Raw genomic sequence first — 60,790 nt, 5'->3', positions numbered from 1 at the left:
TCGAGCTCTGTGGTTCAATTTGGTAAAATGCTTCACTTTAGCTATGTACACACGTTGAGAATTTGCATCAGATTTTTTTGCAGAAAAAACAGTATCGGCAGAAAAAATGATTTGTAAAATATAGTTATTTTTGCTGTGTTTTTGATGCATTTCTACTTCTGTTTTTGCCCCTATTCATTTGAATGGGTGAAAAATGCTGCAAAAATGCTGAAACGTGGATCAAATCTGCTAGTAAAAAATAACTTTGAAACTTTCAAGCATGTGATGCTCGTTTAAACTGACCTGTGGGAAGTGACTGGTGTGGGCAATATGAAAATCACAGCTTAAACCAGATAAAAATGAGAGAAGTTGACTCAACATTTGCATTGTGTGTCTGTGTGTGCCACACTAAGCATAGAGAACAGAAAGAGGAGAAGAGAACTATCTGAGGACTTGAGAACCAAAATTTTTGATAAGTATCAACAATCTTGAGTTTACAATACCATCTCCAGAGATCTTGATGTTCGTTTGTCCATGATTTGCAAAATAATCAAGACATTTATTACCCATGGCACTGTAACTAATCTCCCTGGACATGGACAGCAGAGATAAATTGCTGAAAGGTTGCAATGCTGATGGATAGTCATCCCCAATCAAGTTCCAAAGAAATTCAAGCTGTTCTTCAGGCTCAGGGGCATCAGTGTCAGCTATGGAGGAGACCCAGGAGGTTCCCACTGTTGACACAAAGACTGAAGAAAGCTATGCTGCAGAAAGACTGAAGAAAGCTATGCTGCAGTTTACCAAAATTTAAATGAGTCGGGTGTGTTTTTTAAAATAAAATATTTTTGTGTGTGTTTTTTTTTTCGTTTGAGTTTCTCAGTTAATAATTGGGGTGTCTGATATATGTCTCTCCATTAATAACCCATGGGCTTGATGCCAGCTGACATTACAAAGCCGGCATTAATCCCACCTACCATTGCCCTGATGGACAATCGGAAAAGCCAAGGTACAGCACCAGAATTGGCACAATTAATGTTTGGCAGCTGTGAGCTCATATTTTTAGGCTGTGAAAGGCCCAATAACCATGGACCTTCCCAGCCTTATAATATCAGCCTGCAGCTGTCTTCTTTACCTTTGCTGCTTTAATAAACTTCGGGGACCCATGTTGTTTTTTAAAATTAATTATTTGGTTAGACCAGGGGCTAAACACCCTTAGTGCCACATGAAGGCAAAGGGTGCAATTGTATAATATGTAGGGAGGTTGTGACGTTATATAGCTGTAGGATATCTATCTATCTATCTATCTATCTATCTATCTATCTATCTATATCAGTTTATATTTCATTGCTTTATTATCTCTGACAAGTAGCAAAAATGTACATAGAGCAGTCTTGTATGTAAAAGATGATGTTAAAAATGCATTGCACATGGATGGCATACAAATGTCACACGAATGCTTATATAGGACCCGCAGAGGTTAAAAACCCATCGCCGGGTCGGTGATGTCGGAATCAGAGATGTCACAGGTAGCCCTGCCTGGCTTCATGGCCCTAAGGTGTACAATAAAAGGGGGTGGATGATGGGGATAGCAGTTGATGGTTGTCTCGTGACGCCACCTGTGGTATGCGGCCAGGGATTTGCCGCCACTGTGGGTGATGTCCTCCAGGGCTTGTGGTCTCACAGCAAGGATGGTTTCGCTCCCCTCAGGTGGAGCGGGCCCCGAGGAGGATGATGGTGGATGGCAGTCTATGGTGTTGTACACTGGGGTGCAGGGCTGAGGACGCTGATATTAACTGGATAACACAGGTTGTTAGTTTCCTTTACCTTTACTGGTCAGTTATTATGGTCCCGCAGTTACAGTGGTCTGGTCAGCCTGGAAACAGTGAAGAATATCTCTTTGCCCTGTGGGTTGAAAGCCTTCCTGGAGGTGTGCAGCCCCTGTGTCAGCAGCCGGGCTGCTCGAATCCGGATCCGCGGTCGCTCGAGGGTTTCCGGACCCGGGAGTCGTGCAGCCACTCAAATCAAGGGGGGTATGTACAGGCGATGTGTTAGAGTTCGTGACGCTACCCATGGTATGTGGTAATTAGGAGTACCACCGCTGCAGTTGGGAGTACCCGGGGATGATGGAATGGGGCAGCCAGGTGTTGTGACCCTCCACGGGTAGGGAGGATACCCCAGGACTCGATGATGGTGGGAGAGTGCCATCGGATGCAAAGGGGGTCACTTGCGTACTCACTCAGTCCATTAAGCTGACCGACAACTGGATAAACCAATGTTCTGAATACCGCTGCCGCTGAGTGGAGCTTAGTTCGGGTCCTGTCCCCAATGGTGCTGCCTGGTGATCCGTGACCTGCCTTCTGGCACTAACTTTACTTCTCTGTTGGTCCCTGTAGTATGAAACCTACCGGGTCCCACTCCCCACTATGGCTAAGTGTGGGAGCTTTCTCTCAGGGTTCACGCTTGGAATTTTCTGGACCGTTTTGAGTGGAAAGTCCTATCCCCCTCGTTGCGCTAGTACCCCGATTTTGGAGCGGTTTTTGGGAACGGCTCTTGAAGACTCTGTTCTCCTCGGGTAAATTTTCGGGTTGCCTGAGCTACTCCCCGACCTAGGGTCCACGTACCCCGTCGTGCCTTGGTCCCAGCCCGGTGGTGGTGCAAAGCCGCCGGATGCCCTCCTCGACAGATCCGTGCCCTTTGCCACGATCCCCCGAGACCGGGGGTCCAGCTCCTCTAGGCCCAGACCAAAGTCTGCCACCTAGATTACTCCTCCGGAGCCCTGCTCCTGTCCTAACCTCCTCTCACTTTCACTTCACAAACCTGACTCTCTCCTTCTGTGAGGAAGGAGCAGCATGCATGGGACATTGTGAAGAGGGAGCAGCATGCATGGGACATTGTGAGGATGGAGCAGCATGCATGGGACATTGTGAGGAGGGAGCAGCATGCATGGGACATTGTGAGGAGGGAGCAGCATGCTGTTACGTCACCACCGGAGTCTGCTCCAGCAACTTCTGCTCCGATCACCAGGCGACGTTTTTCCTGCCGTGGATGGTGCTGGGGATGGGAGAGGAGTCGATGCCAGCGGCACCTGTGGGCGCAGGCTCCGATCATCCACTGGGCTGGGTTAGCTTGGGATCTGCAGCACCACTGGCTGACTGTGGGTGGCGTGTGTCTTCCAGCTGAAGTTGCCAGCGTTCAGCTACAGCCAATGGTAAGACACCACACCCTTCTTATTTCCCCTCCTGTCACATGACTACTGCCAGAGATAGTTCTGATTTTCCTGGCTCCTGTTACGTACTATTCTGTTGGTGATTCCTGTGTGCTGACTTCTGCGTGTTTTCTGACTACCCTCCTGCCTACTGTTTTTGTACCTCGCTGTCCGATCCAGATTTGACCTCTGCTACGTTTGCTGACTGTCATTGCCTGCCGATTCTGTCCCTGTTCCGCAATTCATGGTTTGACCCTGCCTGATGACTACTCTCATCGGACTGCAGCCTTCCACAGGTAGTGATCTCCAAGGCCCTGTGTAATTCCAAATCCCTGTATAGGGGTTAAGGGGTTTCAGGGTTCTGGGGGTGCTGCTTGGTGAGTGGCTTCCCTCTAGCCTCTCCTTTACAGCCCATCTGAGTCTGTGGATCCAGGCAGGCGTTACACATGCATGGGACATTGTGAGGAGGGAGCAGTATGCATGGGACATTGTGAGGAGGGATCAGCATGCATGGGACATTGTGAGGAGGGAGCAGCATGCATGGGACATTGTGAGGAGGGGGCAGCATGCATGGGACATTGTGAGGAGGGAGCAGCATGCATGGGACATTGTGAGGAGGGAGCAGCATGCATGGGCCATTGTGAGGAGGGAGTATCATGATGTGAGGACAATATGCAGATCATATTTCATAATCGAGGAAGGTGTGGTGGGTATAATTTATAAGGGAGGGCGGTGTGGTGTTTTAGTTTATTAGCGGCAGTGTGACAGTCACAGTATATAAGTGGGGACGGTGTGGTGGGAATATTTTATACTCATGCTATGTTTTGATGTGCCTGTGGTGATCCCCATTGGGGGGGTTAGTGCCATTCATTTCTCATTGATACTTTTTCAGATCCGTGCCCCTTGCCACGATCCCCTGAGACCAGGGTCTAGCTCCTCTAGGCCCAGACTACCGTCTGCCACCTAGAGTACTCCTCAAGAGCCCTGCCCCTGTCCTGACCTCCTCTCACTTTCACTTCACAAACCCGACTCTCTCCTTCTGACACCCATGACCTCTCCTCCCAAACCCCCCAGGTGGGCGACACAATTCCACTCAAGCTGTTTACTGGTGTATTTGGTGGGTGTGGTGCAGGGTGTATCTAGGATTTGATTAGCTGATGTAGGCAACACTATGTAGTTACGGACCCTAAACCAAGGAGTAGGTGGATACTGCATGGATGGGCAGATTGTGCAATACCCTGTGACGACCTGATAGTCCAGGGGCGTCACAAATGCGCTCTGTGTATGGGTCGCTGTGGCCTGAAGCAGCACAGCGTCCCTCTTCCTAGGTGTTAGATGCCTTGTCCCTTGTGACGGGTAGCGCGAGCCAAGAGTGGGGCCTGTTTGTGTTTCTGCGGCCCTGGGCTCTATCGTGCTACTTCGCCTTAGGAGTCTCTGGTGGGCCAGAAGATGTGGAATCTCCTGCGCTCCGGGTTTTACTGCTGGGCTGTTAAAGGGAACCTGTAACCACTTTTTTGGCCTATATGCTGCGGCCACCACCACCGGGCTCTTATATACAGCATTCTAACATGCTGTATATGAGAGCCCAGGCCGGCGCCTCCTCTTTCGGCCATCTTCGTCCTCTTTCTGAATCCTGGGTGCAAGATGCGGCTGCGCCATACACACTCGCCGGTCCTGCTCAGGACCTGAATGCCGGTGAGTGTGTATGACGTAAGACCCATCATGCACCGCGGCTAGAGAAGAAGGAGCACAAAGATGGACAAAAGAGGCGGTGCCGGCAATGGAGACGCTCATAAGGCCAACCGCGTGACCGTTCGGTAAGTATATAAAGTGTTTTTATGTTATATCCCCGGCCTGGTCTCTTATATACAGCATGTTAGAATGCGGTATATAAGAGCCCGGTGGTGGTGGCCGCAGCTTATAGGCCAAAAAAGTGGTGACAGGTTCCCTTTAACACCTGACAGTCGAGGACCCCGGTGTCCAGATCTATACGCTTGGTCCTAGAAAGCTAGTAGACAACTCTCTAACAGCAACCGTTCTTCTTCACTGCTACTCGAGTTCTCAGCTCTCTTTTCCTGTTACCCTGTCTAAGCCCGCCTCAGCCCAGAATGCACAGGGAAGCTTGCCCCAAACAGGACTTGAGCTCCCCCTTCTGGCCTGGATTGGGAAGTGTTGTATGCGATTTTACCTGGCATAGAGATCTTGCCCCCTGCTTCCAGGCATAGCATTGCCCTCTGGTGAGGAGATCAACGCCACTGTGGCTTCCATGACTACTGGGGTGCCATACTTATGAGAGAAAAAAATACACAGTCGGATAGTAGTTGCATGCCAAAAGCTTACCAATACGGATTCCACTCGTCCAATTTTTCAGGAGCAGAGTGAGACCCAATTTTTTCTACTGAATGTGAGTGACCCCTAATCCAGATCATCATACCACACAAAATAGTTAATAAATCACATTCCCCTCATGTCGCTTTACATCAGCTCCATCTGTAAAATTACATTTTATGTTGTTAGGATGTTAGAAGGTTTAAAGCGTTATTGTTATTTTTTTAGGGATCTAGTCAAGTTTGAAGTGACTTTGGAGGACCTACAGTATATATTGTAAAAGCCCCCAAAGTGATACCATTTTACAAACTGCACCCCTCAACATATTTAAAATTGCTGTCAGGTGGTTTATTAACCCTTCAGCTGCTTTTCAGAATTCAAATGTAAAGTGGCATGAGAGGAAAGAAAAATGTTATTTCTACCACCTTATGTCACACGAAGGTTTGATCAAAACTCGCCGAGTGTCATGGCGGCATCAGACGCTGTTCCCACTACAGATTCTGACACTCCACACTATGGTTCCTCTGGTGTTTCTGAGTTACACAGGCAGGTTGTGTGCTCAATAATGGTGAGGGTAGCAAGAGTTAATCTCTGCTAGCCTGCTGGTTACCTTTGGGATCACATGTTGTTTGAAACCTCACATTTACTCCTCTCCTTTTTTAAGATGGTGGAATCTGTCTTCCCACGCCGACTATAGTTTATTGCTGTGTTTGTCTGTGTGCTGTTGTGTACCAGTCCTGCTGGTGATTATATTGTGTGGTGCTTGGAGTTGTTGTGGATTTCTCTCATAATTTTGTTGTTTCCTCCCTGCTCTTATTTTCCTCCTTATCACTTATTGTCTTATACCTTTCTGTGAGCATACTGTGACATAGAGTTTTGGTTTCCCCTGTTTATCTCTGTTGGATTTATCAGACTTCTTTTCTGGCCCTCCTCTGGGGTAGGGGGTATACGATTAGGGCTGGTCAGGTAGGCGGCTCAGACATCCTCACCTTCAGAGGTAATTCTGAGATAAAGGATAGTTAGGTCCCCCTAGTGTGAGGGCCAGTCTAGGAGTCCTGGTCCCCACTCGGCCTTATCATTGTGACACCTAAATGCTTCTAACATTTGAATGGGCCCCTATAGCCGACAGGCTCTAAGGCTGTTATTTAGGCGTGAATTGCCATGGTTGCAGGACCACACAATCACAATCTCAGGACAATCACAAACACACTCAGGACCACACAATCACAATTTAAGGGTGCTGATGGAGTGAAAGATGGACCTCCTCACTCTATTAACCATCTAGATGCCATAGTCACTATTGTCAGCAGCATCTAAGTGGTTAAATAGCCATGGCCCGGCCCATCACTGATCGTGACTGATGCAGCCAGATGTCAGACATAGTGTACAGCATTTTCACCCTTGGGAGGATGCTCTTCCCTTATATCTCAGGTCAGTAAAAAGACATATTGGCGCTCACTAAGGAGTAAGTTTTGGGCCCAAGGACAACCCTGGTCGCATATAAAATGTACCCTAAGTGTCCAAACACTTCCGTGTCAATGGTAGTGGCACTTGCAGTGGAAATTTGAAATAACGGGGTGCATGGGCGCTTAGAAGATGAGAAGATCAACACAGGGATAATGTGACTTGTGCCAAGTATCCACTTCACACAAACCTATCTAGTCTTGCTGGCCAACTGGGCATAGTCCACAAAAAGACTCCCACAGAGAACAATTGAGGACCACACCCATTTGGATAAAAAGACTAGATTTACCTATAGGGAAGAGAGGGCCTTATCTCAGGAACAGAGAGGCATAGGATCAAAAGAAAAACACCAGATTCAGGAGAGCAGGCAAAAAACAGTTATGGCAAGTGGCACGTCCTCTTTAAATCATGTTTGATGTACATTGTGATTTTTCAGTAATTCGATTTATAATGAATCTCCTCTTACAAGTGAGACATATATATACATATATATATATATATATACATATATATATATATATATATATTCCATATTGGATTTCTGTACCTTATTCCCCATACAACACACGGCAACCTGTCACACCTGGGAAATGTAATATTTGCAAAGTGACTGTAATATGTTTGTTAGCAAATGGCCTAAGGCTTCTTCAAAAATACCAAAGCGGGTAAGAAAAATATCACTATTGTCTGTAATAATATAATACGTTACTTCATTAATATGGCCTGACAGATACAGTGAAGGAACTCGGTGCTTGCCGATCCAACACCGCTCCGGGACGACTGGAAAGTCATCTTTCAGAAGCCAATGTTGACTATATATCCGAGTTGTTCTTTGTGATTTGACATCTTGATGTTAATACAAAACAGCATCAAAGGCCATAGCAGATACACAACATAAATCTGTATCTTTCCCACAATTTCCTAAAAATTGGCAACTATGGGGTTACTAGTTGGTTTTCATGTTGAAATGTGCTGACATGTGTACGCTGGCTCTCCAATAAAGTCAGAGGGAGATATGGAACCTGAATTTGGTGCCTTCCCGATAGTTGGACCCATTGTAGGACTGGAGTTTCTTGGGCACACAGAGCATTTATTTTCCATTTATGTGTAGGACATGGTCAAGTTACCCACACTCCTACTGTGTTTATACTGGTTTATGTGCTTTATCCCAATGTAAAGTAGTTTTGTCACGCTGTACTCTAAGATGTACAATAGCAGTACAGTGCAGTAATGTGGGACTGAGAGAATTCCTGAAACTATCTGAGAAGGTAGTTAGCTGGTAAACCACTAGGGGGCGTAAAAGTGCAGGAAACGTATGAGCAGGGAATTCCCTAGCAGAGGTAATACTAGTCAAGCCCACCAGATGGCAGTAGAATCGTCAGAAAGTCGTGTCACAACATGAGGTCTTGTAAGTACACAAGGGCAAAGTCTAAACGTAGTCAGAGGGAAGCAAATAGTCAGTAGCCGGGAAATCAGAGCCTAGAAGCGAGGGGGAGTGGGAAGACAAGACAGAATAAAGGTAAACAGATAAGGAACGAACAGGGAGACAGCGGGAGAGACACTGATGGAAACAGACAACAGAGGAGGTTAACAGGTCAGGTGAACACAGAGGTCAGGAGGGGGCAGGGCAGACAACAGGTCACTCAAGAGCAGAACACAGCAGAGCCAGAAATATCACTGGCGAAGTCCAAGAGAAACAGTGCCCTAATAAAGCAGCCTGACCTCCAGAACGAGGCAGAAAGGATTAACCCCTAACGTGACCTGCATCAGAAGTGAAACTAAAAAAAAGGCTCAGCTCCAGCTGAGCCAGGAGTCAATGTATTATTGTTTAATGTATAATGTATTAAGGTTTGTTAAAAATATACTCTTAAATATATTTACATATATTTACATATATTTTACATATATTTAAATATATTTACAATGTATTAATGTTTAATGTATAATGTATTAAGGTTTGTTAAAAATATACTCTTAAATATATTTTTCTTCAAATACGTGATAAGCGCATGAAAGAAAGAACTTCAAAAAATGTAAAAATAAATGTATTTTATATCTGATAAAAAATGGTTGCCAAATTATAAAGTTGCAGTTCAGTTACAGAAAGGAAAAATAATATTCTTCGTTAGCTTACGTAAAACAGTTCAATTAGTCCATACTAATCAATAGAAATATTCATCCTTCTTTCCTTGGTTCCTGAATAGACGCAAGGATGATATGCTGTAGGCCTGACAGCATGTTACTTCGTGGAGGGCTGGATGGATCTGTTGAACAGGCTCTCAGTAGCCTGACATGTGCTTGTGTGAGAGAGAGCGCCCCTCCCTCCGTGTCATATTTATACAGCTGTCCAAACCCATATAGGGTTATTCTGTTGAGCACAGTTACACTTGATGTAATTCTCTATCTGAAAAAATCCAGATAGAATATATATATATATATATATATATATATATATATATATATATATATATATATATATATATATCAAACTATGTCAGCATTTATTTATGTTCAATACAGATACCTTAATATTTATTCCTTATAAGAACTATTATCAATAAACTATGTCCTCCAATATAGACAGAACTGTAAACATATATACTATGTCTTATTATAAAGTGTTTGATAACTAGATGTATTAACTTTAATGTATTTACTAGGTTGTACAGATGTAGCAGTTTTAGCCACTTCCTAGTTACAGAGGGATCTTAGAGTAAAGGTGAGAGGAGTGACAGATGGCCAGTGGGCTGTTTAGAGAGACGGGACTTGTAGGCACCATTTCTACAGTGGAGTTCCTGGAGTGAAGACAAGGTCTTGTAGCTTGGGCTCATTGTGGAACCCAGAGGTATCCTCCAAGGATCTGGAGCCTATGGCTCACCTTGGGACAGGCTTCAAAGAGTCTAGCGACTTGATGACCATCAGAGTACGTAGGACAGGTTAAAGAAACTTGAGTGATTAGAAGCTGTCCAGGGCAGTGGAGAGGAGCACGATTAGCCATAGAGTAAGAAAGGGGAAGAAGGAGGCATAAGCTCGGCAGCTGGAGGACTATATGCCAGATAGTGGGATAGGCCAAGACTGAGTTCCCCAGAAGAAAGCGGCAGCAGAACCGTATAAGTGTGGCCATGTCTGTCGTGAAGGTAGAAGATCTAATAAAAAGTTTACTGTTGTTTTGCCAAGAGTTCTGTCCTGTGTCTCTCTGCTACGTCTATCACGGTGACCAGTTGTGGGCTGAAGATCTGCCTTGAAGAAGATAGTAAATGTCTTGAAGAAATTGTATTGTACTGCCTTGAAGAAGACAGTAAGTGCCCCCACACATCACAGTGTATATTAGCCCTCACACACTGTATAATTGCCCCCAGTAATCCTCCAAAATGCATGATGGTCCCCAATAGTCCCCCAAAATGCATGATGGCCCCCAGTGGTCCACTCACACTGTATTAAAGAGAAGATTACAGAGGATCTATGCTGCTCAATCCACAGCAGCATGTACCAGGCACTGGCTACATAATTTCAGCAATGTATGTGTGTCCCAGAAATGCAGTGTCATTTCAGAGAATATACTTTAAAAGCCACCTGTGCAATTAGTCTTTCGAGCTGCTCAGTCCCCGACCGCTTCTCTCTATCTGCTCCACTTAAGCGATGGGTCGCTCTGGTTGTATAGGGAAAGACCTGTCAGTCACTGCCAGTGGGTGGGGAGAAGCCACCATAACCCATCTGTCCGGCTAGTCACTCATCCAGATTTCATTGTGATATTCTCTGTAATGCCGCAGTGTTTCAGAGTCAAGCATACCTGGTTGAAATCAAGCAGCCAATGTCTAACATATTCTGGCCATTGATTAAGCAGCATGTGTCCGCTGACAAGTTTCCTTTAAGGATCTGGTTAGAGATTTCTTAAATAGGATTTTGGACTGTGATCAAAATTGGGAGTCTGGTAGGGGACCTAAAGTTAAGGGTTTGGTGTAAGTTTGAACTTTGGATTTTGGTCTTAGGTTTTAAATAAGGGGTCTTGCCTAGAGGCCTAAATTATGGGTCTCAAATTAGGGGCCTGTAGTCTAAAATAGTGGACTCATTTAATGTTTGAATTTAGGTGTGCATGGTGTGAAATAAAGGGTTTGGTTTAGATGTCTGAAATTAAGGGTCTTCTTGAGGACTAAAATTATCGTGTGGGGGTTGAAATAGGGATCTTGTCTGAGGTCTAAGATAAGCAAGCTGTAGTTTTTAATGGTACTACATGACTTTAGCGTATATACAATTGCTCAATTGCTTTTCATTTCATTTTTATTGAAAGGAGAAGTGACCGAAAACTAACAACACTAGTATTTATGATATTAGTGAGCAGACAATAGTAATGGCTTCCCACACACCCAACGTACATTTCGCACTTGCAATGCTTCTTCCAGGATGTTCGCAGGTGCGAAAGTTGTGTTGGGTGTGTGGAATGCCACTACTATTGTCTGCTGACTCCCTTGTAGGTATACTGTGGGTTACCATGGGACCTTTTTGCTAAGTTGTATTTTTTTGATATCTCTTTAGCACACTTGTGTTTGTACTCTGTTACTTTGTTTTATTATATGGATTATTTACATTTGCATTGGTCCTGTTATCATCTATGGCTGTTACTATTTACAATATAGGGGGAAGTGTCTGACTTGGTGTTCCCAATATAATACCTACCTTCTGAGGGGTTCTGTTTTTTTGGAGACATCCTGTATATGTTTAAATTATTAATCATTTTTATATGTAATAAAATTTAATTGGTCATATGCGGTTGCATATGTTATTTGTGTTTCATATCTGTACTACATAGTATGAGTACATAAGGCTAAATTGTAATAGTTTGGACTGTTATAGATGCAGCGATACCAAATATGCAATTTTTTTATTTTTCTTACAGTTTTAAGTAAACATATTTGTATGATATCCAGAACCCCAAGATCATTTGTGTGAGGGCAAATTAGGTTGTCAGAGGGGTTCTTCCCTTTGTCTATAAATACTATGGTCGCAAAACTTGATCCAATGTCTGCAATAATTTAGATGTGTGGTCTTGGATCCAAATTAATTTAGGGTTTTGGTCTTGGATCCAAATTTATTAAGGGGTCTGATCTAGCATCTAAATTAGTGGTCTGGTCTGGGATTTAAATTAATTTAAAAGTCTGGTTTGGGGTCTCAGTTAACGTAGGTGTCTGCTCTGAGGTCCCCATGAATTTAGAGGTATGGTCTGGGGTCTGAATAAATTTAGGAGTCTGGTCTGATGTCTGCATTAATTTAAGAATCTGATCTGGAGTCTGAGCAATTTGTTTTGCTATTTCATAGAAGTTAAGGCTTTCTGAAGAAGTAAAGTCAAAGATGTCTAAGCAGCAAACTTTGCCTAGGTCAGGAGAAGTTGTCGTAGCTGTCTGGGCCAGATGTTTAATTTGCAATCTACATTAATTTAGGCATTGTCATGGTTCTGATTTGTGGTGCTTTGCTCTCCTGAAGAGCCAATGCTCTGTTGTATAGGGCTCAGGTGGACAGGTTGTTTACCAGCCTTGTGTCCTGTGTTGGTGCTGGGAGGGGTCTGTTCCTTAATCCAGCCAGTTGTAGTTCCTGTTTTGCAGAAAGTGCTTCTGGCTACTGTAAGTATACTGTTCTGAGCTTGACTTTCAACCCTGGACCTTAGTTACCCTTCTCCACCCATGCCCCTGAATCACTCTGATGTTACACCATGGCTCCTGACCTCTGGCTTGTACCCTGACCTCAGCTCCCCTTTCTCTCTGTGTTCCATATGTGATTTCCTGGCTGCTGATCTCTGGCTCATATCCTGACCTCGGCTTCGATTTCTCCCTGTGTTCCATACGTGACTTCCTGGCTCCTGACCCTCAGCTTGTTCGACTACTCCTCTACTAGTTGTATCTAGTGACACCTAGTGATTTAGCATCACAGGCATCCTGTCAAGGGTTCAAATTAATTTACTGGTCTTGTTGGAGATTTAAATATTCTAATATTCTAGTAGTCTGGTTTGAGGCAAGTTCACAGAAAAAACTCACCAAAAATAAAGCCAACAGCCAAGAAAATGGTCAGATATCTGACCATTTTCTTGGCTGTTGGCTTTATTTTTGGTGAGTTTTTTCTGTGAACTTATTTTGAATATGTAGTCTGGTTTGAGACCTAAAATTAATTTAGGAGTCTGGTACGAGGTCTGCATTGATTTAGGAGTTTGGTCTGGGATAGGAATAATTTGTGATGCTTTTGTATAGAGGTTAGGGATGGCTGCAGATGTGAAGACCAAAGATGTCTCAGCAGCAAACTTTGCTTCTTTGAGGAGAAGTTGTCATAGTTGTCTGGGCAGGATGGAAAAGATAAGGAAAGAGAACACTCAGCGAAAATGTAAATTTAAAGAGGACCCATCACTTCTCTAACCTGTCTATTATCAGTGCAGGTTCCAATAAAACTTGAATTTCTAATATTTTATTATACATTTTACGTCTATGTAACAGCACTATATGTAGGACATAGTAACATTGACCATTGTTCTTGCATCTAACTGCAAGGCGGATAAGTGTAGGGTTCCCCCGATTACACACTTGCTTCAAAATTATTTTGCTCTTGATTAAGTCTAATTTGATTAGAGTTTATAAATACTTTACTTAAGAAAGACATTTCTGGAATGACATTTCAGTTGCCTTTTTTTTTTTCTTTTTGGAGGCTGCCAACCAGAATTATTGTTTCCTTCTCCTTTTACCCTTTAAGCAATACTGTCCAACTTATTTAAGAACTGGTATGAACACCTTACACATGATGGCAATAGCAGAGCATCATACCAAGAAGACGTCAAACCTCTGTACTGTGTTCAGGAATTCAGACTATATTTGTACCTCGGCTAAGACCATCTGTAATGGGAAGACTTATTTTTGTATTTTTAAGCGAATCAGTAAATGGAGAAATCAATAGAGCGGAGGTGTTATACACAAGGGGCGAGGGTCCAGGTGTTATACACAAGGGGCGAGGGTCCAGGTGTTATACACAAGTGGCGAGGGTCCAGGTGTTATACACAAGGGGCGAGGGTCCAGGTGTTATACACAAGGGGCGAGGGTCCAGGTGTTATACACAAGGGGCGAGGGTCCAGGTGTTATACACAAGGGGCGAGGGTCCAGGTGTTATACACAAGGGGCGAGGATCCAGGTGTTATACACAAGGGGCGAGGGTCCAGGTGTTATACACAAGGGGCGAGGGTCCAGGTGTTATACACAAGGGGCGAGGATCCAGGTGTTATACACAAGGGGCGAGGGTCCAGGTGTTATACACAAGGGGCGAGGGTCCAGGTGTTATACACAAGGGGCGAGGGTCCAGGTGTTATACACAAGGGGCGAGGATCCAGGTGTTATACACAAGGGGCGAGGATCCAGGTGTTATACACAAGGGGCGAGGATCCAGGTGTTATACACAAGGGGTGAGGGTCCAGGTGTTATACACAAGGGGCAAGGATCCAGGTGTTATACACAAGGGGTGAGGGTCCAGGTGTTATACACAAGGGGCGAGGGTCCAGGTGTTATACACAAGGGGCGAGGATCCAGGTGTTATACACAAGGGGGCGAGGGTCCAGGTGTTATACACAAGGGGCGAGGGTCTAAGTGTTATACATAAGGGGTGACGGTCCAGGTGTTATACACAAGAGGCGAGGATCCAGGTGTTATACACAAGGGGTGAGGGTCCAGGTGTTATACACAAGGGGCGAGGGTCCAGGTGTTATACACAAGGGGTGAGGGTCCAGGTGTTATACACAAGGGCGAGGGTCCAGGTGTTATACACAAGGGGCAAGGATCCAGGTGTTATACACAAGGGGTGAGGGTCCAGGTGTTATACACAAGGGGCGAGGGTCCAGGTGTTATACACAAGGGGTGAGGGTCCAGGTGTTATACACAAGGGGCGAGGGTCCAGGTGTTATACACAAGGGGCGAGGATCCAGGTGTTATACACAAGGGGCAAGGATCCAGGTGTTATACACAAGGGGCGAGGGTCCAGGTGTTATACACAAGGGGCGAGGGTCCAGGTGTTATACACCAGGGGCGAGGGTCCAGGTGTTATACACCAGGGGCGAGGATCCAGGTGTTATACACAAGGGGCGAGGGTTCAGGTGTTATACACAAGGGATGAGGATCCAGGTGTTATACACAAGGGGCGAGGGTCCAGGTGTTATACACAAGGGGCGAGGATCCAGGTGTTATACACAAGGGGCGAGGATCCAGGTGTTATACACAAGGGGCGAGGATCCAGGTGTTATACACAAGGGGCGCGGATCCAGGTGTTATACACAAGGGGCGAGGATCCAGGTGTTATACACAAGGGGCGAGGGTCCAGGTGTTATACACAAGGGGCGAGCGTCCAGGTGTTATACACCAGGGGCGAGGATCCAGGTGTTATACACCAGGGGCGAGGGTCCAGGTGTTATACACAAGGGGCGAGGGTCCAGGTGTTATACACAAGGGGCGAGGGTCCAGGTGTTATACACAAGGGGCGAGGGTCCAGGTGTTATACACAAGGGGCGAGGGTCTAGGTGTTATACACAAGGGGCGAGGGTCTAGGTGCTATACACAAGGGGTGAGGGTCCAGGTGTTATACACAAGGAGCGAGGGTCCAGGTGTTATACACAAGGGGCGAGGGTCTAGGTGCTATACACAAGGGGCGAGGGTCTAGGTGTTATACACAAGGGGCGAGGGTCCAGGTGTTATACACAAGGGGTGAGGGTCCAGGTGTTATACACAAGGGGCGAGGGTCCAGGTGTTATACACAAGGGGCGAGGGTCCAGGTGTTATACACAAGGGGCGAGGGTCCAGGTGTTATACACAAGGGGCGAGGGTCCAGGTGCTATACACAAGAGGCATTGGGTCCAGGTGTTATACACAAGGGGTGAGGGTCCAGGTGTTATACACAAGGGGCGAGGGTCCAGGTGCTATACACAAGAGGCATTGGGTCCAGGTGTTATACACCGGGGTCGAGGGTTCGGGTGTTATACACTGTGGACATACATTTTAGGTTATACTCGTCTACACAGCATTTCCCACTAAGCAACCCAAAAACGCCCACCTAGGAGCATATCTCCATATACCCTACCCCATTCCCATCATCCACCACCCAATGCTGTGGTTAGATTTTCATTAAAAAAAATCATAAAAACATTTTTAACATCCAAAGTTATTAACTTAAGTTTATTATAGTTTTGATCTTGGGGTTAATCCATTTAGACAATTCGCTAGTGGTGGAATAGGATGATTTGTATGAGTTGCTTTAGGACGACTCTACTGCCAGGTTGGGGTCAGCTCTTCTGACTGGGTTGTCTGGGACCTGGAGGTTCGCTTGACATTTGAAGTCTAAAGCTTTATTGGTATTGTTGGGCTGATGCATGGTGCTGGACAGGACGCGGGGAGCTACTCCATAGCGGATTGTCACGAGGGCGGAGGGTGGTGGTTGCCTGTATGACGCAGAGTAAACACTTCTCGGCTCTTCTGAGAATGGCGCTCTCCAGAGTTTTTGCTTTTCTTGCAGAAGACCAAAATTGGTTGGAGGATCTGAAAAAGAGACAGATATTTTTTCACCCACTTGTGGTCCTTTTATGTAAATCTAATTAAAGAGAACCTGCCACTTGCCATAAATCTGTAATTTTTCTTACGTGGTGTAAATTTTGCTCTTCTGATTCTTTGTTTTTTGAGCTTTTCTGTTCCTGAAATATGATCCTTTCTTCTCTGTATATAAATCTAGCATTTTTAGTCAGTTGGGCGAGGTTTGCTATAAGTCTCCTGTATAAAAGAGATGAAGTCTACTCCCATTTGCGGTCACAAGGGTACCACGACGGAGAGTGTTCCCTCCTATTTCTGGTGTCAGGAGATCACAGCGCAGGGCTTCATACACACTTACTCAGGTTAATACTGCTGGCTGTGCAGATTCTTCTTTTTCCAGTGCTTCTAGGGTTAAGTAGATTCTCGGGTCTCCTGAACGCTGAATAAAACTATAGCCAGCTGTTCTCCACTGCTAATTAGCTCTGCTATAAAGCCTTCCCTCCTAGCTCAGGTAATCACTGGTGATAGTTTCTGCTTTACTTGCCTCTAGAGGGAATCTGTGATCTGAGGACAAGGAAGCTATTCAGAGAACATTTGCTGTGTTGAGTTTAGCCCTTCCTTATTCTTCTTTGGTTTTCCCTCTGGTTCCGTTCCTCATTATTACTTCTTGTTGTTTGGAGCGCTTGTATGACTGCTGTTTATTTTACCTTTGTCTGTCTAATCCCATCTGTGTCTTTAACCTAGAGCGGGACTATTGTTTCCCCTGCTATGTGCACTATACAGGGCTGAGTCCAGGGAAAGACATGGATAGGCATGTGATTGGCGACAGGGTAAAAGAATCCATATGGGGACATTAGGGAGTGCAGGGATCAGTCTCAGGTGAGTTTAAGAGGTGACCCTGATCCCCTTTACGTAGCACCAGGGCCCATCGTTGTAACGTGTACCCTGTGTGTTGCGGTGCTCACCGGGGGTTCCCGTGTACCTTGCAGGACCCTGGTAGTCACTGCATGACACTTGACTAACAACACTAGATTTGTGTACAGTGAAGAGGCCGCCATATCTCAGGAACAGAGAGGAGCAAGGAGAAAAGAAAAACATCAGCAGATTCAGGAGAACAGCGGCTTATGGTAAATGATGGGTAGTATTTAAAGAGGACAAATCTCCTAAAGTGTTTCAGTAAATACTTATATTCTTCATGAAATAGTAATTGTTGGAATCTTGTGACTGTTGTGTTTTTCATCTTTTATTTCTACCAGAAACGTATGAATGAATTGATAACTGTCTCCGATAGCTGGCTTGTCCCTGTATAGTGACACTGCCAATCAGTGTTACTAATTTCAGACTATTTGGAGTAAAGAACAAAGCGGATTTCCTCACTAACGGTATTGATTGAATATGTATTTCAGTGCCATTATGGTCATGTCTTTAAAGGGAACCTGTCATTAGATTTGGCGAATATAAGCTGCGGCCACCACCAGTGGGTTCTTGTATACAGCATTATAACATGCTGTATATAAGAGCCCAGGCCACTGTGTAGAGCGTAAAAATCACTTTATAATACTTCCCTAATGGGCGGTGCGGTGCAGACCGGTCAGATGGGCGTCTCCGTTCTCCGGTGTCGGCACCTCCTCTTTCAGCCATCTTTGTTCTCCTTCTTCTGAAGCCTGGGTGCATGACCTGTCCTACGTCATCCACACTAGCCGACACAGGGGTCCCGCCCAGGTGCACTACAAGACTTCGAACTGCCCTGCTCAGGGCAGATCATAGTACACCTGCGCAGGACCTCAATGCCGGCGAGTGTGGATGAGGTAGGACACGTCATGTACCCAGGCTTCAGAAGAAGGACTACAAAAATGACTGAAAGTGGAGGTTGCGGTACCGGAGAATGGAGACACCCATCCGACCGGTCTGCACCGCACCGCCCTTTAGGTAAGTATTATAAAGTCATTTTTTCATTCTACACAGCGACCTGGGCTCTTATATACGGCATGTTAGAAGCTGTATATAAGAGCCCACTGGTGGTGGCCACAGCTTATAAGCCCCAAATCTGGTGACAGGTTCCTTTTAACTTGTAAAAAAGTGAGGATGGGTTCTCCTTAATTAAACATTTTGATAACACTGAAATGGAATTAAAAAATCCCAAAACGTTTACTTTACCAGTAGAAGGAAAATCCGATTTTTCTGGTGCCCAGGTAAGACTGTTTCCATCCCAACTCCGAAGAGGAGGCAAAGTGGAGTTGCCGTGTCTTATATAATGGTCGTCATAGTGCGAGACTAAGTTTCTAGTACCGGGTTCTCCATGATGTGACAGTAAATGATGTCCTGGTAAACCCTGGAATGCAACACAAATATGGAGCTTTACTGGCTTTCAGTTTTTAGGAATTGGTTACTACAGCAGGAAAGTCCCAATGGCACTGAAATCATTGGGTGTGCACTATTTACATCGGACTGTGATGATCAGGAACTAAAGCCATGGCGTCCAGCTCCTGGGCCGCAATGTAAAAGTGTAACGCCCCTGTAAACGGGTCGTTACAGGGTATTAAATGTTACCCCATTTTTCCCGGGCAGGAGGAGGAAGGGTCCCCACAACACACACTAACATCACACTGGCAGGAAGGAGTTAACAGCATTTGCAGCGTGAAGTTTGTTCTGAGTCCATGACTCATCCTGTCTCCTTAATGAGCAGGTGGCTGGACACAGGCAGGTCCCCATGAAAACCAAGGGGAGGGGGGCCTGAAGGAGTGAGTTTAGTGCAGAGCACACACAGAAGTTTTGGGCAGAACGTCAGGGGCTGCAAGGGAGAGCAGACTTGCACAGGACAGCTCCTGTTGAGGAGATGCCATGAGACCAGGGCTGATAACACCTAGAGGAGGGGAATGGAGCTGAGGACTGGGGTTCCCTGGAGAAAGTTGTACCCGGTGGCGGTTGTGTTAGGTACGCTACCGGGGATGAGAGAGACAGAGAGGCGGCGAGTTCCCAAGACGCTCTATGCCACGGGGACGGCAATAACGCACCGAAAGGGAGAGACCCCCAGAACACCTCACCGGACACCCCTTCCTTCTACCTGCCCGGGACCGACCAAAGGCTACAGGCAGTGAGGACCAGCACCCGGGTGCGATGTGAAACGGACTGTAAATAAAGAACCACTGGAACCGCACACCGTGACTGCTGTGAGTAATGCCGCCGCCCTATGCCCGCGGTGTCCCTGAGGACTGTTGCCCTGGGTCTCATTAACCTCCCGGGGCTTCCCCCGCTCCACCCGTGGGGAGCGATTCCATCCGGCTGCCTGTAACACCTGCCCCGGAGAGAGACCGCGCAGCGGCGGCTTAACACCTGGCCGCAAACCACGGGTGGCACTGCAAGCACCCCCGTCCCCGTCCCGTTTCCTGGGGAAGAGCGATGGCAAGCCCCCCCCCAGGGACCCCGTTACCCTCCTTCCGTCCCCCCTTGTAATACCGGACTGACGGTCGGACTTTCCTTTTTATTGAAACCCGCCGGGGGTCACGGAAGCCGGGTCGGGCCACTCACAGCCTGACCCCGAATACCACCGGCCTGGTGACCGTGCGAGCCCTGCAAGCCCCGGCGTGGGCGTTTCAACTGCTGTAATGGGCCATTTATATTAGTGATACTCTCTCGTTATATGGCAGAAGAGCCTTTGGACTGACCAAGTCATTGGGGCCTGGGTGCAACTACGGCCGCTGCACCCTCTAGAACCACACTCCTGCCAGGAGCCCGGTGTGCCTGCAAGACTGACGGCAGCTCTACATGATTGATGGGTGGCATGTTTGTAAGGACCGTTATAAACTCAGCATACATTATGTAGACATTTTAAAAAAATGGCATGTTTGAAGCTGACAGCCCCATTAAGGATCACCCGATTGTCTTATCTTTGCCTTCATATTACCTGATGCCTAGCATTAGGCTTATTGTGTTAGATGGCTTTCTTTGAAAGTGACCAAGCTGCACCCAATCAGTAGAATGTTTTCTAATGCCAGTAAGTACATTACCACTAGAGGGCACCACAAGCAAAAAGTTCAAATTGTGCACTGTTTTATGCTGTGTGCAAGGTCCAACAAGGCAGTGCATGGAACAGGTAGTCTGACAAGGCAGTGCATGACTCAGGGGGTCTAACAAGGCAGTGCATGGCACAGGGGGGTCCAACAAGGCAGTGCATGACATACGGGGACCCAACATGGAAGTGTAGCACCCCTGAGCCACTCAGGGCACTACAAGGAACGGCATCCTTTCGGGGATGCAGAACCTACCCCCTGGGACCTGGAGTACCAGTGCCGATACCACCAAAGCACAACCAAAATCCTAGTTCTCCACTCTACACTGGGAATACAGGGTTAATCAAGTAAGGGGATAGTCGCCTAGAGGTAGGAACAAGTCCCGGGATTAGCCAGCCTGGAGGGAGGGGACAGTCAGTCTGAAGAACAGTGGCACACAGAGAGGTGTCACGGAAGAGAGGTCGCCAGGGCGGGTACGGACAGGTACCGCTGGGACCGGAGCACGCACGAGGCACAGGGCCCTAGATCAGGCGCCAGTTCTATACGGCTTGATAATCACCTGCACGGTGAGGACACCTTCATGGACTTCACCGAACCAAATAATCCGGGGGCATCAGCAGTAAACTAGGATCGGGGTTCGGACACTTACCTCCCCACAGGGTCTGCACTGCCCGCCGTACGGAGAAGGAGACTGTTATCCCAAAAGGGACAGTCAGGCCCCAAACGCTCCACGCTACGAGGACCCAGCCTTAGCACTGATACTCCATGGGACCTGAACCAGGAATTCCCGGGTCTGAGTCAGTAGAGACTGTTCATTACAACCTTGTCTGGTCTCCGTTATTGCCTTCACATCTCCCAGGCACGGCCCTACCTGCGGAGGGCCTAACACTATTGCTGCAACCACCACCAGCCCTGGGAGTACCCACATTCAGCAGCGGCGGTTCTACACCCTTAATCGCAATCCTCAGGTGGCGTCACGTACACTAACTTAAACCCCTAGTTTAAATACCCCCTGTTGCAAGAGAAGCCCCAGGGCACATGACCGGGCAACGGCCACCAGAGTGTCATTCTCATTTGCAACCGCCCGTGACCGAGTACCCCCTTCCCTGGGCGACACAGAAGTGGGTCCAACCAGGCAGTGCATGATACCGGAGGTCCAACAAGGAAATGCATGGCACAGGTGGTCCAACAAGGCAGTGCATTACACAAGGGAGTCAGACAAGGCAATGTATTACGCAAGGGAGTCCAACATGGCAGTGCATGACACAGGTGGCCCAACATGGCAGTGCATGACACAGGTGGCCCAACATGGCAGTGCATGACACAGGTGGCCCAACATGGCAGTGCATGACACAGGTGGCCCAACATGGCAGTGCATGGCACAGGGGAGCCCAACATGGCAGTGCATGGCACAGGGGAGCCCAACATGGCAGTGCATGACACAGGGTGGCCCAACATGGCAGTGCATGACACAGGGTGGCCCAACATGGCAGTACATGACACAGGGAAGCCCAACATGGCAGTGCATGACACAGGGGAGCCCAACATGGCAGTGCATGGCACAGGGGAGCCCAACATGGCAGTGCATGGCACAGGGGGTTCAACAAGGCAGTGCATGACACAGGGGGGTCCAACGTGGCAGTGCATGGCACAGGGCACTGATTTACCTCCATCCTTTTTAAGAAATATCTCCTCTGTATTCGGTCTGGTTTGCTGTCCGAAAACTGAACAAAGTCTTTTCCATAGCAGCTCTTGGATGTCGAGAGATTGCTTCTCAGAAACTAAAAAGAAACAAATAAAGAAAACAGTAAATGTATCTGTTGTGTATAGTAAGGAGAATAGAAGCTGTGTTGTAATAATGAAGATACTGTATAAAGAAACATCCACAATTTATATAAACTCGTATCACTTCAATATATTTATATTATTAAATTAATCTGTCCCTACACCGGCGTATGATCCTCTGTCATCAGGGAATATGTCACCAAGTTTTTTGCACCTAATCTGAGAGCAGCATAATGTAGAAACAGAGACCCTGATTCCATCGATGTGTCACTTACTGAGCTGCTTGCTGCAGTTTTGCCAAATACAGCATTTTATCATTAGAGGATAGCAAACTTGCTGCCATGTAATCAGGGGAGTGTTAAGAGCTTAGCAGAAGTCCTAAGTGAACGCTGCCCCCTATAAATAAATAAATAAGTATTTGGCCAGGTCACATAAGAACAAATCTAACAATTTAGCAGCCCTTGCAAAGTAATTTTCTTCCTATTGCAGCCCCTGGATACCCATTTCATTGCAGCCATAAAGTATGATGTCAACAAGAGTGCCCCACAAACACAGTATGATACCCCACAGTGAATTCATTAATTCATACACGTTATCCTCCCCACTCAGCATGATGACTCTACCCCAGCAAAGAATGGTTACATCAACACAGTATGATCCCCAACTGTGACCCCCACACAGCCCTCCATGCAGTATAAAGGGCATACAGGCAGTAAAATGGCCACCACACCCGACCAGGCTTGGAGCCGCCGTCAATAGTCAAATCCGAGTGTGACAGGAACCCCACGGGTTCCCCAACAACCAAGTCCCGACAGAAGGCAACCGCTCACACCGTGAGGTTATACAGCCACCGCCACAGGCTAGAGATCCAAGGGCCAGCGCCTGCGGGCAAAACGGGCACCTACAGCACCTATACGCCGGGGAGCGGACTACCGGTGGGTAACCACAGGAGTCAGAACATTCTACAAGGTGCAGGGAAAGACAGCCACCATCAGCCGTCCGGGGAGAGCACAAACACTGCAGCCGGCTGCGGGACCCGTCCATCCGGCCGTTTCGGTTTACCAGAGACTCCGTCAGTGATTGTCTGAGTGAGTACACCAGTGCCGTCCGGCACCGCGCCGCACAGTCCCTGCACCCCAGCCATCCAGCCTCCCCGTTACATCACCGGGCCCGGGAACACCAACCCCCTACCCACGGAGGGGACAACATCTCAGCTGCACCCTACCATCTCTCCCGGGAACACCGTTACCAGCAGTGGTGGTGCCATCATCACCACGTCCCGTGGGTGGCGTCACGAACAATCTCCCTAAACATACCACCCCTTTTCACTCACGGGCGAGGAGCGCTGCTTGAGTCCCCGGGTTCGGCCCACCACTCGAGCCACCGAGCAGTAGCAGCAGCAGAAGCCCCGAACCCGAGCGTGGCGAGCGCGTCCCCTGTGTCCGCGACAGCAGCAGAGCAGGAGCCGAGTGTCATGCTAGTATCCATGCGACTGAGGTCCGACTGTTGGAGCGGACCTCAGCTGCGGGGGGCGGGCCGGTGCTGCAGAGGGGTGGGCCAGCACGGAAGAGGGGAGGGAAGGATTTCTCTCCCTTTCTCCTCCGTAGCCGGCTATTGCGATTCTCGCTCTGCGCGCGCGGTACACCGGTGTACTGTGTGGCGCCCCTGAGGCTTCCGTCACCACAGAGATATTGCACTTCACCCAGAGGTGTGGTATCCCATCCCGGGTAAGAAGGGGGTCAACTACCGGTCCACAGACAAAACACACACACCAATTGGTAGGCACACACCGAGTCAAGAATAGTGGCAGTAACCCCCATAGATATTTAGCTCAAGGGGGCGTAAGTCCCATCCACTGGTCCCAATGGTGAGGGGAGGGGCCTAGCCAGAGGGAGTGTGGGAGGAGTCAGTTGGTAGAAAGAGGAATCAGGAAGTGCAAGTTTAGACAGTCTGTCAGAGGGAGTTGAGGAGAGAAGAGGTGGGCTGTCAGGAAAGGACAGCGGTCTGAGAGGAAGAAGGCAGGAGCAGGTTCCTGGTGAAGATCCTGGGGTCTTGCTAGGCCCAGGTGACACCAAAAGAAGGGGTCCCAGGGCCACGGAAGGGCGATAGTTCCGTGACCTGTTCCACTAGAAGATCGGGTGGAGGGATCTGGCTGCAATCAGGGGACGGTCCCTAGACTGAGGGAAGAAAGACATTTCCTTAAAGTAAAACCGACGGCTGGGAGATTGCTTCAAGCACCCAAGGCCACAACCCGCCACAGATCACCGGTAAAGGTGAGCAAAACACGACTGAGGTCAGCCACCTTTGTACAGGCCCTGTGGTGGAGGTGCAGACAGCATAGCCCAGTCTGGCGCTCAGGAGACAGTGAGAAATGACACAAAGAGGGGTTACACCGGTTCTGACCCTTGACCTATTCGGGACCGGAGGAGGTCCTTGACAGCGGATCCTGGCATACCGCGGGTAATCGGTTAGCTGCAGCACCGAGACTGAACAGTGAGTAAAAGATCTTAACTGCAAGCCCAGTGTCGTCTGGTTTATCCTGCACCTCATCCACAACACCATAGACTTTACCAAGCACCAAAGGTTGCCCTGGAGTCCCCGCTCTACCTGTGGAGAGCAAGACACACCTCAGCTGCCACAACACCAGCCCCGGAGGTCCCTTCCAGCAGCTGCGGCTCCATAGCTGCAAATTACCACAGGTGGCGTCACAAACATATTATAAACTTTATTACTATCTCCCCCATACCGCCACATTAATTGACTCCACCAGGGTCACGGAGTCGGGCCCCGCCACCGCTGACTACCCCGGACTATTACGGCCCGACACCAAGTCACCTAAGGCCCTGGAGCGGGCGAGTCATACTGTGAGTGCAGGGCGATTTTTCTCTCACCCCATACACTTGAATGGGTGTGAGAGAAGGAGTCTTGCATTACTATCGCTGCATGCTGCGATTGTTTTCTAGGTCTGATTAGGGCTGAGAAAATAATCGCTCATGTGCTCTGACACACAGGCTAATATTGGTCCGAGTGGAATGCGATGTTTTATCGCACGCCACTCGCACCGATTTTCTCGCCGTGTGGCTTAGGCCTAAGGCAGCAGGGCAACATCATAACATTATCTACCTGTAGATTAACCCTATACATGCAGGTAAATAGCACTTTCCGAGGTGCACATTCCCTTTAAGACACCTACTTCTTGTTGGACATAGAAGTAATAGACTCACTCAGATCTACAGTATATTTTGCATCCAAGCTTCTGAGATTCCATATTCTATGAATGGTGGCTATTGTATTATCTACTGAGCTGTTTGCTATCTTTTTTAGAAATCCTTTCTGTGATGATAATGAAACTGCTGAAAACTCATCTACACAGAACATGAAGCATGAATCTAAGATGAAGTGGCCAGTACGAAAACTGCAAGATTTCTGAATATATACATATTATATGTATATACACACACACTATATATACACATTTTATACAGTGCCTACAAGTAGTATTCAACCCCCTGCGGATTTAGCAGGTTTACACATTCGGAATTAACTTGGCATTGTGACATTTGGACTGTAGATCAGCCTGGAAGTGTGAAATGCAGCAAAAAAGAATGTTGTTTCTTTTTTTATTTTTTTGTTAAATTGTGAAAAGTTTATTCAGAGGGTATTTATTATTCAACCCCTCAAACCACCAGAATTCTGTTTGGTTCCCCTAAAGTATTAAGAAGTATTTCAGGCAAAGAACAATGAGCTTCACATGTTTGGATGAATTATCTCTTTTTCCAGCCTTTTCTGACTAATTAAGACCCTCCCCAAACTTGTGAACAGCACTCATACATGGTCAACATGGGAAAGACAAAGGAGCATTCCAAGGCCATCAGAGACAAGATCGTGGAGGGTCACAAGGCTGGCAAGGGGTACAAAACCCTTTCCAAGGAGTTGGGCCTACCTGTCTCCACTGTTGGGAGCATCATCCGGAAGTGGAAGGCTTATGGAACTACTGTTAGCCTTCCACGGCCTGGACAGCCTTTGAAAGTTTCCACCTGTGCCGAGGCCAGGCTTGTCCGAAGAGTCAAGGCTAACCCAAGGACAACAAGAGAGGAGCTCCGGGAAGATCTCATGGCAGTGGGGACATTGGTTTCAGTCAATACCATAAGTAACGTACTCCACCGCAATGGTCTCCGTTCCAGATGAGTCCGTAAGGTACCTTTACTTTCAAAGCGTCATGTCAAGGCTCGTCTACAGTTTGCTCATGATCACTTGGAGGACTCTGAGACAGAATGGTTCAAGGTTCTCTGGTCTGATGAGACCAAGATCGAGATCTTTGGTGCCAACCACACACGTGACGTTTGGAGACTGGATGGCACTGCATACGACCCCAAGAATACCATCCCTACAGTCAAGCATGGTGGTGGCAGCATCATGCTGTGGGGCTGTTTCTCAGCCAAGGGGCCTGGCCATCTGGTCCGCATCCATGGGAAGATGGATAGCACGGCCTACCTGGAGATTTTGGCCAAGAACCTCTGCTCCTCCATCAAGGATCTTAAGATGGGTCATCATTTCATCTTCCAACAAGACAACGACCCAAAGCACACAGCCAAGAAAACCAAGGCCTGGTTCAAGAGGGAAAAAATCAAGGTGTTGCAGTGGCCTAGTCAGTCTCCTGACCTTAACCCAATTGAAAACTTGTGGAAGGAGCTCAAGATTAAAGTCCACATGAGACACCCAAAGAACCTAGATAACTTGGAGAAGATCTGCATGGAGGAGTGGGCCAAGATAACTCCAGAGACCTGTGCCCGCCTGATCAGGTCTTATCAAAGACGATTTTTAGCTGTAATTGCAAACAAGGGTTATTCCACAAAGTATTAAACCTAGGGGTTGAATAATAATTGACCCACACTTTTATGTTGAAAATTTATAAAAATTTAACTGAGCAACATAACTTGTTGGTTTGTAAGATTCATGCATCTGTTAATAAATCCTGCTCTTGTTTGAAGTTTGCAGGCTCTAACTTATTTGCATCTTATCAAACCTGCTAAATCTGCAGGGGGTTGAAGACTACTTGTAGGCACTGTACATATATATATATATATATATATATATATATATATATATATATTTACACACACACTATACAGTATATACACATTATATATATATACAGTATATATATATATGTGTATACACACTATATATACACATATATATACTGTATACTGTGTATATATATACTGTGTATATATATATATATATATATATATATATATATATATATATATATATATATAGTGTGTCCACCCATATCCTGTCCACCGCCATTAACTTGAGAACAGCGGCAGCTATAGGCATAGAAGTGGTGTCTAGGTATAGTAAAGTAGCCATACACTACGCAATGAAACCACCTATAGCGCCACCTGGTGGAAAACAATGGAGTTTGCATTTTTATCTCAAAAATGGAACGAGATAGAGAAAAACAGTGAATTACAAAGTTGTAGGGCATCATCAATTCAATACGAATCGACACCTTGCATACAGAAATGCTATGATATGAAACCCATGACTCCCCCAAAACATTGAATGCTGGTCACGCATATGGCGCTCATTTAACTTTGATGCTCAAAGTGGCCCCCGTCAGCTGCAATGCACATCTGGACTCTGCACAGCATACTGTATCTTGCTGCACGTTGTGCAATATGGTAGGTGACACGTTTGCACAAGCATCTGTGATACGTCGTCGTAGGTCCTGCAATGTTGGTGTTGGGGTCGCATACACCTTCTGTTTGATGTGATCTTACAGAAAGAAGTCCAATGGGGTCAGGTCAGGTGAGCGTGGAGGCCACTCCACACAGCCACCATACCCAATGACTTGTAGGAAAGTCTCCATGAGGTATCGCTTCACGCCCGCAGCCTTGTGAGTTTTACACGTTCTAATCATAGCATTTCTGTATGCAAGGTGTCGATTCGTATTGAATTGATGATGCCCTACAACTTTGTAATTCACTTTTTTCTCCATCTCGTTCCATGTTTGAGATAAAAATGCTAACTCCGTCATTTTCCACCAGGTGGCGCTATAGGAGGTTTCATTGCGTAGCGCATGGCTACTTTACTATACCTAGACACCACTTCTATGTCTATAGCTGCCGCCGTTCTCAAGTTAATGGCGGTGGACAGGATGTGGGTGGACACACTGCATGTATATATATATATATATATATATATATATATATATATATATATATATATACACACACATACAGTATACATAATTATTATAATTAATATTAATTTTATTCATTTATATAGCGCTATTAATTCCAGAGCGCTTTACATACATTGGTAACACTGTCCCCATTGGGGCTCACAATCTAAATTCCCTATCAGTATGTCTTTGGAGTGTGGGAGGAAACCAGAGAACCCGGAGGAAACCCACGCAAACACGGGGAGAACATACAAACTCCTTGCAGATGGTGTCCTTGGGGGGTTTTGAACCCAGCACCCCAGAGCTGCAAGACTGCAGTGCTAACCACTAAGCCACCACAAGACTGCAGTGCTAACCGCTGAGCCACCGTGCCGCAAAAACATGCCAAGATATAAAACATCAAGCTAAAGTGAAAAATACATTTAGCATAAGAATCTGCTCATTTTTTGATGGCACGTCCCCCTTAAGGAGCATTTTTCTTTATGTTTTAATAACTATCTGACACTTCTGATTGCGCGTCTTTTATTGAGTAAGTTTCAGGCTCTTTTGTGTTAACATATTTATTACCAATAACTTGTTTATATCTCTTTGTAATGATGCTTTTTTGTATATAATGGCTTCTCATGAGCCAGATCAGACACCCCATACTTTGCACTGACGAGGGGCAAGCACCCCGAAACACCGTGTCTGCAAATTGGGATTCTGATCTGGTATATATCCTAAGTCATATGTAAAGGATTGTTGAAAATCCACTTTTGACTTTTAGGATCGCTACTTCCAATAGGTGGCGTTGCTTTAGAGTTTGTCTCCTTTCCTGAAGAGACAATTTGTATATAATATACATATAACTGACAGTCTGTAGTTTTTATCAAAAAAAAAAATATCTTTCTTATTCATTTGTATACTCATAAAATCATAAAGACTTAAAAACAAACAATCATGGAAAGCTTTGTTGTTCTTCATAGGTAAAAGGGCTAGATTAAAAAATAAAAGCCCCTCTCTTTCTTTGTGGTACAGTATGATACCCTGTGTGATAGGAGAGTCCCATCTATTAAGAGATTGGGGAAGCCCATCTAGCAGGACATGACAGTGAAGGAATATGGACAGGGCCCAAATAAAGAGGTGATGGAGAGGATTTTGGCTGACTTCAATGGTAAGAGCAGGTGGATGGTAATGAAATAATACACTATGTAGGAGGAAGGTCATAAAAATAGGACAAAATTCCCTTTTGCCAATTTCTAACCACAGTGACCCCCTTAGTCTCAGGCTGGACACATGCACTTTACCTTTTTTCTCTCCTCCACCCAGTTTCCAATCAGAACTTTGTTAGAATATTTCTGCTCGATCCTCCATCCCGGCAGAGATCCCTTCGTAGCACTGTGGGCATATGCGGCCATAGTGGATCTCTCCGGTGTGATCTGTCTGCTTCTTGCAGATCACATTTCACTCTTCTGTCTGCAGTCGGAATGTTTACTGCTGCCATGGGAACCACATTGACAGCCGAGTTCCATTCATCTGCAGATATCCAATGGATACGATGTGTCTCCATGTATCAACCTCCTAAGAAAAGTAACAATTTACCTACCAATATAATGATGTATCAACTAACAAGGGAGGGATTAATACAGGTTCATGTTCACTTAATTAGCTATTACTCTTTCACACCTTTGTAAACTGAGCTTTTTTCGTCCTGAATAACACCAGACACTTTTGAGAGATTTTGCATACATTACTGTTTTAGCACCCTTAGCCTTTTTTTATCCTTAGTGCACCAAAATATATAAATTTTTAATAAATGTTATACTTAGTTTTATTTGGGGTACGATGTATAAAAGTAAAAAAAAAGTATTCATTTTTTTAAATTTTCCAATTAATTCTAAAGAAAAAAAACAAGTGGGTTTGTCCCATTTTGGGGGGATAATTTTGATACATAATGTGTAGACTTAGTTTGGGTCAACGTTGTAAGTGTGTGTTATCTTGGGGTGGGGGGTCATTTGTTTGTGTGATGCCCCTGCGGTAACCAGGTGTCACAAAAAAAAAACAAGGTAACAATTAAGGTAACAGCTCGGGTCCTACATGACTGTGCCAGTCACTACACACACACTAGCACACCAGGACATTTACACTCGCTGTACCCGGCTGGGAGCCTCACTTAGCCAGATGACAGGGCTGGGCACTGTTAGATAACAGGCACCAACTGCGAGGAAGAGACCAGACCTGGGGGAGGAGAAAGTGACCATGGAAGTGATAGTGAGGAGTCTGCAGTAGGAAGTGAAAGAGGAAGGGTATCAAGACAGACCAGAGACTCTTGAGACACACAGAATGTAGCAAAGACACTGCAAAGACCTGAGTAGTAAGAACAGCCACTCAGAGGAGGAAAGTAGCTGGAGAATGAGAGAGCAAGCTCCAAGGACAGAGGGATCCTGTGGGGTGGACATCCAGGGCTCCCAGTACTTTGCACACACGGGGTGCAGATCCCAGAACAGACAAGGACTTCAAGCCATCTGTTAGCTCTTCCATTCGCGTGGGTTTACAGGACTCATCTGCCACCACTAATGTCCGAGGCATCAGCAGCAAAGAGGGGACTGGGACATATTCCCTTAAATAGTCCAAGCTGCCTGCGGCAGGACCCAGACACCAGGAGAACCTCCAAGTGCTCCTCGCCAGGGAGGACCCACTTACACCAGAGTGCACAGGTGGAGAGTGGCACCAGTACGTCTCCAGGGCGTCAAACCAGTGAGTAAACACCATCAAAGTGCCCCCTCTGGCTGGACTGACTTATTGCCGCGCGCCTCCATGTTAACCCTTTACCTACCCCTGGGGAAAAGCCCTGCTCGCGGAGGGCTCCACCATCCACGCTGCCCCCATCCATCATCCCCAGTGTGAACCCGCAGCGTATGCCCTATCATCCCTGGCCGCAAACCGCGAGTGTCGTAGTTGGACTTTTTATTTTATTTTTCATTTAAAACTGATCGACGGTGCCCCCAGATCCGGTACCCCTCAAGCCACGGACCGGCCGGATCCAAGCAGCCCGGCTTCCCCGGGGTGCAACATTTGTTTTAATAACTGTCATCCCAAAAGGTCATAACAGACCTGCGAGGTCACAGATTCACTCACTGACGGCTGTACTCCCAATCTGCTCTGGTAAGACTGCAGAAGCTTTACTCCCCGGAGCCCAAAATTGCATAGTATTGCTACTTAGGACCATGGTGTGTGGCCCTTAAAGAGGTTTTAAAGTTGATTTTGATGAAAAGATCTTGGAATTATAATAATTTTCACAATTGGATTTAAAAAATAAAAAAATAAATGTTCCTGTGCTGAGATAGTCTTATATATGTGCCCCTGCTATGTACTGTGTAATGGCCGTGTCTGACCGTACAGGACATGGTCTGATCATATCACATTTCCTGGACAGGCGAGAACACAAAAATATAAAGACATTGCAGCACGGGATAATAGATGATTCTTTTTGTGAGGTAAAACATCTCCCTGCCTGTTTTTTTTTAAAAAAAATGTTTTGCTGCACAGGAGCCCAAGAGGTAATGGCTACAACCACCTTCAAACAAGATAGAATTGTGCATTATGAGAAGCTATTGGATTTATATAAGGGTCCATGTATTGTTCTTGCAGAGGGGCCTCTTCTGTCTGTGGCTGCTCCTGCATTACATATCAAAGATTATATTCATCTGAATGTGCATCTTTAGAGTCCGCAGACGGATTTAGACAAAGCCAAAGCACAAAATTCTGTTCCCCCTCTCAGTGGTGCTGGTGTCACTCATTGTTACTAACACCAAACCCTTATGACCTCTTCTGTCACAGTTAAAGGGGTTGTCCGACATTAGCTTAACAAAAATGTTTGAGTTTATCTGTGCTGTATTGTCATATAAATCACACCTACATTGTTATTTTTTGTTTTCTAACTTTTGTTCCTCTTGAATTATACCTTTATTCTCTGCAGCTTCTTGTTTACATTCAGCTCTAGCAAACTGACCACTTCCTGTGCAAAACCTCCCAGTCACAGCTGTCACCGCCCACCCCAGTGTCCAGCCTCACCCCAGTGTCCAGCCGCACCCTCTGCCCGCCCCCTGCACACATTCCCTGTCAGTATATTCTTCCCCAGCACCTGACCTGGTATCACTACAGCATTGCAAATAACAGCCCCACATCGGGCTCTGCACCGTACACGCACACACATGGCTCTGCACCGTACACGCACACACATGGCTCTGCACACGCACACATATGGCTCTGTACCGCACACATATGGCTCTGCACCGTACACGCACACACATGGCTCTGCACCGTACACGCACACACATGGCTCTGCACCGTACACGCACACACATGGCTCTGCACCGTACACGCACACACATGGCTCTGCACCGTACACGCACACACATGGCTCTGCACCGTACACGCACACACATGGCTCTGCACCGTAAACGCACACACATGGCTCTGCACCGTACACGCACACACATGGCTCTGCACCGTACACGCACACACATGGCTCTGCACCGTACACGCACACACATGGCTCTGCACACGCACACATATGGCTCTGTACCTCACACGCACACATATGGCTCTGCACCGTACACGCACACACATGGCTCTGCACCGTACACGCACACACATGGCTCTGCACCGTACACGCACACACATGGCTCTGCACCGTACACGCACACACATGGCTCTGCACCGTACACGCACACACATGGCTCTGCACCGTACACGCACACACATGGCTCTGCACACGCACACATATGGCTCTGCACCGTACACGCACACACATGGCTCTGCACCGTACACGCACACACATGGCTCTGCACCGTACACGCACACACATGGCTCTGCACCGTACACGCACACACATGGCTCTGCACCGTAAACGCACACACATGGCTCTGCACCGTAAACGCACACACATGGCTCTGCACCGTAAACGCACACACATGGCTCTGCACACGCACACATATGGCTCTGTACCGCACACATATGGCTCTGTACCGCACACGCACACATATGGCTCTGCACCGTACACGCACACACATGGCTCTGCACACGCACACATATGGCTCTGTACTGCACACATATGGCTCTGCACCGTACACGCACACACATGGCTCTGCACCGTACACGCACACACATGGCTCTGCACCGTACACGCACACACATGGCTCTGCACACGCACACATATGGCTCTGTACCGCACACATATGGCTCTGCACCGTAAACGAACACACATGGCTCTGCACCGTACACGCACACACATGACTCTGCACCGCACACGCACACACATGGCTCTGCACCGTAAACGCACACACATGGCTCTGCACCGTACACGCACACACATGACTCTGCACCGCACACGCACACACATGGCTCTGCACCGTACACGCACACACATGGCTCTGCACCGTACACGCACACACATGGCTCTGCACCGTACACGCACACACATGGCTCTGCACCGTACACGCACACACATGACTCTGCACCGCACACGCACACACATGGCTCTGCACCGTAAACGCACACACATGGCTCTGCACCGTACACGCACACACATGGCTCTGCACCGTAAACGCACACACATGGCTCTGCACACGCACACATATGGCTCTGCCAGCCCCCCCATCCCCATCCCCATAGGGAACACATGTGGAGTACATACTCACCTGTCCTCGGTCCCCGCCGCTCCTGCACGTTCGTGCGCTGTCTGTGCTCTGTTCAGCACAGTAGTGACGTCACCGCTGTGCTGCAGATTGCACAGACAGCCGGAGGGACAGTGATGAGAAGCAGCGCTGCGCTGCTTCTCATCAGCACTTTCAAATGTACCGGCATCGGTGATCTGTGATGCCGGTACATTTGAATGTGCGATCCTGGGCAGGGGGCCCAGTGCTGGAGCTGACACCACGGCAGCTGCCGCCAGGCCCCGCCCCCAGGTCACGGACCCCCACAGCAGTGCAGGGGGAGGTTACTGGAGGTGCGGGGGAATGTGTGGGAGGGTGCAGGGAAGGGGGCGGTGACTCCTCGCACTGTAGACACCCAGCAGGGAGGTGACATGCTGCTCCACATTTGCATGTCAACATGGCCCTGCCCATGTAGACGTGCAAAGACCGGAAGCAGCAAAATCGCGGCAGGAGCGGTCACATGACCGCTTTGAGCCGGGGGAGAGGGGCTGACAGCAGGGCAGGTAAGTGGTCTCTATCTACTTACCTGCCCCAATGTAGCCCAATAGGGAAATAAAAAAAAAAAGTCAAAGAAGCCGGATAACCCCTTTAAGAGCCCCAGTGGTGATGGACATAGCAACAGAGAGCCGGCGCTGCACTCACATCTCCCACAGTGGCTATCACCCCCCAGATCCAGGTGCAAGAAACTGTAGCAACTGCAGCCCCTGCCCCGTGACTAGGAAACATTAATGTACTGCTCAATTTATTTAATGTATATGGATATAAAATTAAAAAACAGCAGTTTACATGGCCTTTTCAAAATAATACTGAAAATGTATACATATTTGGTTGTTATTTCTTCTGTATATATACCCCTTGCCTGCTGTGCCCTAGGCCATGGGACAGGTTGGCCTTATGTGAGGTCCAGCCCTGTCCATGGCTGCAATTGGTCACCTATAAGAAGAGGCAAAATGGTACGATATACTTCTGTAGGGAAACACCGAGGTCACATACAAGTAGCGGGGAAGTTGATATTCTACCACTACGTGTAGATTGTCAAATGATTTTTAGGAGCCCTGAGTTTACATATAATGTAGGTCATTCTAAAATGCTGTGTCGTCTCAGAAGGAAAAAAAACCCACATACTTTAAAAGCCTCCGGGGACCAAGCCAAACTGGAGACAAAAGGGCCATTTACACGCTGCGACATCGCTAACGCTATATCGTCGGGGTCACATCGTTAGTGACGCACATCCGGTGCCGTTAGCGACATCGCAGCGCGTGACACCAAGGAGCGACGATCAACGATCAAAAAAACGTCAAAAATCGTTGCTCGTTGACACGTCGCTCCTTTCCTTAATATCGTTGGTGGTGCATGCCGCTGGTTGTTCGTCAAACCTGCGGCAGCACACATCGCTATGTGTGACACCGCAGGAATGACAAACATCACCGTACCTGCGTCCACCGGCAATGAGGAAGGAAGGAGGTGGGCGGCATGTTACGGCTGCTCATCTCCGCCCCTCCTCTGCTATTGGGCGGTCGCTTAGTGACATCGCGGTGACGCCGAATGAACCACCCCTTGAAGGAGGGATTGTGCAGCGGTCACAGCTACGTCGCTGCACATGTATGTGCGTGTGACGCTGCCGTAGCGATAATGTTCACTACGGCAGGGATCACCACATGTCGCACGTACAACGGGGGCGGGTGCCATTGCACTCGACATCGCTAGCAATCGCTAGCGATGTCGCAGCGTGTAAAGCACCCTTAAGTCAAGAAAGTGGATCCATGGCAGCTTCTTCCCGTCTGATAGGTCTCTCCCTATACATGTGTACAGAAGGAGACCTGTAACTCTAGGGAAACAGCTGGGGATAAAACACAGGGAGCCCGCCAGTAAGACTAGTTATTGCAAGCCTCACTTTTGGGACTCGATCTGGTGGCCTCTTGCTGTGTGGTCGATTTCCCTCGCAGCTGAGCCAAAGCCTATTTTGATCTCTCTCCAAACTGCTGATGGTTCTTTTACCTTTTCTTATCTTTCTTGTGTATGCTCCTATTCAGGTGTTTCTTACTTCCCTAATTGGTTCTGTCCTTTCAACATAGCTGGAGAAAAAAAGACATGAACCGCAGATGCAAAAATCATACTTTGAACTAATGGCGCTAGGCAAAAATGTATATACCTGAACATGAGGTTCTTGGTTTAACATTCTAATCAGACTGTATGAACCCCACTGCCACGTCACAGCGAACCTCTAAGTGGGTCCATAACTTATTTGAATCCTTAAAGGTGCCGTGCCACATGCCAACCACCACAGAAACAGTGCACCAGCGAGGCAGGTAACCTGGTGCCTCACAACACCCAGGCTGCATGGCTGACTCCCCATGACTCCAGGCCACACTGCCCCACCGACACAAAACCACTACAACAATGGCCGTCACACACCACCAGCACCCTGTGAAAGGCTCTCAGTATGTGAACTGAGAGCAAAAAGGCAGAACCCCTCCTTGCGGTCTCCTGCTAATTAAAAATACATGTGCCAAATGGGTGCCAGTGCTGTGTGGCGGACATTGATGTGGTGGTTTTGTGTCAGTGGGGCAGTGTGACCTGGAGTCATGGGCCCTCAACCTTGCAGCATGGGTGTTGTGAGGCAGCAGGTCACCTGCCCTGTCACTGCGCTGTGGTTTGCGTGCGATGGCGCACCTCTTAAGGCTTCAAATAAGTTAGGGACCCACTCAGAGGTTCACCGTGACGTGGCAGTGGGATTCATACAGTCTGATCAGAATGGTAAACCAAGAACCTCATGATCAAGTATATAAATATTTGGCTAGCGGCATTAGATCAAAGTATGAGTTTTGGATGTGCGATTCATGTCTTTTTCTCCAGCTATGTTGCATTGCATGGTCTGTCCAATCTATTTTTGGGAGGTGCTATTTATACTCACCTTGCACCGGCCTTCTTTGCTGGCTATATATCAAGACTGATGGATGTTTGTAGATACAACTCCTCAGCTAGAGATTATCTTACCTGGTTAATCTCTGTTGCTTTTCCTATAGTTTGTGTGTCTTACTCCCCAGTACTCTTTTCTTTCTGTTACGTCTGAGGCCACTTATTCCATTTGTTGTATGGTTCTTATTTCCTTCCGTCTTCTCTGCGTTACTGTGTGAACACGTTCCTAGGCCTGTGCCTCATCCTTTAGTTTATGTGTATTTCATTCTTCTTCTATCATTGTTTTTGTGTTGCACTTTGTCTAGAGTTAAGCGGGCTTTACACACAGCGACATCGCTAGCGATATCGTTGGTGAAAGCACCCGCCCACGTCGTTTGTGCGTTACGGGCAAATCGCTGCCCGAGGCGCACAAAATCGTTAGGAGCCGTCACACGGACTTACCTGCCTAGCGACGTCGCTGTTGCCGGCGAACCGCCTCCTTTCTAAGGGGGCGGTTCGTGCGGCGTCACTAAGCGGCCGCCCAATAGAAGCGGAGGGGCGCAGATGAGTGGGATGTAACATCCCGCCCACCTCCTTCCTTCCGCATTCCCAGCTTCCGCAGGCAAGCTGTAGTTCATTGTTCCCGAGGTGTCACATGTAGTGATGTGTGCTGCCTCGGGAATGACGAATAACCTGTGTGCTCAACAATCAACGATTTTTTGAAAAGGAACGACGTGTCAATGTCGCGGGCGGGGGGGACGCGCTCGCCACGCTCGGGTCCGGGGCTTCTGCTGCTGCTGCTCGGTGGCTCGAGCGGTGGACCGGACCCGGGGACTTGAGCAGCGCTCCTCACCCGTGAGTGCAAAGGGGGGGGGGGTTGGTTTGGTTAGGGAGATTGTTCGTGACGCCACCCACGGGTCGTGGTGATAATGGCACCACCGCTGCTGGTAACGGGGATCCCGGGAGAGATGGTAGGGTGCAGCTGAGATGTTGTCCCCTCCGTGGGCAGGGGTTGGTGATCCCGATGGTGTAACGGGGAGGCAGGGTTGGTGAGGTGCAGGGTTGCGGGGACAGCGCGGCGCGGTGCCGGATGGCACTGGTGTACTTACTCAGACAATCACTGACAGAGTCGTAGGTAAACCAAAACAGCCAGATGGACGGGTCCTGCAGCCGGCTGCAGTGTTGTTGTTGTGCGCTCCCCGGAAGGCTGATGGTGGCTGTCTTTCCCTGCACCTTTGAGAATGCTCTTGACTCCTGTGGTTGCCACCGGTAGTCCGCTCCCCGGCGTATAGGGGCCGTAGGAGCCCGTTTTGCCTGCAGGCGCTGGCCCTTGGATCTCTAGCCTGTGGCGGTGGCCGTATATCCTCTCTGGGTGGACGATTGCCTTCAATCGTGACTTTAGTAGTTGAGAAACCCCTGGTGTTCCTGTCACATTCGGATTTGACTATTGACGGCGGCTCCAAGCCTGGTCGGGGTCCGATGGGCCTGCCTGTGTGCTTAGCTTCACTCCGTTCCCCAGTCCGGTACCGGCGGGCCGATGCCCGACCCGAGTCCTTACGGCTCTGCGGAGTTCCACTAACTCCTGCAGACGGTCACCACCGTCTGCCAACCTTGCTGTTAGTGTCTGGGCTCCAACCCAGACACCTAAGTGTTCACTCCTCTCACTTTCACCTCCAAAACTGATCTGACACTTTTCCCGCCTCCAGGCCTGTGAACTCCTCGGTGGGTGGGGACAACCGCCTGGCTCCGCCCCACCTGGTGTGAACATCAGACTCTGGAGGGAGGCAACAAGGGTTTTGTGTTTGGCTGCTGTAACTAGGGTGGGGGTGTGTATGTTGGTATGTTTGTGACTACCTGGCTAGTCCAGGGCGTCACACTCCCCCTTGGTAAAACGCAGACAGTCCGCCGGGCTGCCCGTCCATCACCGTTTTTATTTTTGTTCGAACTGTAAAAACATAAATAACAGATAAAACGGTAAACATTTAAAACATAAGTATTTTTCAGGTCACTTTAAACGTTGCACATATAAACATTTTTAATACTGACGGATGTCTTCCGCTCTCCTACCCAAGCAACCTAGCCCTGATGCTGCCCCTAAGAAGTGGGCAGCACCCCTTGACCCCAGTCCAGGTTCAGGCTGCCCGAGCGGGAACGGGTACGGTGTCTTGCACCCGGCTGTCACTTCAGGGGACCCCACGACTAGGGGGACCCCTGACCCCCGGAGGATGGCCACCGGTCCTGGTAGTGGCCGGGCCCCAGCCTCCTCTGCTGCGGGCCCTTCCTCCAATCTGCCTCTCCGGAGGCGGTACGGAAAACGGAAAACAGCCCACTAAACTATTTACAGGCCCACAAGTTCGTAGGTGGCCTGCCAGTTCTCGGCCATGTCCATGAGCAGTTCCTCATGCAGACGGTAAACACATAGGGTCCCTCCGGGGACAACTTGCCGGCAACGGCCGGAATAATCAAGTAGACAATCAGATGAAGCTTTGGTTGATTTGTATTCATTCATTCAAACTGCTGAGGGTCCCAACGGGGACAACTTGGTTGCAACAGAGGACTGCTGCCACTATTTGAGGTCGCACTCATCCAGGACCTCCTCCAGCTCGATATCCGGATGGCACGGTGGTGGAGGGGGCTGGGGCCGCATCTGCACACTGCGGCTTTCCCTCTGTTTAACGTCCAGGGCAAACCAACACCTCTCCCCGCAGTGTCGGGTGTAGGTTACCAGGTTGCCTGGCAACAGATCGTGACCTGGGTGGCCCGTGGGCAGGTGTGAGTTCACGTCGCGGCGAGCCACAAACACTTCGGCCTACAGGCCCGGTTCATAAATAAAGCCAAACCCCCTTTGCGGGTCAAATTGCCGGACTTGGCCTTCATACACCGGGCCCCGCACCCAAAAGGTGGCATGGCGGAGTGCATCCTTCTCCTTAATCACTCGCGCTATCACTTCGGCCCTCTGCTGCTCCCTGGCGGCTATTTCTCGCCCCCACTGGCTTGGTTCCCTGTCCCAATAAGAGGCATTGGCAGACCCCTGCGCTCGGGTCGGGCCCCGCTGGACCGCGCCCACACCGGCCACAACCGGTACTCTCTTGTGGGGGTCCTGCGGTGACATGGCCTAAACTGCTGCGTTGCAGTGGCGGCCCGGCGCAGCCTCAGCTAAGGCGTGGGACTCAGGGACAGCTGGCCTCACCGGTTGGGCCTTCGGGCCCGCAGCGGCCGGTTCTTCCACGGCCGGGTGGACTGCCGGGGCCGGGTCGGTCTCGGGTGCGGCCACTTCCGGGGCCGACGGCTTCTCGTCGTGGACGAGCACTTCCCGCGGGATCTTCCATGGCAGCGGGAGGGATACTGGCCATTCCTGGACAACGCCCCTAGGCCGGTCCTCTAAGTCGGACGGGCTAGATTCCGCTACCGGTGTTGGGGGTAGCGGACCGAGCGGAGGGGCAACAGCAACTGGTACGGATGGTGGGGGAGGCAGGAGGGTGAGCGGACGCAGGCTGGGCCCCTCAGCCGCAGCGGCCGGTCCTTCTCGGACACAGGGGCGTTTAGTCGCTTACCCGCTCCTCCAACACTGCCTCCACCTCGCGTCTCCGGACGGCCGCCGCCACTTCCTCCATCTCGGCCATCCAGCACTCCATCAAGAACCGGACCTGGGTTTGAAGGCGGCAGCACATTTGTGCGGTCCGGGCTTCCACCCACGCCGCCGTTCCTGGCGTGGGCTCGGGAATCTCGGCATCACCGAACGGGACGGACATGCTTGCTGGCAGACATCCAGGAACCGGATATGTTGCAGAGTCCAGGCGTCCCCGCTTTTTATGCCCTCGGCTACATTAAGCAGGCTTTCACCCGCCTCCCTTGGTTCTTTCTAGCACTTCCGCTTGTTGGGTGCGGGTTTCACTTTCGCGCCTTCCCTGCTCGAGGAAGACGCTCGAGCGGGAGATTTTCGCGCCAAAGATGGCGGCGCTTTCAATTTTTCGGGGCTTCTGCTGCTGCTGCTCGGTGGCTCGAGCAGTGGACCGGACCCGGGGACTCGAGCAGCGCTGCTCACCCGTGAGTGAAAAGGGGGGGTTGGTTTGGTTAGGGAGATTGTTCGTGACGCCACCCACGGGTCGTGGTGATAATGGCACCACCGCTGCTGGTAAGGGGGATCCCAGGAGAGATGGTAGGATGCAGCTGAGATGTTGTCCCCTCCATGGGCAGGGGTTGGTGATCCCGGGGCCCGATGGTGTAACGGGGAGGCAGGGTTGGTGAGGTGCAGGTTTGCGGGGACAGCGCGGCGCGGTGCCGGACGGCACTGGTGTACTCACTCAGACAATCACTGACAGAGTCGTAGGTAAACCAAAACGACCGGATGGACGGGTCCCGCAGCCGGCTGCAGTGTTGTTGTTGTGCGCTCCCCGGACGGCTGATGGTGGCTGTCTTTCCCTGTACCTTTGAGAATGCTCTTGACTCCTGTGGTTGCCCATCGGTAGGCCGCTCTCCGGCGTATAGGTGCCGTAGGAGCCCGTTTTGCCCGCAGGCGCTGGCCCTTGGATCTCTAGCCTGTAGCGGTGGCTGTATATCCTCTCTGGGTGGACGGTTGCCTACAATCGGGACTTTAGTAGTTGAGAAACCCCTGGGGTTCCTGTCACATTCGGATTTGACTATTGACGGCGGCTCCAAGCCTGGTCGGGGTCCGATGGCCCTGCCTGTGTGCTTAGCTTCACTCCGTTCACCGGTCCGGTACCGGCAGGCCGACGCCCGACCTTGGTCCTTACGGCTCTGCGGAGTTCCACTAACTCCTGCAGACGGCCACCATTGTCTGCCAACCTTGCTGTTAGTGTCTGGGCTCCAACCCAGACACCTAAGTGTTCACTCCTCACACTTTCACCTCCAAAACTGATCTGACACTTTTCCCGCCTCCAGGCCTGTGAACTCCTCGGTGGGTGGGGCCAACCGCCTGGTTCCGCCCCACTTGGTGTGAACATCAGACTCTGGAGGGAGGCAACAAGGGTTTTGTGTTTAGCTGCTGTAACTGCCTAGGGTGGGGGTGTGTATGTTGGTATGTTTGTGACTACCTGGCTAGTCCAGGGCGTCACATCAACGATGGATGATAAGATGAATATTTTCCATCCTTAACGGTCGCTCCTTGCTGTCACACGCAACGATGTCGCTAACGATGCCGGATGTGCGTCACGGAATCCGTGACCCCGGAGATATATCGTTAGATTCGTCGTTGCGTGTAACGGGGCCTTTAGGATGCCGTTAAGGACACTCAGAGTCAGTCACCGTTGAGTGGGGACGCCATTGCACAGTTTTAGGGTGCCAACCTCCATGGTCAGGCAGGGACAAATCAGAGTCCGATTAGGTACTATTCTAGTCTTAACAGAGACCTGTTGGGTGCAGGTGTTGCTTTTTCTCCTGATTTGTATGTAACCCGTGTGAGTGTGTTGGCACAGTCGTAACAATCTACTGTACGGTTCAGTCCCCGGTGGCTTTTAATTCACGGTATGTTTTTCTTTGACATGTCTTGCTAAAATCATACAGCCAGTGCCTCATACATGCTGCTTGTGGTTTGGACAGCATATATTAGCTACTAGGTTCCCTTTGAGTGAAGAGGTTAAGTGAAGACATGTTAGATATGAAAGAAGGACCTAATAAAGAGGAGGTCAATAATTAACGATTTTTTTTCAATTTATTTTATTACAGATTTTAAAACTTAGCTTTCTGAAGACATCACTCCCTTAATGAATGGACATGAGTTTTTGGCTTCCTTTGTTCCATGAGTTAACATCCATCCCTTGCATACAAGTCATTAGCAAATAGAAAGTATCCAAGCTGGTACTGAACCAAAATGTCAAGCATCATTAATGAACTTTACAATATTATCGACAGCCAACTTTCCAGACTCAAATGAGAGTTGTCCGTTGTCGAAAAAGCTGACTATTCCATGGAAGCCATCTCTGAGATGAAACCATGTCACTGGGACTCCATTGTCCTCCAGGCGTTTCTTATAAAGAATTCCATCATCGCGTAAGACGTCAAACTCACATGTTAGGACGTAAGCTTTGGGGAGAAGGCGGAAGACAGAGTCCTCAGCCAACAATGGAGAGAAGTGTGTCTCGAATAGTTGCTTGTGGGCTTGGTAGACATCCTCAGTATGTGAAGCCATCAAAGAATGCTTAATACCCCGGACCTTAAACTCGTCAGGAATATTATCAAGACCCAACCAATTTCTGAACTTCATCTTCAAGTCAACAGGAACATGGTCTCCATCTAGAACTTCTTCCATCATTTGCAGGTTGCCTTCAATATAGTTTATCATGTAGAACACGGCTCGCTCCCTATAGAGAATGGGCACCGCACAGTTTTGTATATAGGACGGTAAGTGGAAATCAATACCTTGGACTGCTGGGTATATTAGCACCTGGGCAAGAGGCTTTGGAAGGTCTGTTCCCTGAAGGGCTTGGCAAACGGCAGCGGTGAGGTTACCCCCAGCACTGTCACCACTGATTATCACAGAGGATGGGTCTACACCATATTCCTTTGCAGTCTTCAAAAAATGGCTTGTGGCCTTAAGACAGTCTTCAAACGCTGCAGGGTACTTGTGTTCTGGCGCCAAGCGATACCTAAACAAATGGACATATGTATAAGATTCCGATATGTCAAAACAAATGTAATATTAGAACCTAGAAGTATTTCTTGAAGAGGACCTTCCTGACAATCCCTTGACTGCAGAGCATTTTTTAATCTCTCTATTTTCTTCTATTTGCTCCAAATAAGTCCAGTTAGTTTCTGATAACTGGGTGGTCTCTGCCAATAAGTATTCAAGAGGCATGAACTTAAGTCAGAATCCAGTTTTCTAAAGGGGGTGTTACACACAGCGATATCGCTAGCGAGTGTACCCGCCCCCGTCGTTTGTTCGTCACGGGCAAATCGCTACCCGTGGCGCACAATATCGTTAGGAGCCGTCACACGGACTTACCCGCCTAGCAACGTCGCTGTGGCCGGCGAACCGCCTCCTTTCTAAGGTGGCGGTTCGTGCGGCATCACAGCGGCGTCACTAAGCGGCCGCCCAAAAGAAGCAGAGGGGCAGAGATGAGCGGCCGTAACATCCCGCCCACCTCCTTCCTTCCTCGTTGCCGGAGGACGAAGGTAAGCTGTAGCTCGTTGTTCCCGAGGTGTCACACATAGCGATCTGTGCTGCGTCGGGAACGACGAACAACCTGCGTCCACAACAATCAACATTTTTTGAAAATGAACGACGTGTCAACGATGGACGATTTGGTGAGTATTTTCCATCGTTCGTTAACAGCCGCTCGTTGGTGTCACACGCAATGACGTCGCTAACGATGCCGGATGTGTGTCACAGAATCCGTGACCTCGGCGATATATCATTAGATACGTTGTTGCATGTAACGGGGCCTTTAGTCCTATTTAAAGGGGTTGTGTACACTTAGAAAAACATGGCTGTTTTCTTCCAGAAATATTACTACTCCTGTCCATGGGCTGTTTCTGGTATTGCAGCCAAGCTTCATTGAAGCGTCACATGGTGTTTGGCTCGAAACTCACCGAGTGTCATGGCAGCATCAGACACTGTTCACACAACAGACATTGATACTCCTCACTATGGTTTCTCTGGTGCTTCTAAGTTCTACAGGCAGGCTCAGGCTTTAACCAGCTCTGTCCTCATTAGTGTTCAGGCTTGCAGGAGTTAATTTCTGCTAGCCTGCTGGTTACCTTTTTAGATCACATGTTGAGTGAGACCTATCACAGCTACTCCCAGCCTTTTTAAGATGGAGGAATTTGTCTTCCCATGCAGACTATAGCTTTTAGCTAAACCGGTCCATGTGCTGTTGTGTTTCAGTAATTGGAGATTTACTGCGTGTTGCTTGGTGTGCTGTGGATTACCACCGGTCGTCTGGTTATTTCATCCCTGCTCTTAGTTTTCCTCCTTATTTGTTGTCTGATTACTCTGTGTGAGCATCCTGTGTGATAGAGATTTGGTTTCCCCTGTTTGTGTATGACTGTTTACACACTCATGTCCCACCCCCCTCCCCAGGGAGGGAGGGGGTATTAGATCAGGGCTGGTCAGGAGCAGGTCAGGCTGGTGGCTCAGACATCCTCACCATCACAGGCAACTCTGAGATAAGGGATAGACAGGGCCCACCCCCGGCCAGTGCCCCCCCCCCCCAAGTCTGAGGGACAGTCTAGGAGCCCCGGTCCTCACTGTCCCCCAATCAGCATGACATGAAGTGAGAGGGACTGAGTTACAATACCGCTGTAACACCAGCATCCCTGGAGGAAAGCCAACTTACTCACTGACGTCCTTCCTGGCCATCCACATTTGCTGCTGGCTCCTTCCCCTTCTGGGGCCTGTGCACGCAGCCCAGATCTCCTGGGAGTGTACTTACGGCATGCGTACTGGCCCTTCTGTTAAAGGAGGCACTATGTATTTAAGGCACCCACCCAGTAAGGGAGGTCCCTGCGCAATACCTTAAGTTAGTCAGTCTCCTGTCTGTCCAGCTAGTTGTCAGGTCCCGTTATCCCTATATCTGTCACCTGTACCTGAATCTGCTTTACCATATCAATCTGACCCTGCTGTGTCCACCCTACCCGTGCATACCCACTTGCCTGTCTGCATTTGTCATCCCACTTGTACCTGTCTGCATCTGTGTCCGTACCCGAGTCCATCACCTATCCTAAAGGTGAGCTGCCACAGTCCCAGTCACTGCCCTGGGAGTGGTACCTGGTGTCTGCCTTGCGATAGGCGCTTAGTTAAGCCCCTCCCACTAAAGGGTAAGCCCTAGTCTCCTCTATGGTCTAGTGGGTCCACTAATCCCATTCGCTGCCCCTACGCTGGCAGTGAGCGTTACAACTGCCCACAACCTGTACATTGGTGGGGTAATATTTCAGGAAGACAGGAGCCAATCCATATTTGTATAACTCGTACTCACTTTTTAATCTTCACACCTTCTGAACAATATGGACCCTTTTAGATGTAGGTCCTTGTTGAAAATGACTTGGTTAGTGTGTGTATTGTTTTTAGCACAAATAGCCATGACCTTTAAACAATCAAAGGGATTTTGCACTTAGAGATTACTCCACTGCACATTCTAGTTAAAGAGTAACTAAACTTTTTGTATTTAAATATAGTGCAGACATTGAAAACTTATGAATTGTTGAATTACACTTCATTACCACATTTTGTGTCCTGCTCTACCAAACATTATGCAGCAGTGTTGTTTCAATGCTCAGTTCATGCTCCTTCAGAAGCTCCTTTCAGCTGCTGCTCAATAAGCTTAGAACACTACTGTATATACAAACAATCGGAGTATGGGGCTTTCCCTGTCTGAGTATGGTTGGGGTCGGGAGCAGAGAGACTTAGGGGCACTTTGCACACTACGACATCGCAAGCCGATGCTTGCGATGCCGAGCACGATATTCCCCGCCCCCGTCGCAGCTGTGATATCTTGTGATTGCTGGCGTAGCGAACATTATCGCTACGGCAACTTCACATGCACTCACCTGCCCTGTGACGTCGCTCTGGCCGTCGAATCGCCTCCTTATTAAGGGGGCGGGTCGTGCGGTATCACTGCAACGTCACACGGCAGGCGGCAACTAGTAAAGCGGGACTTAAAGGGAACCTGTCAGCAGAAATGTCCCCTAAAACCTAACAGATTCCCCCTCTGCAGCTCCTGGGCTGCATTCTATAAAGGTCCCTGTTATGATTGTGCCCACTTTCTGACCGAAAAAAAGTGTTTATAAAGTTGTACCTTTTTGGCTTCTGATTCTGTAAATCCGTCACGGGGGCGGGCTGCCTGATGGCCGTTATTCTGCCCCCTGGTCCTGTATGCCGCCCCCATCGCTGATTTCAATACTTCTGGACGCCGCCCACTGCTCCAGCCATCCCCGCGCATGCCCAGTGCCCATCTCTCGGGGATGAGCACTGTGCCCAGCGTCACCGCTGGTGACGTGCACGCAGGGTTAAGATTATGGGCGGTGCTGTGATGTTTATTCCTAAGCAACCGCCCATAATCGCGGGACCGTGCTTTCCCCCTCGGCCTGCTTCTTTCTGCGCAAGCGCGCTGCTGCTGACCTCACTTCGCCTCCTTCCCATCTTGCCCCGAGGCAGGAAATAGATGGGAAGAGCGCGGAGCAGTGACTACACCGAAAGCGCGGTCCCGCGATTATGGGCGGTTGCTTAGGAATAAACATCACAGCACCGCCCATAATCTTAACCCTGCGTGCACGTCACCAGCGGTGACGCTGGGCACAGTGCTCATCCCCGAGAGATGGGCACTGGGCATGCGCGGGGATGGCTGGAGCAGTGGGCGGCGTCCAGAAGTATTGAAATCAGCGATGGGGGCGGCATACAGGACCAGGGGGCAGAATAACGGCCATCAGGCAGCCCGCCCCCGTGACGGATTTACAGAATCAGAAGCCAAAAAGGTACAACTTTATAAACACTTTTTTTCGGTCAGAAAGTGGGCACAATCATAACAGGGACCTTTATAGAATGCAGCCCAGGAGCTGCAGAGGGGGAATCTGTTAGGTTTTAGGGGACATTTCTGCTGACAGGTTCCCTTTAAACATCCCGCCCACCTCCTTCCTTCAGCATAGTCGGCATGAGCTGCGGTTAGCAGGTAAGGTGATGTTCCTCGCTCCAACGGCTTCACACACAGCGATGTGTGCTGCCGCAGGAGCGAGGAATAACATTGTACCGTTTCAGCAGCGTAATTATGGAATTCCCCGACACTACACCGATGATACGATTACGACATTTTTGCGCTCGTTAATCGTATCATCTAGGATTTACACACTATGATGTCGAGAGCGACGCCGGAAGTGCGTCACTTTCGACATGACCCCACCGACATCGCACCGGCGATGTTGTAGTGTGCAAAGTACCTCTTAGGGTTCGCTCACATGGACCAACCGACAGCAGTAAAGAACCACACATCAGCAAACCTTTACAGTCAGTTAATAGCCTGTTTACACAGACTGATATGCACTGAGGGATCTGTGGTAGACCTGTACTAGATGGCTCAGTGCATAAAACAAAAGGATGTCACTGTTTTTCGCAGTGAAAGTCCTGTTTACACTGGAAGATGCATTGCCGATAATGAAGATCTTTTGCGCTGCACAAAAGAGATGTTCACACGATGAACAAGTATTTTGTTTGTTCATAAGTTGATCCACAGCTTGTTTACACTGAATGATTAGTGTTATTAGTGTTATTACAGACGCTATTACATTACGGTCCTGAACACGGAGACAGTTTGAATCTAGTTTGAATCCCATCAAGCAGCAGATAAAAGCAGCTTCTAAAGGAGCATAAACTGAAACCTTAAACAGCAATGCAGCATAGTGTTTGGGAGAGAATGAAACTAAATTAGGTAATGAAATATAATAAAAAAAATAGCTTAATTGGAAGACAATTAAATAAAACAAAAGTTTAGTTACTCTTTATGCTTTGATAGGTTTTACGACATAACAGAAAAGGTTTTCTGTTGTTTCAAAGTCTTGGGCTGTGCTGCAATACCTGGCACTGCCAATGAGTAACAATAGTGCGGCTTCCAAGGGGAATATTCTAATCTTGGTCTAGTCTTTTAAATGCCTTTAGCCTGTGAGACCAGGAGTATTTTTTTTTAACACATTGGTAACAGGATAAAGATAAAGGTTCAAAAGTCAGTAAAACTTCATCATATAGTTACCAACTCACCCAACAGAGACGACCACAGATTCTGTTCCTTTTGAGATGTAGCGACATAAGACATCATAGGAATCTGAGCAATAAGGGAAACATAGGGAGAGGATAAGGCTCATGTTATGTTTGCTTATATAGCGCCAATATATTCTGCTGCAATTTGGATGAAGAGTATGTACTGTTACATAAGGCACCATATACAGTGACTTGATAAAGTATTTATAACCTGTGAACTTTTCCACATTTTTTTTTAATGTTACACTCACAAACTTAAATGTATTTTATTGGGATTTCATTTGATATTTTATGTTAAAGTGGCAAAAATAAATCTATTTTTGAAAGCAAGCCATAAGAAGTCCCATTTGCAGTTTTCAAATAGCCATGTAGGGGACACAGCGAGCATGTGGAAAAAGCTTCTCTGGTCAGAGGAGACCAAAGTAGAACTTTTTGGGCCAAATGCAAAACATTATGTGTGGCAGAAAACTAACACTGCACATCAACCTGAAAACACCATCCCCACAGTCACACATGGTGGTGGCAGCATCATGCTTCAGGGAGGCTTTTCTTCAGCAGGGGCAGGGAAACTGATCAGAGTTAGTGGGAAGCTGGATGGAGCTAAATACTAGGCAATCCTGGAGGAAAACCTGTTAGAGGCTGCAAAAGACTTGAGACTGGGGTGTAGGTTCACCTTCTAGCAAGACAATGACCCCAAACATACTTTCATGAGTGTATCTCGCTCGGGTGAGACCCAAGTGAATCTGGTGTCAGAAGGTTACAGCACCTTGCCGCTGGCAGGTTCACTACTGTTATTTTATAACATCTCATTGCTTGTGGTGCTGTAAGGGTTAAGCACCCTTTCCTGTCCGGCTGCAGGCTGTAGCTGCCAATTTCAAGTGTGGCTCTTTGGGATCACTCCCCTTCCCTATTTAAGAAATCTGATCACATGATGCCTGTGATAGAAACTGAATCCTCATTTCTATGTGGTCCACTTTGGAAGGAGCCTGCTCTGGAAGAAGTCTGTGGTGTTGTGTGCAGCTGTGGTGTTTGCTGCACTGCTTGTAGTGTCTTTTCTTTGCATGTTTATTTCCCATCTGTATGCCTTCCCTTATGTTTCTGCATTGTAGTGGCGAGTCTAGTGATCTCTTCAGCCTGCTCACTAGCCAGGGTAAGTGTAGGCTGAGGGCCTAAGGTATCCGGCTCGGGGACAGGTTGCAGGAACGCTAGGGAGCTCAGGAGTCAGCCTGAGGTGAGTTCAGGAGGTGCCCCCTCACCCCTCTCCCTATGAATATAAATGCAAGCCACAATTTTCAGATTTATATTTTTAAAATATTAAGAAAACCAAGTAACTTTTCCTTTACAGTTCACAAATAGTTGCTACTCTGTGTTGTCATATCACACAAAATACCAATAAAATACATTTACGTTTGTGGGTGTAAATTGAAAAAATGTTGAAAAGCTCCCAGGGTATGAATACTTTTTTAAAGTACTGTACTAGAAATCAAATGTTTAATCTTGGCATTTCATAGAATTTAATATCTAGACTTTCTTTCTTACCAATACTACCGAACATCCATCCTCCTCCATGAAAGAACAGCACTCCTTTTCTCCCACCAGCAGATGGCGACTTAGGCTGGTAGACTCTCACCGGAATCCCTTCGAACGTCAGGTTTTTAATAAGCAGCTTGGGGTCTTCTCCTAACCTTCTAACCATAAGTTTATCTCTGATGAAACGGGTGAAGTCAAGCTGGTTGCAGATGAACATATTCTGCGCGATCTTCCCCTGTTTAGTAAAAACACAAAATTTTATGGAAATTTTATAACTGGTTCCTTGTGATGAACTGGTTAAGGGTGTATGTGCAAGCTTTATTGGAGATTATATATATATATATATATATATATATATATATATATATATATATATATATATATATATATATATATATATATATATATATAAAATTAGCTGTAGTACTCGGCACAAGTTGTATTGCCCGCGATAGTAGCTGAGTGTCTCTCTCCCTCTCTGTCTCTGTGTGTGTCTCTCTATCTCTCTGTCTGTCCCTCATATTACCTCACACAAGCTTCTTATACTAAGAATGTCCTCCGTTGCCTATAGCAACCAATCACAGCTGCTATTAATGACCTGTAGCTCCTTTTACTTTAATGTAGGCAGTTTCTTTTGGAGAGTAACTGTAAAGCACGGGGTTAAATTTTCCCCTCAAAACAGTCTATGACATTCCCTGAGTTACATGAGGCGGCTGTGAAAAATGTGATTGTAAATGCGACGGTGCGGATTCCTTTAGCGGACATACACACACATATACACTCAGCGGTCTAAACTACAAGTTGTAGTACCCGGCGTTACCCGAGATAGTAACTGTCTCTTTTACTCCCCCTTTGTCTGTTTGTCCCCTCTCTGTGTTTGTGTGTGTGTGTGTCTGTCTCTTTGCCTGTTTCCCTCTCTCTCTCTGTGTGTGTCCGTCTCTGTCTGTCTCTTTCTTTCATTCTGTCTCTGTCTTTACCGACATCACATTACCTTACACATAAGCTGTTTATACTAAGGGGTACTTTGCACGTTGCGACCCGTCTCTGTCTCTTTCTTTCATTCTGTCTCTGTCTTTACCGACACCGCATTACCTTACACATAAGATGTTTATACTAAGGGGTACTTTGCACGTTGCGACATCGCAAGCCGATGCTGCGATGTCGAGCGCGACGGTCCCCGCCCCCGTCGCAGTAGCGGTATCTTGTGATTGCTGGTGTAGCGAACATTATCGCTACGGCAGCTTCACATGCACTCACTTGCCCTGCGATCCGCCTCCTTCCTAAGGGGGCGGGTCGTGCGGCGTCACAGCGACGTCACACGGCAGGCGGCCAATAGCAGCGGAGGGGCGGAGATGAGCAGGATGTAAACATCCCGCCCACCTCCTTCCTTCCACATTGCAGCCGGGACGCAGGTAGGAGCTGTTCCTCGCTCCTGCGGCTTCACACACAGCGATGTGTGCTACCGCAGGAACGAGGAACAACATCGTACCTGTCGCTGCACCGGCATTATGGAAATGTCGGACCCTACACCGATGATACGATAACGACGCATTTGCGCTCGTTAATCGTATCAAAAAGGATTTGCACGCTACGATATCGACTGCGACGCCGGATGTGCGTCACTTTCGAGTTGACCCCACCGACATCGCACCTGCAATGTCGTAGTGTGCAAAGCCCCCCTAAGAATGTCCTTAATTGTCTTTAGCAACCAATAACAGCTGCTATTAATAACCTGTAGCTCCCAGCTCCATTGACTTTAATGTAAGAAGGTTTTTTGGTGAATACCTAAATCGCAGGGTTAAATTTTCCCCTCAAAACAGTCTATGACGTTCCCTGAGTTACATGAGGCGGCTGTGAAAAATTTTGTGATTGTAAATGCGACGGTGCGGATTCCTTTAGTGGACATACACACACACACACACACAGCTTTACATATTAGATATACAATGTGCAAAGTTCAGTTCCACAATCTGGTACCATATAGTCTACGAGGTAGTAAGCTGAAAGATAAGTGTTATCTTTGTGCATGCTGCAAAGATGACACAGACCAAGAGAACTGCATAAAAGTTTGTAAATGACATTTCAATCATTTAATGCCGATTTTTTGGGAATCCACACCAAACATTACACTGAAAGGTGTAGAGTAAAGTGTAAAACAAGCTCGAAATATTCCAACCCCCCTTTCCCAGTGGGGTTCACTTTCTGTATATTTCATGGTTATGCTTTCTTTTAAAGAGTCAACATATTACAATACAAAAGGCAAAATTACAGCAAAATTCATGACAAAATCTGCAAAGGTTCAACCTATGGCCACTTTAACGCTGCCTATGTAGACATCTACGGTGAATTTTACGGTAAATACCCTGCAGAAATCTACGGTAAGCCGATTATAGCCGAAAAAAAAGTATTTCAACCATTTTTACATAGAAATAATTCACAGACAATAATTTTGCTTGTGATAAACCACTCATTATCTTCTCTTCTGCAGTCATTTGGCTGGTTTTTGTACAATGCGTCCCTGGAGTACTCGAATCTTTAACCATAGGGTTGAAGTTTAATGTTCTGAGATTACATAGTGTTAATGGATAAACTTGTATTATCTTATATGTTTCAGCTTTACACAGTGATAGGCACTAAGTAGTACGAACAGATAAAAAGGAAATACCAATGGGCAAATACAGAATTTACATTCACACTTCGATTCCGCATGTTACAGTACAGATTTTTTGGTACTTGCCAAAAGCAGTTCTGGGTACATATTTCTAATCCCTACCTGACCATCCCTGTATACACTGTATACACTAGCATAGATAAAGAGATCTTTAGAAAAGGTATTTCTAAAGATCCTTTATGATATACTAGTGAGCGCAGGGACTAGTCACAAGGGCGTGTGTTCCCTTGGCTAGTTGGCCCCTGTGGGTGTGTTAACATGCTAATGACTGTGCAGCGTCAGAGGATGGTCATACTCACCACTCTGCTGGCACCGCGCTCAATGCTGGATTTTTGGACTTTCGGTCATGCGCACTATGAAGCTGGGTGTACGCTTCCTGCCTTCAAACTCGTGTAGTGCGCATGACCAAAACTCTGGGGTCATGCGCACTGAGCCGAAGCTCAGCGTCGGGCACGATGGCAGCAGAGAGGTGAGAGTGACCATGCCTCTGACGCTGCACATTCAATAGCATGTTAGTACGCCCACAAGTGTATACTTACATGCTTAGAGGGCCAACTAGCCAAGGGAACTTACGCTCTTGCAACTAGTCACTGGCCTCATTAGTATATAATAAGGGATCTTTAGAAATACCGTACAATTTCTAATTATCTCTTTATCTATGCTACTACATACAGGGACAGTTAGGCAGGGATTAGCAATATGCACCCAGAACTTCTCGTGGTTCTGAGTGCATATTGGACCTGACAGATTCCCTTTAAGGTTGCAAAAAGACTGAGTATAGAAAAAGAGCAGTCACTTTCCAGTCCTCCATTGTGATGCCAATGGTCAACCTGTTGACGTTGACTTCCGTCATTGTTGTAGAACCCAAGATCAGAAAATATTAGACCAAGCCAGAGCTGTAGTAAAGCTCTTTCACTCGGGGCACTGTACTACCTTATATCTAAATATCCCAACCAAGAAAACTGGCCTTTTGGAGCCCCCTGATATCTGGCACCAGGGGTTATCACCACTCCTGGTCCAAACTGCTGGATTGATGAGATGATACCAGGGCTCAGGTGTAAAGGTACTGTCACACTAAGCAACATCGCTAGCAACATCGCTGCTGAAGCACAACTTGCTAGCGATGTTGCTTAGTGTGACATCCAGCAACAACCTGGCCCCTGTTGTGAGGTCGTTGGTTGTTGCTGAATGTCCTGGGCCATTTTTTAGTTGTTGCTGTCCCGCTGTGAAGCACAGATCGCTGTGTGTGACAGCGACAGAGCAACAACTGAATGTGCAGGGAGCAGGAGCCGGCTTCTGCGGAGGCTGGTAACCACAGTAAACAGCGGGTAACCAAGAAGCCCTTACCTTGGTTACCCGATATTTACCTTCGTTACCAGCGTCCGCCGCTCTCAGCTGTCAGTGCCGGCTCCCTGCTCCCTGCACACGTAGCCACAGTACACATCGGGTAATTAATGTGTACTGTGGCTAGGTGTGCAGGGAGCCAGCGCTAAGCGGTGTGCGCTGGTAACCAAGGTAAATATCGGGTTGGTTACCCGATATTTACCTTAGTTACCAAGCACAGCATGCTTCCACGTGTAGCGTCGCTCCAGCCATCCCTGTCAGGTCAGGTTGCTGGTGGGATCGCTGGAGCGTCGCTTAGTGTGACATCTCACCAGCGACCTCATAGCAACTTACCAGCGATCTCTATCAGGTTGTATCGTTGTTGGGATCGCTGGTAAGTTGTTTAGTGTGACTGGGCCTTAAGTGTCACCTCTGCACCCACCGTATCTACATAGATCCTTGTTGATAATGCAGGGTAATTACCGACTGTCATGAAACCAGCTTGTTCTCTACTGATCACGACAGGTTTTTCTAGTTTGGTTTCGTAAAACCTTTATCTATACTGGTGCTCTTGTAAATAATATATAGCCGAAGACACTAATCAGGACAGATCCAAATCTGTGGAGCCCTGGAGGTAATTCAGCCCTCTAGTTATCCTATCAGAAGGTCTTATTAATAAAACACTTTTGTCCTAAGATCCCATTGTCTGAGAATATGGACCAAGTGCTTCCAATGATGCTGAGACCCATTGGTTTTAGCCTGGAGTACCCCCAGTAGGTTCACTTATGGAAATCCTTAAAAAGGAGAAGAAAGTTGCAACCTTTATGTCTTGGAGGACCAAAACCTTACATGTTTCATATCTTTTAAAGCAGCACTTGAGAGACTTTTTTTAAGCGCTGGAGCTGTGTTTTTAATCTAAGGTCCCTGCCCCTAGTATTATAGCCTCCGACATTTTAATCTTTTTCAGTATCACTCTGTTCCCACAGCACCATCTTGTGCCCATAACTTCTGACCAGCTGGAAGCCTTAAGTAACGGCACAAGCTCCCAAAGCATCTCTACAAACCAAGGCTTTCATAGACTTGTATTGAGTTGTAACCTTCGGTACTCCATGAAACAATGGGGCTTCCGGCAGTTCACAATCTGCTGGAGACCGACCGGAGCCTCACCGATAACAGATGAAGATGACGGTGGGTCAGTATAAGACAGGGGGTAGGGGCCTTAGACTTAAAGCACCACTCCAGTGCTGAAATAAAAAAAAAAAAAAACTCTGGAGATGTGCTTTAAAGTTTTTATTAAGTTTTCCACAATATTAAGAAGATCACAAGATACCCCAGTTATGGTACTCCAAGATATAAGGTAAAAATCCACCAGTTCCACTGTAGGGGAAAAATGCAATACATAGGTCCTATTAACGTGTGTTACCCCAAAGATGCTCACTAAACCATGTATATAGGGGACATAGCCACTTAAAAATATAGCTTTTAGTGGTTTAGTTGGCATTAAAAAAATGTATTTTTTATGCAAATGAGGGGGATTCGGTGCTCTTTTGGAAAGGGGGGGGTCGGGATCGGTGAACCATTACACCCCCTCAATTTGCATACAAAGCACCGTCATATCTTGATTAAACACACAGCAGCTGCACTCATACAGTCATTGCCAGTCTCATGGTTGGCTTCTGTGTGCAGAACAGTACTGCGTGGTTGCCACAGACAGGAGCCAGTGATGAGCAGCGGCAATGACACTATGAGTGCGTGGCTATAGTGTCAGGGCAGAGGTGAAATACCACTGATTGGCACTGTCAATCAAAATAGGGCAATCTGATTCTGTGGATCTAGACTTTTCCACAGACAGTGCAGCTGCTCTCACATAGTGTTATTGCAAGCTCTCATCACTAGCTCCTGTCGGCAGACCCCGCGCTCGATCCGGTCAGCAGCTCCCGCGCTCGCTCCTGTCGGCTGCCCCCGCGCTTGCTCCGGTCGGCAGCCCCGCACTCGCTCCGGTCGGCAGCCCCCACGCTCGCTCCTGTCGGCAGCCCCCATGTTCGCTCCTGTCGGCAGCCTCCGCGCTAGCTCCTGTCGGCAGCCCCCCGAGCTCGCTCCTGTCGGCAGCCCCCCGAGCTCCCTCCTGTCGGCAGCCCCCACGTTCGCTCCCGTCGGCAGCCCCCGCGCTCGCTCCCGTCGGCAGACCCCGCGCTCGCTCCTCTTGGCAATAGCCAACAATGAGAGCTGGCAATTACACTATGTGAACATGGCTGCAGATTTCAGATTTTTTTTTACCCTGTTTGAACATGATTTTGAAGCAGATTTGAAGGAGTTTTGGACACTTTCTTCCTGGCTCATCTTTTAGGAATCTTGTGACTTGATACTGTCAAGGAATCTGCATCAAAGAGGTGAAATTTCATTTTTTTTTTACCCACAACAAGATTTTTAAAACTTTATTGGAAAAAACACTTGCTGTATGAACTAAAATGTGGATTTCCCTTTGCAATCAATAGATAGAGAAGTCAAAGAGTTTTTCAAAAGGTTTTTTTATATGGATTTTGACGCAGATCATCAAAAAACTACATGAACATATATTAAGTAGTTTCAGTAAGCTTAATTAGGGGGGGGGTCAACTGCTTTTATAAAGATGACCGGTCATCAATATCTGATCAAAGGGGTCCAATACCAGCACCCTCACAAATCAGCTGTTATAACCTCTGGCAGATCAAAACATGATGTGTAGAACCCGATGGCCACTAAACAATATGGAAATCTGGTGCTCTGCTGCCTGAGCGGTTTGTGGTGGTGCTGGACCCTCACCCATCTTATATTGATCACTTATAGACTATGTGTAGACGGCCGTATAGTCTCCATTTTGTGAAAATCGGACCAAGCTCAGATATCACCACAGTACAGACTGATGGTTCCCATAGACTCATTGACAATAATCAGATCCAACTTAGACATTTTTTCCTTAGATCGACTCTTTCCAAGGAAAAAGAAATGGATGTGCCCAGGCTCATATAATAATATTGGCCCGAGTGCGATCCAATGTTTTGTTGGATTGAACTCGGACCAAAAATATGGTCACATTCACGAGCCCATAGGAAATCAATATGAATGTGGTGGAAAACTCCTTTAAAGAAGTTTCGAATGGTGTAAATAATGGTAAGCAAGCGTCAAGGGCAAAGACTAAGCACAGAACAATTGTGTATAGAAAACAATGGCACGCCAATAGACACTGGACGACAACAGAGATTTCACAATCGCTCAGGTCTCACACACAACAGAAGAGAGCACTCCATTGTTTACGTCCTCCTAGGTAGGACGCCTGTAGGGGAAGCTGAGATTCGTAGCTCCACAGAAGATATTCACCACATACTTTATACACTCTGGGTACTTACCAATATAGCTATGCCAATCATGATGCAATGAATGATCCTAAGCTTCACTGGGTTTGCAATTCCTGGTGGGATGTTAGAGTTTGCGAATTCAAAATAAATGATGCCCACCACCAGCAAAAAGAATAACGCAATGAAAATGCCAAAAGTGATCACCAACAAAGCCAGAGCGATGCCCATGGCTGCGGCTGCAGGTGCTGAGGGCAGGCAGGACTGACTTTGAGTTGACACTTGATATTTCCTGGTCTTCTGTTCACGTTCTGCAGCTTGTACAGGTGTGGGAGTGGTGGCAGGCGGAGGCCTGAGGAGGCATGGAAGAGCTGGGTGCACTGGGGAATTTCATGGCCACTTGGAATCTCCTTACAACATGCGGAATTTTACCCGGACAATCTGGTTTGTGCACTCTCAGAGATTTCATCAATATCCTCTTTTAGAAATTGGTTAAAAAGGACATCCTGATTATATCGCTATACAATCTATTATACTAGTTATACAGCCTGCAAATGCAGAAAGCCAATATGCATGTGTGAATACATCCTCAAATGTGATCTCAGAGAATATAAAAAAAAGAATGGATATGACAAGAAAAAAAAAAAAACAAAACATATAGAGAGCAAGGAAAGTAGAGAAAAATCTAACAAGAAAGAAAGAAAGAAAGAAAGAAAGAAAGGAGGAAAAAAAGCGGGGAAAAAAAAGTGGGAGACAAAAAGTAGAAAGAAAAAAGGAAATAGGAGAGGGAGAGAGAGAGAGAGAAAGAAAGAGAAAAGAATAAAAAAGTGGAAAGAGAAATTAAGAGGAAAGAAAGGAAAAGTAGGAGAGAGAAAGAAAGAGAAAAACAGAAAAAAGTAGAAAGAAAGGAGAAACAAATAAAAAAGTCAAAAAGGAGAAAAAAATGTAAAAATAGAAAGAAAGAAAGAAAGAGGGAAAAAAGCGGGGAAAAAAAAGTGGGAGACAAAAAGTAGAAAGAAAAAAGGAAATAGGAGAGGGAGAGAGAGAGAGAAAAAGAAAGAGAAAAGAATAAAAAAGTGGAAAGAGAAATTAAGAGGAAAGAAAGGAAAAGTAGGAGAGAGAAAGAAAGAGAAAAACAGAAAAAAGTAGAAAGAAAGGAGAAAAAAATAAAAAAGTCAAAAAGGAGAAAAAAATGTAAAAATAGAAAGAAAGAAAGAAAGAAAGAGGAAGAAAAGCGGGGAAAAAAAAGTGGGAGACAAAAAGTAGAAAGAAAAAAGGAAATAGGAGAGGGAGAGAGAGAGAGAAAAAAAAAGAGAAAAGAATAAAAAAGTGGAAAGAGAAATTAAGAAGAAAGAAAGGAAAAGTAGGAGAGAGAAAGAAAGAGAGAAAAAAGTAGAAAGAAAGGATAAAAAAATAAAAAAGTCAAAAAGGAGAAAAAAATGTAAAAATAGAAAGATAGAAAGAAAGAAAAATAAAGAAAGAAAAAATGAAAAAAGTGGAAAGAGAAAGAAAGGAGAAAAAAATAAAGTATAAAGAAAGGAGAAAAATAAATAAAGAAGAGAATCAGGAAAGGAGTAGGAGAGCGAGAGAAAGAAATATTAGAACAAAAGAGAAAAAAGTAAAAAGAAAGGAGAAAAAAAAAGTAGAAAGATAGGGAAAAAAAATACAGTTGAAAGAAAAATAAATAAAGAAGAAAGAGAAAACGGAAAAAAGTAGGAGAGAAAAAGGGAGAAAAGAAAAAAGTAGAAAAAAAGGTAGAAAGAAAGAAAAGTAGGAGAAAGAAAGTTAGAAAGAAAGAGAAAAACAATATAAAAGTAGAAAGAGAAAAAGAGAACAAAATAAAAAAGTAGAGACAAAGAAAATGTAGAAAAAAATAGAGTAGCGAGAGAAAGAGTGAGGAAAAGGAAAAAGAAAAACTAATTATGAATAAATTCCTAAATATTTTTAATTATTATTATTTCTTATTATAGCGCCATTTATTCCATGGCGCTTTACAAGTGAAAGAGGGTATACGTACAACAATCATTAACAATACAAGCAGACTGGTATAGGAGGAGAGAGGACCCTGCCCGCGAGGGCTCACACTCTACAGAAGGAGAGAGGACCCTGCCCGCGAGGGCTCACACTCTACAGAAGGAGAGAGGACCCTGCCCGCGAGGTCTCACACTCTACAGGGAATGGGTGATGGTACAGTAGGTGAGGAGATGAGAAAAGATTCCGCACAATGTAACAGTAGCACACCAGTAATGTATTATATAGAAAAAACCTTTATTATTGCACAAGAAACATCTTAAAATTGTTAAAAACATACATAAGAACAAGAACACCCATTGAGCGGGACCAGCACCCTAATATCATAATAATCAGTTCCAATACAAAATACAATACAACATCAAGAAAGATGATGAAAGACCAGGCCCATAGATGGTGCAATGTCAGATATTGAGCGTCAAATAATGTGACACTGAATATAGCTAGACCACACAAATACCTGAGAAATGGTCAAAAACTGGTGCCAACATGTATTGGCGTACGTATTCCAAAAGGATAAATCCTTGCAAGAATATTATACACAGAGAGGGAGCTGCAGCATATTTATCCAAAAAACTGGTAGTAACATATGTCATACAGACGTTAAGATTAATATAACCCAACACTGGTGGCACAATAATCCAAGGAAATAGACACTATATGAGTGCCAGAGACACAGTAGCCAAAAAATGGCAGTAAATACACCCTGGGAATGTGCACAGGTATAGTATTATATTTTATAGCGGAGGGACAGTAATAGCATCCAATTTTCACGTGTAAAGGTCAACCGTGGTGAATGGGTATTACATAAGTGTTTAAGGGTACAATACCCTACACATGTCAATCAACATACCCTAGGGTTGTGCCCCAACATGATGTTCATAATTGAGAAACAACAATATTATCAAATACTTAAATGTGAAATAATTATACATGTAACTATGATCACCGAGATGGAATAGACGTGACCCAAGTTGCCCATGTGGGTAAATATAACCAAGATAGAATCATTTGTAAATAATCACTGCTACAGCCTCAAGATATAAATAACCAATTATTAAGAGAATAGTGTATACAACATCCAATACTTGCACATGGGAATAATACCCAT

General features: G+C 47.2%; 2 protein-coding genes across 2 annotated transcripts; both read right to left on the bottom strand.

Annotated features, from left to right (window-relative positions):
- Nucleotides 1–15,823: 15,823 nt before the first annotated feature.
- CFAP107 (cilia and flagella associated protein 107) lies at nt 15,824–29,951 on the bottom strand. Its single transcript, XM_075327821.1, has 4 exons — nt 29,784–29,951; nt 22,187–22,300; nt 18,667–18,841; nt 15,824–16,521 (listed from the first exon to the last, which is right to left on the bottom strand). Exons 1-4 carry the CDS (start codon nt 29,892–29,894, stop codon nt 16,241–16,243), a joined length of 681 nt encoding a protein of 226 aa, XP_075183936.1. The 5' UTR covers nt 29,895–29,951; the 3' UTR covers nt 15,824–16,240.
- Nucleotides 29,952–42,755: 12,804 nt separating this feature from the next.
- LOC142255693 (arylacetamide deacetylase-like 4) lies at nt 42,756–57,945 on the bottom strand. The gene is made up of 4 exons (XM_075327140.1): nt 57,703–57,945; nt 50,332–50,557; nt 48,793–48,856; nt 42,756–43,696 (listed from the first exon to the last, which is right to left on the bottom strand). Exons 1-4 carry the CDS (start codon nt 57,877–57,879, stop codon nt 42,925–42,927), a joined length of 1,239 nt encoding a protein of 412 aa, XP_075183255.1. The 5' UTR covers nt 57,880–57,945; the 3' UTR covers nt 42,756–42,924.
- Nucleotides 57,946–60,790: the final 2,845 nt, after the last annotated feature.

This window comes from Anomaloglossus baeobatrachus, chromosome 11 (assembly GCF_048569485.1).
Source record: "Anomaloglossus baeobatrachus isolate aAnoBae1 chromosome 11, aAnoBae1.hap1, whole genome shotgun sequence".
NCBI lineage: Eukaryota > Metazoa > Chordata > Amphibia > Anura > Aromobatidae > Anomaloglossus > Anomaloglossus baeobatrachus.
The sequence above is the reverse complement of the archived record's forward strand: the minus strand, read 5'-3'. Positions and strand labels throughout refer to the sequence as shown.

Coding starts and splice junctions, on each gene's coding strand:
- CFAP107 (XM_075327821.1), bottom strand. CDS start 29,894: ATGGCCGCATATGCCCACAGTGCTACGAAGGGATCTCTGCCGGGATGG. Junction 22,301..29,783: donor GGGTGGAGGAGAGAAAAAAG/GTAAAGTGCATG, acceptor GTTTCTTTTTAG/TTTCTGAGAAGCAATCTCTC. Junction 16,522..18,666: donor ATCGGATTTTCCTTCTACTG/GTAAAGTAAACG, acceptor TCTCTTTTTCAG/ATCCTCCAACCAATTTTGGT.
- LOC142255693 (XM_075327140.1), bottom strand. CDS start 57,879: ATGGGCATCGCTCTGGCTTTGTTGGTGATCACTTTTGGCATTTTCATT. Junction 48,857..50,331: donor ATGGATGTTCGGTAGTATTG/GTAAGAAAGAAA, acceptor CTTATTGCTCAG/ATTCCTATGATGTCTTATGT. Junction 43,697..48,792: donor TCTGTGGTCGTCTCTGTTGG/GTGAGTTGGTAA, acceptor CCATTTGTTTAG/GTATCGCTTGGCGCCAGAAC.